The 66,861-nt window shown below is 40.4% G+C and overlaps 2 protein-coding genes across 6 annotated transcripts; both read right to left on the reverse strand.

The window, feature by feature from the left end:
* Positions 1 to 273: 273 nt before the first annotated feature.
* abl2 (c-abl oncogene 2, non-receptor tyrosine kinase) lies at positions 274 to 26,195 on the reverse strand. 3 transcript variants are annotated; one of them, XM_080474300.1, is made up of 11 exons: positions 25,555 to 26,195; positions 11,561 to 11,692; positions 8,396 to 8,691; positions 7,996 to 8,268; positions 7,634 to 7,718; positions 7,274 to 7,451; positions 7,008 to 7,192; positions 6,751 to 6,903; positions 6,515 to 6,604; positions 5,987 to 6,169; positions 274 to 4,030 (listed from the first exon to the last, which is right to left on the reverse strand). In XM_080474300.1, exons 1-11 carry the CDS (start codon positions 25,769 to 25,771, stop codon positions 2,205 to 2,207), a joined length of 3,618 nt encoding a protein of 1,205 aa, XP_080330426.1. In that variant the 5' UTR covers positions 25,772 to 26,195; the 3' UTR covers positions 274 to 2,204. The 3 variants fall into 3 exon arrangements, with proteins under 3 accessions (XP_080330426.1, XP_080330427.1, XP_080330428.1); XM_080474301.1 differs by lacking the exon at positions 25,555 to 26,195 and adding an exon at positions 11,992 to 12,204; XM_080474302.1 differs by lacking the exons at positions 274 to 4,030; positions 25,555 to 26,195 and adding an exon at positions 11,992 to 12,204 and having other exon boundaries at positions 4,772 to 6,169.
* A 1,097-nt stretch (positions 26,196 to 27,292) lies between these two features.
* soat1 (sterol O-acyltransferase 1) lies at positions 27,293 to 36,403 on the reverse strand. Of its 3 annotated transcripts, XM_080472730.1 has the most exons (16): positions 36,300 to 36,403; positions 35,080 to 35,231; positions 34,417 to 34,475; positions 32,881 to 33,029; positions 32,652 to 32,711; positions 32,359 to 32,466; positions 31,960 to 32,245; positions 30,601 to 30,679; positions 30,439 to 30,523; positions 30,278 to 30,323; positions 30,044 to 30,173; positions 29,821 to 29,918; positions 29,629 to 29,727; positions 29,314 to 29,449; positions 28,991 to 29,136; positions 27,293 to 28,898 (listed from the first exon to the last, which is right to left on the reverse strand). In XM_080472730.1, exons 2-16 carry the CDS (start codon positions 35,228 to 35,230, stop codon positions 28,830 to 28,832), a joined length of 1,701 nt encoding a protein of 566 aa, XP_080328856.1. In that variant the 5' UTR covers position 35,231; positions 36,300 to 36,403; the 3' UTR covers positions 27,293 to 28,829. The 3 variants fall into 3 exon arrangements, with proteins under 3 accessions (XP_080328856.1, XP_080328857.1, XP_080328858.1); XM_080472731.1 differs by lacking the exon at positions 34,417 to 34,475 and having other exon boundaries at positions 36,300 to 36,388; XM_080472732.1 differs by lacking the exons at positions 29,821 to 29,918; positions 30,044 to 30,173.
* Positions 36,404 to 66,861: the final 30,458 nt, after the last annotated feature.

The raw sequence follows: 66,861 nt of genomic DNA on the forward strand, positions 1-66,861 counted from the left end.
CATCTATTTGGCAAAAGGTGTATTTACTGTATAACGACAAAACAAAGACACGAAATGCTCCAGAAAACCTTTTTATCCCTATCAGATGTCATTACCAGGCATTTTTTGTGTTATGGACCATTAGTGTATGTAATTTTTGTTGTACTTATATGCAACATGTCGCTGCGCCAATGTGTTTCAGGTCTTATCCAGTGTACATTAAGATGAGAGCCAAAGCAAAAAAAAAAACAACAAAAAAAACTGAGAGAATAAAACAAACTGTGTGCTGTACTCAGTCTTGTTTGTGCTCAAACAACAGAGCAGCAACGTGGACTTATTTATTGTGATCAAAATATAAAGTATGGGCCAGTTATTGCAAAAACACACAAAAAAAAACCCCCACCAACAATAAATAAAAAATATGGCACCATGAAGAGATTAAAGAGCCAGGCAGTTGAACATTCGACCGGGTTCAGAACAGAGGAATAATACATTCATAAAGCAAATATTCAGATCCTGTTGGATGGGCCTTAGTCTTTCAATACATCTCTTCACTCTAAAACATTGCTCTTTAATGCTGTGACCACACATAAATCTTTTGTTTCCTGGATATGAATAAAATCAAATATTTACATAAGTTTTCTCTTAAAATAGGTCTGTGCTTTAAAAAAAAAAAAAAACAACCCCAAGAATAATTTAAAATTCAAGTTCATACATAGACATTCTAAAAGAAATTTCTTTTTTAAACCGAACAATATACAATTCGCTCATGTGCTGAAGACATACTGCAGTATATTTGTTGAGAGATCAGTACTGTTGTGATTAATGTGAAGTAGGTCTCTGCATGTCGCAGTGTTCATACATCGAAGAATTTGAGGCACTGAGGCCATGACAAGGCTACAGGGAAACTAGCACTGTCCATACACAGAAGGACACTTATAGAAATACTGTCCCATTTCACCTGCTCATGCGCTACCCTGTGCGCTCCCTCCCCTTGTTGCTCGCCAATATGCTCCGTCGTACAAAGAAGAAATGTAGTGTGCAAAGACAACTTGACATAAATATTGAAATGCTATCAGGAACTTGGGGCGTTCCTCATTTATGTGGCGCTGTGTTAAGGTGTGAACATCAGTGACGCTGCAGCAAGCGAAGACAAATGCTGTGCATATGATAAAACTCCCCACGTTCAGTCGTTATGTATCAGTACTGTGTGGGGTGGGGGGGGGGGGACACATTTCATGATCACAATTTTCAGATTTTAATAAGCCTGCATTTGGTATTATTGAAACGCAAGGTCGGCGTTTCATTTGCGCTTATGTACACGCTTGGCAAATGCACACAACTTTGAATTAGGCAAGTGTTCCCTTCAATCTGTCTCTATGGTCTCACCTTCTGAGGACTTGTGGGAATGTCACTGTCTCAGCAGTTGTTTAAACATAGAACCCTTTAAAACCATACCAACAAGGACAGTTTCTTTGAGGTTTGTCAAACTCATGACAAAAATAATGAGAAAATTTGCACACCATAATAAAAATATCAAATTGAGATCGCCAAATCTACAATCTGATTGCATCCAGATGCTGACACTATTTGCAAGCCTTTATATCACAATGGCTTTTAAAATGGCTTATGGTCACTCAGGTCCACAAACACAGAACTATTGACCGTGAAAACACAGTGTCCCGCTTATGCTCCACATGTTAGTGAAACAATCTGTTTAAGTGAGAGAATATATATATTTATATTTTTTTTGAATTTTCCATAAGGCTGGGCACAACCTCCCTCATTCCTGCTCAGTATTTGACAGACTGACCAATTAGCAGAGTGAGTATTACCTACTCTCTGGGCTGGCTACACACAGCTGATAGACTCAACATTCCATGAATGAAGAGGCCTTTATGACGGCCAGATGGAGACTTAAGGTGAAACATTTTATGGTGCGACTTAAACCACATTAAGTTTTGTATCACAATCCTCAATATGTACAGTTTAGAGCAAAGTTAGTGTCCACAATGGCATTTTATGAAAGAGTTTTTTTTTTGTTGTTGTAAACATTAAAAAAAAAAAATTACATTTTGTTTTGATTTCTTTGAGGTACTTAAGAGAGTCATCTCATCTCGTCCCCCAAAAAGATGTCGATAAAACCGGAAATATGAAAAACAAACTAACAACAGAATATAAGCAATCTGTTGGGTAGTGAGCGGTGACTGGTGTTGTCACAGTGGCTACCTCTGCACGACATCACTAATCTCTTTAATACAGCTGTGTAGGTTGTCCAGTACAGTGTTGGACCCGACACCACTCAGCCCTCCACCTCCTGAAGATGATGCTCTCAGTTCCTGCAGGCTGAGGTCCAGCTTTCCCACTGCCTCTCGAAAGGCAAATTTGTTCCTCATCTGAGGGATGCAGTCCACATAACCTGAGCAATAGTTTAGCAGCTGGTGGCCGGCGTCCAGCACCTGACTGCTGGAGGAGCTTTCTGAGGTGGCGTGGAGCGCACTGCTCAGGCACTCGGCGCACTCCAGCAAGGTCTCTCGGCTAACTCGCTCCAGAGGCACCCTCTCCACTTGCTGTCTCGTCCGCCGCAGTGCCACTTTGGAGCCAGCAGATGGTGTTGAGTGCGAGGAGGCAGTGGTGGTGGCGGCTCCGTTGGCCATTTTGGTGGGCGTTGTGTTGGTGGTGGCGGAGGAAGTTGAGGAAAAGGAGGAAGAGGATGCAGGAGGCACTTGTGGTGGTGGCACTGATGGTCTGCCCATCGTAGTTCCTCCTGATGTTCGCCCCGACCTGTGACCTTTCAATGTGTCGCCGTTCATTTCTACAGGTGCTCCTCCAACCTGCTCCTCGCCATCGCCGCTGTAGGAGTGCTGCAGACTTCGCAGAGTGGGGGGAGGAGGAGGAGCACACTTGGGTTTAACAAGCCGTGGTCTGTCTCGGTCTGCTTGGTGCTCGGACAGCAGTTTAAAGCGGTTCCCCTGAGAGTCTAGGCCGACTAGGTGCACGTCGGCTGGGCTATGCTTCAGTGTGGGGGATATCAAGACAGGAACTTTGTGGTTGTGAGTTGGCGCACCTGCTGTGGCTGGCGACATGCTCGAACTAGACGTTTTAGAGGGAGATGGCCAACTCTGTTGCCTGTCCAGACCGACACTCTCCTCTCGACCCTCTCGAACCCGGGACAGACCGTCTGATTCCCCCAATTCGCCCCCAACTCCTGGTGCCCTCACTCCAACCGCGGTGCCCCGGGGCAGTATCTTGGCCTTGGGTCTTTCCCTGATCTGTGCAGTTCCCTCATCCATCCTCCTCAGAAGAGTCTCCGAGGGCCGTGCAGCTCCATTCTCTGGCTGGGAAGTTGTGGAGGCAGTCCTCTCTAAAGGGGGCTTTGCACTGCGGTTCCTGGGTAAAGTCAAAGCCATGCGTTCTAAGTCTGGCAGTCCGGCCGACATCGAGGAGGTAGAATTGGACCTTGGGAAGGGTTTAGGTCCTCCAACTATACTTCCCCCCTCATCTGAAGAGGCCGTCTTTCCTGTCCGTAAACCTAAGGTCTTTTTGATAAGTCGAGGTGTAAAAAAGCCTGCCAACCCACTCCAACTGCTGCCACTTGTCACTTGTGAACCAAAGCCTCCACTAGAAGGTTTCTGTACAAATGCAGCACCGCAGCAGCGGGGCTGTGCCTGGGTTGGTTCCCCATGAGAGTGGGAAGGAGATGCAGAAAAGCCCCCTAAACTGTCTGACTGTGGTATCGGAGGGGGAGCACAGAAGTCTGCTGTAGGCTCATATTTCTTGTGGGGCTGTGTCTCCATCTCTCGGAAAGAGCTGCTCCTCTTGGGTGGAGTTGGAAGGTTCTGTTGGAGTTGAGAAGATGGGGACGAGGAAGAAGATTTCTTCTTGATGAAAGAGCTAAAGAAGCCAGTTTTGCGGTCTCGCGTGAATGTGCCCATATCCTGTGCCTCCTCGAGAAGGCTGCTGGGAGATTTGTCTCTTGGCTGCTGTTTTCTGGGGAGAGCTGGTGAACTGCCTGATCGACTCTCCATACCAAGCAAGGTAGAAGCCCAGCCTGGAACGAGAAGAACAGAATGGATTACAACTCTACCACAGTGCTGGGATGGACTTAGCCAGAACACATACATCTTTGCTCAAAAGGATGCTCAACACCTCGGAAAAAACAGACAAGGAAAAATACAATAAGAGTCTGAATAACCTAAAGACACAATTGCGCTGTGATAAAAAATATTTCCTCCCTCTTTTCTCTTCCCCTCTGGGATTCATGAGGAGGGAAAAAGACTTCCATAAAAGAATGGAAAGCTCAAGTCTGTGCCAGCCCTGGGAATGAAAAGGCTTTCCACAAATTAACAAGTTGCTAGTTTAAAAGGAAAAAAAAAGAGTGGAGTAAATGAATTCACTTCAAGGACCTGACAATACATGCACATCAATATGTGATATTTATGTTGAAAAGAAAGAAGCTCCTTAATGATGCCCAAATAATTTCCCCCTCCCATATTTTACAAAAATCTAAATCAGCATGCAATGGTGCACAACTGCTTAACCTCAGTGTATTGCCAAAAGCTGCATGAATAATTAATGTCAATACATAGCAGCTGTCAAAATATCAATACCTATGAGTGTTTGTCAATAGTATTGTGCTTTATGTGGTAATATCTTAATTTAATTAAAGTGTAGAAACGGTACACATCTGTACATTAGATGTGAGGGGAGATTATTCAAACTGCCCACTCAGATGTTCAGGTGTTTTCTTATAATGAATATTTTTTTGTGCTTTAGGACATTTCCTGAAAATGTATTGCATCATGTATATTTTATTGGAATATATTCAACAAACAATGCTTTTCTTTTATTTTGGACCCGGTATGTTCATAGACTTAAGCATAAAGGGGGCGACACAAAAACTCAAGACAAAATACAAACAAAAGACAGACATCTAATTTATACATCAGATAAACATAAAACACAATTAATGAACATAAACTAGACAAAATTAAAACAATGGTATTTTCATGTAATTTTAGAGTAAGCAAACATGTTATCAATTAGTTAATTAAATAAATCTGTCAGTGTTATGAACAGTTGAAAAAACATTTACACATCTTAAACATTTGAGGTGGCTGAAATAATTTTAATATAAGATTCAGTTTTATTTGTTGCACATTTAACTGGTGAAAATGTGTAGTATTGAAACTACAACAAAACAGACAAACAACACGAATAGACAATGTTATGTTTACAACATTTGGGAGGTCGGGATGAATGACAAATATACTCGGTCTGTTACAATATCCAGTCTGAAATCAACTTCATGAATGATTTTGGAAACCGGACAGAAAATGAATGTAGCAGCATTTTCCACCCTGGTCCACCATCCCTCATGCAAGACCTGATGACGACAATACTAATAGCATGCACTCCAGTGTTTCAATAATGCTTTTATTGTTGATTATCTTACTTTTGAGTAGAACACATTTATTTTGTGTTTGAGGTGATATATTCTGCTTCTCAATTGATTTTTGGCAACATGAATATGATTATTTTAATATTTAAATCAAAGCTTGACCCTTAGAAATCAAACACCAGGCTATTTCAGACAGGTCTTTCAGGGGCTGCTGTGATAATGTGGTTTATGACTGGCCGAGTGACACAGTGGCTTGTAAATCATTTTCAGGTTTTTATTTGTATAAAATCTTGAAAACAATGTTTCATCTTCATTCCACTTCTCAATTATTAGCATGTTGTGTTGGTCTACCACAATGAAATCCCAATAAAATAAGTGGACATATGTCGCTATAATGTGAAAAAGACGTACGAATACTTTTGTAAGCCACTGTGTACAGGGGCCCCAAAGATCAGTTGTTGAGAAAAATGACGGCCCTTCTTTTCAGGCGGCGGGCTTGGCGGCGCTGAAGTTGACTCTGCGAATCGGTGTCCTCTGGCAGACCTGCAGAATCATAAAGTTGTGCATCGGACTGGTCAGTAGTGAGGCGGGCATGCCTGAAGGTACCTGAGTGAGTGTGTGTGCTGTGGTCGGTGCGCCCATCTAGTCCACCCTCGATGTTTTCCTTGTTTTCTGTGTGCTTGTGGATTGTGCGAGATTTGGAAGGCAACAGGGGCATATCGTGACTGAAAGAGTGCAGTGGTCCACAGTGACCAGAGGAGGCAGTTTTACATAGCTCCTCTGCTACCTCTGCAAAGAGTTAAAAAAGAAAAGAAAAAAGAAAAAAAAAAGTGAGTTTAGAGGCAACTTTAACTCAACCCAACATTTGTAATGCATTAACCAATTACTCTACATGCATTCTTATGAGAGAGTAAAGCTCTATGTCCCTGTTTGTGAAACTCCTGCATTCATTGTGCTCACTAACCAGTTCTTGCTTTCTTATAGTTTTACGCTTCTGAGCACAGACTCTCAAACTAGCTAAATAGGAAGATTACACAGCAAAACATATGTAAAGTAGTTGTCTGAAAGAGAATTACTCTGGATATTGTGTGAATTACTGCAGTTCAGAGATCCAGAAGTCACAGGTTTAGCTACCTTCAGAAATGCTTGAATCATGGAACATTGTTTCAAAGGCTTGGTGGATCTCTGCAAATGAAGGCCGATCTAATGGGCTCCACTGCCAGCCTGGTAGGAAGAAAACACAGAATTAAAAAACAAAATAACATTTTAGTCAAGGACGAACATTTCTACAATCTTTGTCAGGAGGTCAAGTCCAGTGTTGAGGGCAACTGCCTGTTGAATAATTGACAGCTCTCATAGCTGTTACTTACATGCCCTCATAAGTTCATAAACCTTGGGCGGGCATCCTTCAGGTTGCTCCATGCGATAGCCTTTCTCCAGGAGATCGTAGACCTGAGACAAATCGATGCCTGGGTAAGGTGACATGCCATAGGTGGCAATTTCCCACAGTAACACTCCAAAAGCTGTGCAAAACAGAATTCAAAAAAAGAAATGTTAAAGCATGGGAAACAATGTAGAGAAAAGCTAAATAAGACTGAAACAATATACACAAACATGAAAGACTGACCCCAGACATCAGACTTGATGGAGAAGGTGTTGTACGCAAGGCTCTCCGGGGCAGTCCATTTGATAGGAAACTTGGCCCCAGCATGGGCAGTGTAGGTGTCACCAGTCATCAGCCGGCTCAAACCAAAGTCTGCCACCTTCACAACATGATTTTCTCCGACCAGACAGTTCCTCGCTGCAAGATCCCTGCAGAATGAAACAATGAGAGATACAGTGGTTAAATGGTTCGGCAAAGAAAATGATCCATACACGCACGAACACACATACCTGTGTATGAAATTTTTCTTTTCCAGGTATTCCATAGCGGAGGAGATTTGTGTGGCCATGTAGAGCAGCACCACAGCATTCACCTCCTCCTTGTCACAATCTCTCAAGTAGTCTAGTAAGTTACCATGTGGCATGTACTCCGTCACGATGTAGAAGGGAGGCTCCAATGTACACACACCTGTGGGAGAAGCAGCAGTTGTAACACAGCTGACAATAACCAAAAGGAATGTGATGTAATATATGCTGAAATGAACAAGAATAATCTGGTTACAAACAGGTCATGCAAAACTAGATTCAGTCATAGCGTCAAGTAATGAAGTGCAGGAGTTTAGTTGTGAAGCCCTGTTCATATTTACTGACCAAGTAGCTGAACAAGGTTGGGATGTTTAACCTCCTTCATAACCGCCGCCTCTTTCAGAAACTCTTCCACTTCCATAGTGTCCTCCTGTCAATACAGAAAGTAGAATAAAAAATGGGAAGAAAGAGGACTTTTATCAGTGAAATGCAGGATGTTTCGAGTCGGGTAATTGAGCCTTGTCCTTTTTGTTGTAATTATTTGCAATATCAAACTCAACCTGCAGGTGGTGATGCTCACTCATTTTTTTTTTTTACTACATACAATTATTTATATATTCATAAAAAAAAGGCATGTTTCACAATCTAGCTTTCAACAATAACATCTGGAGAAATCATTTTATCTCTATACGAGAAGCCTTTCTAACCTTGAGTGTTTTGACAGCCACCGTGAGGTTATACTTCTTCCACACTCCCACATACACCTCCCCGTACTGGCCACCTCCCAGCTTGTGCTTCATGGTGATGTCTGTGCGCTCCATCTCCCACTTATCATGGATGGGTGACACACCGTATACTGTGGGCTTGTTACATTTGGGGGCAGGGTAGTGCAGTGTGGTGACTAGACCATCAGCCACTGTGGAGTGGTGGTGGACCAGCTCGGCCAGCGTGGCAAAGCGGCTCTCCGATGTCACATACACCTGAATGGACAGAAAAAGATAAAACGTATAAAACATGAGAGTAGCAGATTGTATAAAGTCCAGTGAACAACTATCCCACATCAACCAGACCTCGCTGCCGGTCCTCCTTACTTATCAGGGCTCTTACCTTCCCATCGGTGGAAGTGTTGATCCGGTAGTGGTACACTCTGCCCTCATAGCGCAGAGATATGGACAGCTGTCCAGGGCTGCTCTCACTTTCCCGAACCAGAAAACTGCCATTGATAAGGGACGAGAGCAGATACTCGGCAGCACTGCGGGAAACTGGTCCATGGTACCAACTATGCTTCTCCAGGCTGTTGACTGGTGTGATGTAGTTGGAGGGCACCCAACCCTGGCCGTTCTTAGAGCGCACTTCACTCCACTCTCCATTCTGGTTGTAGCCCAGCACGCGCAGCTTCTCACCTGCACATAGGAGAGGAGGGTGTAAATTCTGAGGATAACATTAGAACCAATTGGAGAAAGGGGAAAAACAAAAAAAAAAACAGGGCAATTTTTGCTGCCAATGTAAAATGTTAGCCGTTGCCATTGACTACTCTGAACAGGGGGCCAACCTATTGCGTACAGAAACATACAGTCACAGATTTCCAGCTGAAATCTGTGTTCTTAATAATCAAACTTCTAAGGAGTACTTCAGTTAACTTCACAACTAAAATACATTAAAAGAAAGTAAACCTAATTAGGTTAGCCAATCTGCCAACCTTAACCTGCTTCAGAGACACAATACAAACAATGTCATTCTTTTTACATGCGTCACCACATTGCCATAATGCGTTGATATCAGGTCAATCAGTAAAAGGTGTTGGATGTGCCTCGACAAGGTTGGGTAAACAGTGTATCTGTCATAGAGGGCTAGGCATAACTAGGCATGCAGCGACAGGCAGTGTTGTCTTTGCTTCTGACGTCAGTGTGAGAGACACGGCGCAGACAGGCTGATATGTGGGGGACTGGAGGATGACGGGATCCATAAGCACAACAAAATACAGCCAGTTGGATGAAAGTCGAGAGGAAAAGATTAAAAAGAAAAAGAAGACAGATAATGTTGACCAGTTGGGAATGATAGTCTGGCAAAAAGCAGAGGCTGCAAATGGAAGAAGACTGTCAGTCATTATATCTTTCTGTTGGCTTTGATATCCATCTACACTCATGTTTCATCTCAATATCTGAAGTTTTACTCACCAAATAGCTATTACTTTTATCCCGAATTACCCATCAATCACAGCGACTTGTGTCATGACACAGTTTGTTGCCTGTTGTAAAGACATTCAGACGGGCAACATCCAAGCGATGTTGTTGGTTTGAACAGCAGTGTGAAAGGCTGCATTAGTGGGGTGACTGTGGTGAAACTGGATCTAGAAGGTCCAGTTGGCAAAACAGATTACCGTCTTTAAAAGCTTATCAGATGCCAAAACACTGACTGCACACACTTCATAATACTCACAAGATTTTACAACTGTGGATAGTTATCATTGCATTGACTTCATTTATTTAATTCTTCTCTAGATATGGACTCAAGACATTAGCTGACTTCATCGAACAGAAAACATGATCTTGTGCAGTTTCTGCACAAGCAAACGCTGTAGATTTTTTTTGTGCCCGTGCTTTGGAAGATGTCTTTATATTAGTGCGCCTGCAGCAATAACATATTAGGACCACTCACATTACTGAGAGAGCACTCATTTGTCATGCAGGCTGTCACGTGGTGCACATAACATCTTTAACTGTGACCGCGGCTACAAGTATTTGAAATATACTGTTAACATTAAGCAACACTAAGCAGGAGACTAAATACTTAGCTAAAATTGCTTCAGCGAGTCGAGATAGTAAGACAACTGTGGATTACCAATACCCCATACAAACAGCAGCCTCGAGTTTAGCTCTTAAAATTGAACGTGCTGTTTTCCACAGAACTACATTAAACAGAGACCAACATCCAGCCCACCAATCCAACGGTCTCCTCTGTGTCTGCCTTCAGTGCCCCTTAGTTTTGTGGGAGTGGAAACACTGACAGCCTGCTCCCTCACACTGGGAGCCACATGTGCTTGAAGCAGGGTTCTGGTCTGGCCTAGCCTCGTTTGGCCTGGCACGAAGAAGAGACAATGATTAGCCCCAGACATGGGCCTGCTAAGTCCTCCCTCTGTGATCAGCCTCTGCCCGCTGCGCTTATCCACCTGTTATTATTACAGTTGAACTGATTTTACATTAACACAGCATTCGAGGCATGCCTGGGTGTTTCCATGTGACGGAGCACAGAGCAGCACAGATAGGAAAAGTGCTGTGGAGCCTGGGATTGCACATGTGCTTCCATGTGGTCAGCAGGAATCTCAGATTCACTCCATGAGTCAGGGTCTGAACATCATTTCCATCCCTAGCAGCTGCCATGGAAGTCTTAAAACGATGGATAATTAACACAATGCCACATTTAATGCTTTTGATCGGTTGGGGACACATGCCTGGTGGTCTCTGAATTATATTATGAGGATATTTTAGGCTCATTACTCAGTGGAGAATTGGTTCACTGCTGTAATGTCACTGAATGAGGGAGAAGAAATCTGGCATTGAAAAGGGTTTCTGGTATTGGCGATAGGTCCAAGAAACAAAAAGCCTTTAAGACAAAGCTTTATCAGTAATGCAGTTAAAATAATTTTAACAAGAGTACAAGCTGCAGTTTTGATTTTAATTTCAAGTGAATAAAAAAGCTAAACCAGTTGTTTCTCAAGTGGTGTAAAGGACCTAGAAGTATGCTTTCAATGAAATACATGGTAGGAGTACGAAGGTGGAGTTTAGATACCTGCTGATGAAATGAGGTGAGCTATATTGTCACACAACACTGGACTGGAATAACTTTACATTTACTCATAAGATCGCTTTCCAAGAGTTGATAAGCTGCTCATCTCCGGTGCGGCCTTTGGGGTTTTAACAATGACTCCTCCCAACGATGGCTCTGTTGCAACAAATGCTCATGGCGTTGTTCACAAAGGTGTGGTTGAGAAAGATCATTGATGTAGGAAAAAAAAAAAAAAGTGGAGTAACATTGTGTAGCCAGGCAACTACTTGTAATTATGATGATGCATGGAAAAAAAAATGCCCTGAAGGACGTGTCTGTCAGGTTTTGTTCAAGAAAATGATCGGTCTTAAATCAAAGTTTGTGGCCAGAAAGCACCCAACAGTACAAAAAAAATAATAATTGAGAAGATTCCTAATAAAGGTAATTATTTATTTTTTTTTCTTATTCAAAGGACTTTAAAAAAAAAAAAAACAACCCACTATTTACCTTTGGTGATGCTTAGCGTGTTGTCTCCACTGGCAACAAAGTCATAAAGTGCAACGAAGAGGTTCGGGTCGCTCTCAGCCGCCCCCAGTAGGTTCTCCTTTGAGCTCCAGCGCACCGCCTCTGTTAGAGCTTCTGGAAGGAAAAGATAACAGGATGTCAACAGAGGAAACCAAACAGATATCAAACAAGTACAAAGAATACCATTTACAAAGACCAAAGGTGAATAAAAGAGTAAAAGCTCCACTGTTGAAGCTGGCACTCTCAAGACAACTTCAATAAAACCTTGCTGCAAATAGTTTAATTGGATAGAGACTGACAATATCAAGAGGTTCTATTCAATTTCTATCTAAAGAACAAACTGAACACGAGCAGCAGGGCAGCCAAGTTGCAGGTTTGCAAGCTTCAAAAGCTCCATTCAGCAGATTGTCTACCTGTCGGTCCCGACAGAGTCTCTTGCCTGAAACCTGTGTGGAGATGGTGGCCACTCAGAGCCGCCCACTCCTCTTCAAAACTGCTGCTTGCCTGCAGGCACCGCAAAAGCATCACTTTAACCAATTTACTCACTGAAGCGCACCACTACTGCCTACACACACACACACACAAAGGTCTGCTGCGTCTAGGGTAAGCCAGGTATGATCTGAGATGGGAGTGTTTCTGTGTGAGTGTATATACAAAGAGAAACCGAGAGGGAGGAGCAACGAAACTACTGGGATTGGGAAGATGTGGACATGATGTTACACAATGCACACCCACAAAGATATGATGATGAATTATTGCTCTTAGCTACAGTGAACTACACTGAACAGCTGCTGCCAAAGCTGCTGCATGTCTGGACAGCTGCTGAACGAGTGGAGGAGGATCGTGATGAAATATGTCGAGGTCCAAAATGCAGAAATTAAGAGTCTGTTCTGCCCATAAAATGTGTCAAACTCTACCCAATAAAGCTATTAATGATTACAAAAATGACAGATGTTGTTTACAATAGTTGAAAATGTACACAAAGTTAGAAAGAAAAAAACCCAAAGAATTTTTTTTCCCCAACAAGTACGAGTTTTTGTTCGGTCTGTGTAAGATAAGTTGCTTTGCGGGTTAGCGTTAAGAAATGTGAGAGACAGTATTCCTGAGTGGTGTCTCAAGAAAACAAACCTTAACTAAATGAAGGAAAGACTGAGCAGAACCTAAGCTTCACAGAAGGAGAATATGCATTTCTCTATTGGAAGACTTTCTACAGACACTAAGGTTTCTGGTGACTAACTCGCAGAGAGTAAAGGGGTGTAAAGATTAAACACAGCAACTGGTACGTCACTCTACATCGGTCACACTGCCTAAGAAGGCAGTTTGGAAACATAATTCAGGAAAGGATGGTAAAGTTCACAGTAATAATATGCTGGGAAAAAAAAAGAGCTTGGGCTAAAATGAAAAGACGCAAATATTTATCACTTGTTGCTCTACATCTAATTTGAATGACTTATGACAATGCCTTAAAAGAAAATAAAAGAACACTGTTCACAGCGAGTGAAAGTTTCCTTTATGAACAAAGTAGACATTCAATCAATCAAACTTCATTTGTAATACACTTTCATCCAAATTGGCAACAGTGATAACAAGACCGGACATGGAAGGACAATGACAGAAAATACAAAACAATAAGTAAAAAAAAAGAAATCGGATGTTTAAATGGGTGAAGCAGGAGTGATTATTAGAAATTTAGAGAAAGAAGTGGATTGGAAAGTTGTTTAAGACACAAACGTTTTTTTCTTGAAGGTAGTGTTTACAAAATTCTCTTGCTTTTATACCGCATCAATGAATACCGATTCTGAGGTTGGCATTTCCTGTTCTCGAAGGAAGTAGAAATTAATACACAAAAATCTAGTTATTGATCTAATATCCTTCATGCTCACACTGGCATTGATTTGAACCAAATCAAAAGATGTAAACAAAACTCATGATGTAAAGCTGCTATGCAATGCTATAATGCATATTATCATTCCTAAAACTCAACAACAATTTATAAAATCTATAAAGGTTTGAAAACAGTGGCAAGAACTCCTTTGTTGGGCACATTGGAGTGTGGTGCAAGGCTACTGTGCTTTTAAAATCTGTCACGTTCAGCGTTTGGTCCGTGAAGAAAACCTCTGGCTGACGCTGCATTGAGGCTATTATCTAACATCAATTGGATGGCACCAGTTTGTTAGGAAATGAACCGGAAGTCGTTTTGACAAAAGACCCAGATGGCACTCTTGACACATTCCACAGACTGACTGCAGTAATACAGCAATTACACACAATTCATTCTAATTACACCAAGCCTGACATGCCTTTGACGTGGACAATGAGCTAAACAAACTGGTGAATAGCTGTTTTATGGTTATCTAACCCTACATATCGTACTCAATATGACCGAAGGTGGTGCAAGACTTTCAAAATACAAGTTGCAAACAGAGCCATAAAACGCAACAAGCAGTGAAAAAAATTAAAATAACCCCAACCTAAATAATTCAGGAAGTTAACATTTCTATTAGATTTTGTTTCATCACTGAAACACAAATCTTGATGGCAGAAATCATTATGCCACATTGAGTAAGTTTGTGGAAAAAAAAAAAAGCAGGATCCAAGCTTCTGAGACACATGGCTTTTAGACCTCATATTTTCTCTTTCCTTCAGACGAGTTTGTATCAGTCCAAAATTTCAATGAATTTATAACTGTATACGAGTTCACTCATCTGGTAAAACTCACAGAAATGTACAACAATATCAAAATGTCCCCATCATCAACCGTGTGGTTGCCACGAACCATATATCTATGTTGAGACACATTTTACCAAGACGTGACAACTGAATAAAATGAGGGAAATAAACATCTGTCCTCTGTGGCCAACAGTGTTGATCATCTATCATTCGGTCCAAAAGAAATCAGCCACACAAAAGATTTGCCCACCTTTGTTTTGAACCAGCATACATTGCAATGCAGCACTGGCGGTCACTTGGCTTAGCCACAATTCCCAATACATCTTCAGGTCTGGTCCGGTCAGGTTTCAGCCCCAGTATCCACAGAACCACTTAATCCAATTTTATGGCTCCAAGCAATTCTTCAGGGGTGACTATGTTGATTCAGAACTAAAAAATACATTCTTCTTATGACAAAATTGACTAGGAAGCACTGAAAACCCAGGTTTTGCTTCGTTGGCGCACAAAAGTTGTACACAAGGCAATCAGTCCCACATGAGGTCCGCTTCAGACAATTCACCCACGTTGTCCTTGAATTAAGCTGCCTAAACCTCTGACATTACAGGAGTGACTACCAAGCTCCTGCTGCAAAATCCCTGCTGGCTTTGATGTGGCCTGAGATAGTCAAGATTTCCTAGGTCCATCTGGAGAGCACAGACATCCTTGACGGATGTTCTCTGAGGTTTACTGCTCTGTGAGGGATGGCAAAGTAAGCAAGCAGTAAAGACGTGTGGTTGAAGGGGGGCTGTGGTGGTGGTGGTGGTAGGGGGTGGGGGGTACGCATGTGTAGAGTAAGGGGTGTAGAGTGGAGTGTATGGAATGGAGGAAAGTTGAGCTGAATATGGCTTGTGTGTGGAGTGGGAGTGTGTGAAGGCTGGACGAGTGCTGTGGTCAACAGCAGATGGCTGGTCTTGCTCCTCAGGGACATGAGAGGTCCTATTGACCCACACATTTTATTCTATCTTCTGTGTGTGTGTGTGTGTGTGTGTGTGTGTGTGTGTGTGTGTGTGTGTGTGTGTGTGTGTGTGTGTGTGTGTGTGTGTGTGTGTGTGTGTGTGTGTGTGTGTGTGTGTGTGTGTGTGTGTGTGCAACTGCTGCAGCCAGGCTAAGCCAACTGTCCAAGCTGCTCGTCTTACATAGCTACATATCACATCACTGCTCACAGGAATGTTTTTAATGAAATAGTTATATTACGCCATCCATATTTATCAAAGTCTTTTTTTCGAGAAACCTCATTTTCTGTCCATGGAAGAAAAAAAACAAAACACACAAAAGTTAGTGAATTATTCTGACTTAGACATCGTAACCTAAATACAACAAATTGTCATCTTGGTATGATCCAGTTTTATGAGGTTGACCATAGTTCTGTAACGACGCCGTTCTTCAGAGTCAAGCTCGGACCTCACGTGCTGAAATGTTTGATTGAGGGAGCAGTTGGCTTGCGTGGGGTATGTCGTGTGGCCGTCCGGGTGCCTCAGCGCAAGTACACGCTGTGAAGTGGAGCACATGTGCGTTCTGAAGAAACTACTGCTTTGTGTTGTACGGGGCGGAGAGGGTGTTTGCGAGTCCAAGGGGCATGCCAAGCCCCCTAAGACAGCTGCGACAGAGGTGACCCTTGTCCCAAAGCACACATAACATTTTGGCTCACGTATTCACATCACATGCACACACATTAGCGGTGACACCATTACTCTCACTGTCCCAGCAGCTGTTTCAGAGTTTGTGCCCCCAAATGTCAATAAACCTGTCACTTCACGTCACGAGCCAACCACTTTGTGCCAGAAAGTATTAAACAGCACAATAACATCACTTACACACCCTAATCAAGCACAATACCAATGTTATCTTAAGTTCATAGTCGACTAGGTAAGGTTGTATTTTTGGCTGCCGGAGAACAAAACATAGCAGTGAGACAGCCAGAAATAACTCTGCAGCGAGCACAGTGATGGTGGTGTGGAGATAAATGGCCGGCTGCCCGTAGGAAGCCCTCACACAAAACCTCAGACAACTATTATTATTTATCTTTTAATATTCCACATAAATGTTGACTCATCAATACATCTTCAAAGGGTTCATGTTTCCCTCTATACTATCAGATATAAACATTTATGTCTGTATGATTACAAGAGAAGATTTGAGGAAACATGTTCAGACATGGTCAGTCGCTGCCAGAGAATTCAAACCAGTGGAAAGACAGAAATCGAGAATAAGTTCATAACAACATAAAATTCCTGATGGCTTTACAACCTGTACTCGGACTCCTTGTAGCATTAAGCCTTAGTGCCATAATAAAAATGCAACGAATTATCATGATCATTTCACCAAGGTAAACTTCGAAAGTGAAAAAGAGGATCTGTATCTTTAAAACAAACAATGCGTGTTCAGAGTAGACGAAACCGAGATAGTTTACCTAAAAAAAACTGAAAACTAACCTGCAGATGTTTTTACAATTGGTTTATTGATAGGAGTCAGGCAAAATTTAAACTACCCTAAGATTCTTGCTCGTCTTAAACTTTTAGCTTTCCACTGCTTCATATCTTCACAAATTGAATACTTGTATTTTAAACTTAAATATTTCAATCTCACCAATCAAAATTAATATACCAGAAAGAAACAACTGATTGAACAATGTTTAGGTTTATCCATTTGTATCTAAGATAAAACCGTTGAGTAATCTATCTAAAGTTTCAGAAGTAAACAGAGGCCATGAATGGCGAGGACAGAGGAGTTGGTTGTTGTTCATGACAACTAGACAAAGGACAATAGCCTCATTAATGCCATATCACGTGTGTGTGTGTGTGTGTGTGTGTGTGTGTGTGTGTGTGTGTGTGTGTGTGTGTGTGTGTGTGTGTGTGTGTGTGTGTGTGTGTGTGTCTTTTACTCAGTTAATCGCCAAAGGAATCACTGTATCCGCACACTCAGCGTCATATACAGGTGTGGACTTGTCCAGTCTGTAAGGCTCTCTCATGCCTTCAGATCCACATCCCCGGAAGAATTTTGCCAACATTTCTGGGAGAATTGTTCAGCATGTCCACATTATCTAACCCCCTTGAATATCCTCTGTTCATCTACCATGTCAACTGGTTGCACAGGGGAAGGGGGGGGGGGGGGGGCAATTAGAGTGGGGAAGCATCAGCCTGGGCAGCCAATGATCCAGGAATAGAGAAGAATGGAGCTCTAACACACAGCATGCCCTGCCCCTCTCAGGGCTTGTTATAGGTTAATAATGAGCTCTAAGTACTTCCTTTAAGGTGTGCCGGCAACACAACTAAGTGGTACTTTATGTGACAATAGAGAGGGCGAGTGTCAACTGAGAACTTGAAATAGATTTAGGGTTTGCTTCACACAGAAAAAGCAAATGAGCAGACAAGCATCACCAACTTGATTGAAGTCACTTCTTTCACTAGAAATGGAAATTCCCCAAAATATTATGAGAGTTAACTCTTTATCAGACACAGACAATATTGCAACCTGGGGCAAATATTTAAGGCTGACAATTAAGTCCATCGAATTAGGGTGCTAATTTGAACTTTTCAACAATCATTAAAAACAAACAGCAGTTTATGGTTTTTATAAATGAACTTTGACAAATTATTAAATTGTCCGGAGTCACATGTACTCAAATAATTTCGAGTGTGAAAGTTCTCCGATTCTCACTGTATTTCTGTCAAAGTGGATACTGTACTGTTGCCACATTCCATAATATATTGAGCATTACTGCCCTCTAATATATTGTGGTATTTGTCAAGAAACAGTACCCTCATCATGGCTTATGGATGAATTTAAAAATCAGAACTCCTGTTACTGGCTTTGAATTAGATTTTTTTTAAAAAGTGTCATTGTTTTCATATCTTCAGATTACCATTATTAATCAAGTGTAGTGATGCACTGACTTGGAAGAAGAGAGACCAAAAGCTACGGGTCAACACAGTGATTGTGTGACGTGTAATGCAAAGGGGTGGGGACATTGTTATAACTTTCAACAATTCAAAAAATCATGAACAAGCAGCCACTACACACACCTCCCAGCTTTTGTTTGGGGGGAGGTTGTTACGGACTGCCTTTCTACCAGGGTAGAGTCAGACCTCATTGCACAAGAACTAAATGTGAAAAATATCCGGCCAGGGTGCGTACATGATTCCAACCTCCCAAAGGTAAAGAGGTGTGTTCACCCCAGGTTTTCAAATCAGAATCAGAAAGCCTGAATGGACAATCCAGTCATTCCTCACAGTGAGAATTTACAGAGGAACCTTTGACCTCATCTTGGTGTCTGAGCAGCTAATCTGTATGTGGCATGGTTAAGCTGTGCTGGGGTGTGGATTTAAACTGCTTTACACCAACTCACAACCGGCTGTAGCCCAAAAAGAGGATTTCACTTCTATTCAGCGATTAGTCAGACAGCTGAGACACTGATATGCCTCGAGCTACAAAAGCAGCTCACAAGCGTACTTGTATTTAGTACTCATCCGCTACCAAGTGGGCATGGTTTAGGTTTTCTATGCCTTATGGGGACAACACATCGACACTGACTTCTATTTCTTGCAGATTTAAACAGACTACTTACAACATGCCCAATCCCAATCCCAACCCCTACTCTGAATTCAACTGCATCCTGACCACAGCCTGACCTTGATTAATTTCCCCAATAGGGACTTCCATTGTCGTCTCATTGGGTTAGTGTGCTATTTGTTTTAGTATCATCAAGCCTCATGATGAATTGTTCTTTTGTTTACGTTTCTTTTTAAATTTTTTAATACACACGTATATTGTTTGAGAAGCAAAGAATCTGTAAGAGTTACAATAATTCAACGACCCTGGGCTTCCACTCATCAGTATTAACACAAGCTTCACAAAAGATTTTGAAGGATAAGTGTCACTTGGCATCCAGATTAAATGTTTCTGCTTGACGGGTCAGCTGTTGGGAGATTACACTAAAGCAGAAGGATGTGCTGGATAAGCCTCATGAAGAGCAGCACCACATTACAACTTTCCTGACAAGAATGGAAAACGGAGAAGAGTATACACAAGAGTAAATATGTATATTACATATACACCTATGCGAGTGTGTACAGTAAGGGTGCACAAGTGCACACTGTCGGTCAAGTTTCCCGCCTGCAACTTAGATAAGCAGGAGTGATGATGGCAGCAACTGAAGACTCGTCCTGGAAGCAAATCAGTGCTTTAAAGGATTGGCACAGAGACTGTCCACATTTTCTTACCCCAGAAAGCCAAAGCTACACCCCCCAAAGCTACACCACTGTAGCTCAAAAGTGAAAACTGTGACTTCTCTGGGAGCCACTACAACAACTTGGCCAGACTTTCCTTTTAGGTTCAAAACATTTGGTGTTTTTAAGCTGACGGATGCAGTGGATGGTTTCACCATCTGCACAGCCAATCACTTGCTGTTGAGATTAATCTTCTCCCTTTAATGATAAACGCTGCACAAGTAGAAGCCAAGGGGGGAAAAAACAGGGACTGTGGTTTTGGGAACTGCAGATCATTGACTGGTAGCAGATGCAAAGGCTTAAGCCTGCAACATTTAGCTCAAGTACAAGAGGATGAAAACACAACAAACTTAAGAAATATGCTATTGATGCTATAAAAATGTTTCAAACAACCTCATCATTTATTTATTTCTGTTTTCTAAATTATGACTTGCAAATCAACTAACTTTCAGAAAGGCCCTTACTGTGTGGAAACCCACTCACTCAATATTTGACATAAATAACAAGAAGTTCATTTCAGTGTTCTTGAATAGAAGCTCACTGCAGCTCTTGTTGTTCAGCAGAGGTTAGAGTTCAAACAGACTAACCGAAGTTAATAATGAAGGCTCAGTACTTGGGAGTAATATTGCTTCGTAATTTGTCATAGCCCAGCACATGCTCGGGTAGATTAGGGACAGGACACATCTATTATTTAATTCACAACCATTACAGAGTGCCCCATGGTGTTCAGGCATAAATCATGCAAGATTGTAACAAAGTCATTACTCTGTGCTTCCTTTAACAAGTCCATCTTGTCAGTGTTTGCAGTCACTGAGCCCATCAGTCTCACCCAGACAAGGTGTGGTCATGGCTCCTCCTAGTGGTAAATGTTTGCCATTAGTTCTCTTCATCAACAACATCAGAATTCACTCAAAGGTAGTATACGTTAAAGCCAATTAAAATCTTACCCATAGCTATTGAGGTGTTTGAAACTACTTTCCCCTGATGCTGCACTGACTGATTTACCCTGGTTGCTGAAGCTTTAGCACATCATGCCCACAGAAAAGTGGATTTGTCTCTAATCTAATTTCACCCCGATGCAAATCAGCTTAGGTCCTTGACTGCTGTATCAAGGAATCCCTCATTCTCCTCGAGGCAGCTTTAACAGTGTAGTACGTTAGGTACTGCTGGCTTTACATGCATCATCATTATTGTTGCCAGAAAATACGCCAATCCACTCATCTGCCCCAATTTCTATGATCTGTTTAGAGTACGAATAGAACAGCCTCTCATTTTGTATTTATAGTGTAAAGAAAAAAATGAGCCTCACCACGTCCCGCTAGTTGTTTCTTCGCACAGTCGTCCCACCAATAAAGCCCCTCCAGAATTTCTTCCAAGCAAAATACAGGTTTTATATAAGAAGGACACTTTAGATATGACAAATACTTGAAAGCAATGAACTGTGGTACTAGCCTGCAACAACAACATCATTAATGAGGATGATTTCTCAGCAGGTTCACTACTTGTCAACAGCAAAAGCCTCACCCCACTGCAGTGTGTATCAGATGAACCCACTGCAGGGGTGGAAATCTCTGAACTCCTGACAAGGCTAAAGGGGTGGAACCGTCAATATGTTGCAGTCATTCATTTACCAATATTACAACAGAACAAATTCCCAGATAAATAGCCGTCTGGTTTGCTTCCTCTGAATCAGCACAAGTGTTCTCCTTGTCTGTCCTTGTTAAACTGAACATTTTTAAATCTGTCCTGCCTTGTTTCATGAGGGGAAATACTATTTCTCTCTGGAAGACAGGAATTCCCAATTAGGGATGAGGTGAGAGAAAATAATGCCAAGCTTGCCAGGGAATAAAGACTGACACAGCTTGTTTAAAGAGCGGAAATGTGAAGACCGAGCTGCGCTACAACTTACAGATTTAGAAACTCCCAACTACCAAAGAGAAAAACTAAGAAATCCCCCAGACAAATTCTGTCAATAGAAACTTGACAATAATGGCTTCAATCCTCAGTTCACACTCAGATGACTCAGTGGATACAGGCATACCAAAACCTGTTGTGCATGTACACATTCGATACTTGAAAGACAGGCATGAGTCAACAGACAAAACATGCATTCCTTACAGACCGGCACCTTTCAATTACACCCAAAAGGGCATCATTACCTGTAAGAAGTCTGTTATAAAGTGGTTATGAAGCTGGATTAATAAAACACCCTTTGACACGATAAAGTTGATAGCTTTCAGTAAGCTCGGTATCCAACTACTCAAACAACTAAACATTTCTACTAGTAGGACTGTACTATAAGGAGATCAATAACATTTATTATCAAATTTCAAGAAGTATTTCATAGCTACTGATCACAGGGGGTTCTTGTGATAGTAATAGAAAGAAATTCTTATTTTTGAAATTAACACAAGTGCTGAGCTGAAAGATTGCATTTATCACTAGAAACCAAAGGTGATTACTCATGTTTTGTTCACTTACATCACAGACCACATTATACAGAAGTAACATACACGTTTCTCACTTTTCAGTCAAACTCAAGTAGCAAAAGCAACATATCAGCTTCAACCCAAGTGTTTGTGACTAGTTGAAAACTTGAAGTTCAAATTGAGCCGTTGAACATTGAAATTCATGTTTTTTGAAGAACTGTTCCAGAAACTGATGATGGAGGCGAGATCGAGTGAGAAAAGCCAAATGGGTTTGATATGATAAAAAGTAAACAATAACTCATATAACTGCTTATTATAACCAAGACATGCAGAAGACCTTCTCTGACTGCACAACATGCCGAACTATGAAACTGATGAGCTAAACTAAACCGAGTGGCCCTCATGTCAGCCAAGAAGAAGAGCCTGTGGCTATAGCTACCCCAGGCTCAAAGAATTGGACAATAGAAGATTTAAAAAAATGGTCTAATCAGTCTCATTTTCAGCTGTGATATTCAAAATGGCAGGGTCAGGATTTTGTGTAATAATTCTAACTTGTCGCAATGGTTCAGGCTGATCTGGTGTAATGAACGTGTGACGAGTGTACCCATCCTCTGGTGTCTACTTCCAGCAGGACCATGCACCATGTAGTAAAGCTCAGATAATCTCAAACTGGCTTCATGAACATGGCAATGTCCTCACTGTACTCCAATGGCCACCACAGTCAATAGATCTCAGTCCAACAGAGCACCTTTCAGACATGGACGAATGGAACATTCCCATCATGGCTGGATTTCCAACAAATCACGGAGGGATGCCACCATGTCGATATGGATCAAAATCTGTGAGGAATGTTTCCTGCACCTTGCTGAATCTGTAAGAGTCTATTTTATTATACACTATACAGATCTAAAGGCAAATCAGGGTCCAACCAGGTACTGGCAATGTATATGATGAATTGGCCAATAAGTACATATTTAATCGCAAATAAGAGACTTACTCGCAATTTAAACATTTTTTACAGGAGACGTCCAATAATGGGTCATAATGACATTGAGATACTGCTGCATCATTATTGCATTAAAAAAAAAAAAGAAAAAAGGCAGTTTGATTTTCATTGGAAGAATGAACACGCCGCTCCAAGCTTCCCCACTTAAGAGTCTTTGTTCTATTATTGTGTGCTTTGAAGAGCAGCAGCCTCTCTGTGGAGTGACTGTGTGACTGCATCCTGGATACTATAAAAAGGCTACTCCTTCCCCAACATCGGAGAGAACACAGCAGTGCCGACAGCGAGTGGTGTTGCACTTAGTGGGTCTGTCTGCCTGTGTATGTACTTCAAGCAAGGACTGCTACTTTCGAGACGTGAGAGCCAGGAATTGAAAATGCTTTCCATTCCCAAAAGGTTGCACCTTCCGTGTGTCCTTGCTCACTGCAATGGCAGGAGGGAGCTGGTTCTGGGACATCAGTGGAAACTAGGCAAGTTATGTCAGTACTTTTACATCTATGTTCACATGGGAAGTAAGCATTCACTGAAGGACACATATGAGTGAGAAACCAAGCCAACAGCAGTTCGTACTTCAAACATCCCACCAAGTTTTCACTTCAAGCGTACAGTCAAAATATAGACGAACAAATAAATGAATTAAGGTGGAAATTCTGCTAGTCATCATTGCTATATTGCTACTATGCTATTTGAATAAATAATATTACTATGCCACCTATAGCCTGGTCTTTGTCACCACAAGATGGTTATTATTGCCACAACAGGAGTATACCCTTTTCACTTGAAATCCATTGTGTAAACAGGACCCTAGAGACAAGTCAGTCCTTCAGTACAGATAAAAGGACACTTCAAGAGCCAGATGATCTCGGGCTGAGAACAAGTTCATGAGGAGTTGAAATTTACTGCAAATGGGGAAGATCCTGACTATTTAAGGATTTAAAAAGCAAGGACAGGTGAGATCTGGTCCTTAAAGCCTCAACTTTGAATGTCATGTTTACTGATATCAGAGTAAAGGGAATTACAGCAATGAAATATGAAAGTGTGAATGATCTTCTCCCAACAGAGCAGAGCTCTGAAATTATCTGATGATTCATAAAAGCCTCGATCATGAAAAGCAGGAGTGTCAACTTTGGTCACCTCAATGTCGAAAGAAAGACCAACCTCAAAAAGCCCACCAAGGGTGCAGACCTCTGTACAGTTATTCTTTGAGATGGCAACTCATTTTAAGTCTAATTGTATGACACTTAGCTGCATGCCAATATTTTCAGCCATCATTATTAGGAAAACAAAACAATGATATGACGGGATAATAAAATGTCACTTTGTCTATCCGCATGACCCTTGACTAAAGGAATAGGTCAAGCCTGTTGAAAATAGCGTGAATCAGAATATTCTGTTTAAAATGAAGTGCACGTTTTATCCAGGCTAAGTTAAAGTTTTCAATGAGAGGATACGTTATGTGAAGAATTGTATTTTATTTCAACATTTCCCAGCGGTTTGTAATTACTAAACATGGATCAGTAATTTATCAATTTTCTACATACATAATTCAGTGTCACTTTACTGTTGAGTGGGATGAAATATGTACAAAGACACAACTAAAGGAACTGGAATTCATCACCGTACAATTACATGGATTGTGCATCTTTGCCGATAAAGCTATCAGTCACTAAACTATAAAAAGGTAAGGGAAAAGGAGGCACACTTTCTCCATGGCTAAAAGGAGATCTGCATGCAGATATCAGTGGAAATGTAAAGCAATTGCTCGGAGTAAAATAAAACAAAAAAACGGGTGCCCATGGTGCTGAGTCAGGTGACTGACAACTGTCTAGTCTTGTTTTTCTCCACATGATGATTAAGATCGTTTTGATATTCAGATGTGAAAATGTCGAAATGCACACCAAAATAATCTTTATTTATTTATTTTTTTTTTTGTATGAGTGAAGTCATACAATGACAGGTCACTTGAATAATTCACACAGAATCTCCCATAGGATGAATCCGTGCAGTGAGTTTGCTGAGTGTGTTGTAACTGTAGACATGATCAGACAGCGGATGTAAGCGAGCATGTGAAGCCCACTAGGTATTGTAACGTGAGCCTGTGGTGGCTGCTATAGCGAGTTAATGGGCTGGAATTGCTCGTCAACCTCCGCGGGGCAGGAACTAATGGTACCAAGCCAGGTATCACACAGATGTGGCTGAAGAGACGACATTAACGTGCTACGCTTGAGTTTAAAGCCTGCGGCGGAGAGCGAGCGAGAGAGAGAGAGATAGAGAGAGAGAAAAAAGCACTGTGCCTCCTTTAAGTATCACTGGGTCACATGCAGCACACACAGCCGAGAAAAGACACCGCGAATCGCCGTGAAATCATCCCCATTGGCTTATTGATTAATTAAGTCAACTACCGTGTTATTGCACACTAAACAGAGGTTAAAAGAAACAGGGACGAGGCATAAAAATCTCATGTTGGATGGCATGGCTGTTTCCGCTAACGCGTCGTTGTCAAATAGCACGGACTCGGCTAGCAGCCGCTGATCAGCAGCAAACAAATAAAAGTCAAAATCCCACACAGACAGCCGCACTATTTAGAAACACACATGGCTCTTTTGTTACCTGAATGCAGGGTGAATATGTTGATCGCTGGATCGGGCGCATTGACTACAGCTGCCCTGCCCGGCGGTGTTCCGGTGCTACTGCCGGGTTCTCGGGGTCTCCTCCCGGCGCCGCTCCCCCGGTTCCCCTTCCCTTGGTGAGGCTGAGACGCGTGGGGTTGTGGCGGCTGGAGTCCGGTCGATGTACCCTCACCGACGCGGCCTACCTGCTGTCCCATCCCGCTAGTTTGGTGTGAGGACGTTCGGGACGAAGCGAGCAAACCCCCCGGCGCACCTCTGGTTCACATTCCCCCAAAAAGGCTGGAGCGGCCAGGCCCGAGTGCTCCTTCCTCCACCCCCCTCTGCTGCTCTCCGCCGAGCTAACGTTAACTAGCCCGTGTTAGCTCGCCTGCCTAGCCTAGGCTACCGTTAGCAGGCTATCAGTGAAACCCACCCACCCTGGCTTAAACAATAAAATCGCTCCGCCAGTCCGTGACAGCAACCGTTTCTATCCCGATTAGCCGAACAGGATCCGCGCGGCACTCGGTAGTACCAGACGAGCTTAATTCGATCTAACTGGAGCTTATCAGAATCGCTTCGCCGTTGTCCAGCCGCTGCGCGCCCCCTCTGACGCCGCCATCTTTACCGCAGAACAGAGGATGTGTTGCACAAGGCGGGGGGTTCTGCTCGATCCCCCGTCAGGCTGATCCAACACCAGCCGAGTCCCCGCAGCGCCCCCCGCCGCTGCTGCAGAGGACCCCGGCTTCAGGAAGGCTGCCTGACCGCACAGGTCCGGGGCACCGAATCACAAGAGCACCCGCTTATTGTTTTGTGTTGTTTTATTGTGATGAACAGGATGATAAATAAACTCACCAGTAACTAATCACTGTAAAATCACCACTAATTACTATTCACCTTTACATTAAATACTGTGAAAATGTTGTTTACATATGAAGATATGTGAAAGCAAAGACCAAACAATGATATCACCTTTATTGTTAGTGTAGCAAAGTTTATCGATCAAATATGTTCCATAATATCTAAAGTTGCACTCATTCAAAAAAACGGAGATAACATGACCAAATATCGGATGAAGATTTAAACATTAAAAGATGTCGTGGTATGGTTTTCTTTTAGGAATGAAAAAAGTATAATAATAATAATCATATTCATAAGTTTCAACCTTGCACCCTGGAGGGCGCCAGAGAACATGGGAGGGGTTGCGTGAGGGTCATCAGTAGGTAAGAAAATATGAGTTTTAATAGAAGTACATACGTGTAACAGTCACGACAGTCACAGACTATAAAGATGACTGAAAAAAACACTGGATTTTTTAAAGAAAAATCAATAAAGCATGTCGTGAGTTGTGCATGTTCGATGGTATCAATACACAGTTAAAACCGTTTTGTTTGTTATGACATGAACCCAATATACTTCAGTTGCTCCTGTTGTTAAATCATCGTTATACTTCTTGGATCCTGAATGCTGTGAGCTGAAGAGATGTGGAAATATTATGATCTTGTGCTACCCAAAAGGCCTTAGTAGAAGGTGTGTATGTAAGACTAATTTACAATTTAGGAATACATTTATTGACCACATTATTGCAAACGTTCTTTAATCCCTTAAGAGATGTTAACACTAGTAATAAAACGTGTATAATCAGATCAACATGGATTTAGCATTGACTGATTCATTAAATTGTTCCCACACACAAAAAGCAATTCAACGCCAGAGAAAGACAACAATGAATACCAATGAGTAGGCTCAGTTCTGCTCCCAAAAGTTTAATATCCAAACAAATGGCATTTCTACAACTTGGCACTTAATGATTATAAATAATATTTTCAACAGACATAACATAATAATGAAAAGTAAACTGTTGAATACAAGTGAGCTCAGACTTCCAACATATCCATTATAACGCGCATATATTAAGACAATGATTTTCTGGTACCTGCAGATTTGTACTGTGATCTCAGAAATCCTCCTGATGGCAAAGGAAGGATGGAACTGAAAAGCTTTAATACGCTGCCACCTTGTGGCCATCGAGTTGTATAGGCGTGCAAAGTTGGCCCTTGCTGGTTTGTGCTTGTATGGTACGTCTTGTGATACAATAGCACTAACAGTTAATTCAAATAAGCAGACATTGGTAATAATATACATTCCACAACCTGAAATAAACAAGGACCAGAAGCAGTAACACCTAAATTAATACCTTGATCTGAGATGGGAATCACTCAGCATCCACTATCAGAAAATACTAACAAGTAGCCCTTAATGTTAAACAAGTATCATTGCTTTTCTTTTCCTTTACAGCCCGCTGCAAGTATTACAGGAGTAGTTATTCTGCAGTGATGTGACTGACAGCACTGCACACAACTCTCACAACATTTGTAAGCTTAGAAATATATTTACCATATATTTTCTTCATGACCAGACACTTTCTCTACAATGTTAGGTATACATTCAAAACAGTAGCATTAAGTCAGTGATAATGCATCCAGTGCAAATGTGTCTTCCCAATGGGTGGCCACTCCAAAAAGGATCAAAGGAATCAAACATTACATTTGGGAAATATACAATTCAAGTGTATCATGATAGTGTGCTTTGTGTTTGACACTTTGACATCCTACAAAAACAACAACTTACTATGTCACGGTGTCAAACATTGGCATTTTTCTCCCCTTCAAAGAGAATGATTGCATTCCCGGAGTTATACTGCAGAGATCACTGAAGCTGAGATTTGAACAAAACACCAAACAGTTGTCATTTTCAAGTTGAATCCCATTCGCAGAGAAAAGAACTATGACTATACAAGTCTCTGCAGTGAATATACCAAATGTTCTTTGTGGCAGAGGAGGAACTGCAGATGTTAAATATTAACCACTACTGCATAAGTAAACAACATTTGTGATGGTGTCGTGTTTGTATCCAGCTGCCATGTCATTATTGCGACTGTCATATTGGGATAAGGAGTGGTTTCACAGTCGATTAAGGCATAAGGAAAAGGGATACACAGATCACATTAAAAAGTGCAAAGACCTTTATGTGAACCAGTAGTTTTGTTGTTGGGTTGCCTTTAACATAAAATAGATAAGGCATCAGTGACTTTGCTTTTTTTTTTCTTTTTTCTTGGCATTCTGGCTGAGTATCCTTAATACATTCTTCCACAAAACTCATAAATGTAGTGCAATAAATTAAAACAAACAATTGAACAGATGCTATGGCAGAAAATCAAGAGCTGGTCTAGATCATCCTATTGACTGCTGGTCCTTCTCCTGAAAAACTCACTGTAGGTCAGAGTCTCATATTAGGCTCCCTCTGACAGCTCCAGGAGCGAGGCGTCAGCAACTCAAGGAAGGAAGGCTGCAACAAAAACACAGTATGAAGAAGATTATGTAACTTTACTAAATGCTTAGTAATAAAATAAATCAAGTGAGTTCTCGAAGGGGTGTTACCTCCTTCATAGGACAGTATGCCTGGGCATACCACTCTTGGGAGTAAAGACAGATAATGACCCCCTGACCCAAGAACAGGGATGTCCACATAATTATGTTCCATATGGGGCCTTTCCTCTGGTCATGGAGAATGAAGTTGAACATCACTGAGGAAGGACAGGAGATAAGTACAATTACAATACTGTAGAAAAGTATAGCCATCAGCCAACTAGACAAAACAATCTCACTATTTGAGTGAAGCCAAATGCAAATAATCTGCATGTTCACATGTCCCTTTGGCCATATTCAAAGGCGGTAAAATGAGGGGTGGAGTATTTGCTTACTTCCAAAGCACATGAAGAGGCAGAAGAGCACAGGATAGAAGAAGCCAAAGCAAATGGCTAAAATGTACTCGTGAACCACTGCAGACATCGTAAACACAAACAGCATGGCGGTTGCTCGGAAACGTTTATTAGATATCTGGAATAACAAAAGGCAAAATTTAACAATGATTTTTTTCCCCCCATAAAAGTAACACAGCAGAAATGTAAGGCGAAATGTAAAAAAAAAGAAAAAAAAAAAGTAAGAAAATGGTAACAAAACACACAAACAAAAAACCCAGATAAAATACAATAGCTGCAGTATGTTAACACACTCACCAGCAAGAAGTCGCGGTACACATAGTAGTAAAGCCAATCATGGACCACAACATTCCATGTGCGATAGTAGTTAGCGTAGGATGTTGAATTCCACCAATCCTGTGACATGCAACAAAAAAAAACAAACATATTTATATACAACTGAGAACAACAATTATATTTATTTTACAATATCGAGTGTGAAAGCAGCACCTTGTAAAACATCCTGTCAGCAAAGCAAAGCATCTCAGCAAAAGCATTGAGCCAACAGTGAAGGAAGGCAAAAAATCCAAGAAAGAGGATCAACACTCCTACAACATAGAGAAGACAACAGTTTGTCCGAAATCAGTAATGATACACATCGCCCATCTCCCAATAGGAAGAAATAAAACCTCTAGCCAGGGCGAGAGGTTTAGAAAAGCACCCAGAAACTTACCTGGCAGGATGGAGTTGAAGACACAGAGGACCATGGCCCGCAGGTCAAAGAGCTGCAGGCCGACGCTTCGAAACTGAGGTATACACAGCCGCACAAAGACGTAATAGGCATAAAACAGACAGCCAAGTACCTGTGAGGCAGGAAGAGTTGGGATAGTCAGATAGAGGAGTCAATACCTTTTGCTTGCATACTTCCATAAGTCAAGCACATTGACAGTGTGAGAGTCTCTGGTACCTGAAGTAACTTTGTGGCCACGTAACCCCATCTAATCACTGGATTTCTGGATTGAGTGAACAAGTTAACATAAATCAAATTAATATGGGTCAATAAGTGGGAAGATTTTGCGGGCGAAAATATTGAATGTGACATGACAGTTCACAACAGGGTGTGTTTACCTTGGGTATTTGTCTCTGTAAATAAGTGTGGGTGCAAACAAGAAGTAGAGATACTGAGGAACCTGAGGGACCACTGGACCGGGGCCTGTGGATGATAGATGAGACCACTTAACAGAAATACAGAGAGAAAGAGGAGCTGCCTGAAGTAGTAAAGTTGCATACTGGTTTTGGTTTTGGCCCAGGTCAGGACTCTTGGTACATTTTCCCGGACAAAGGAGTGGGCTTTCATCATTAAACGTACCTGAAATTCGAACAACATATAAAGCCGACTGAAGATACGTTGTTTCAGTCCTGGTGAGAACATTTTTAAAGCACACATCAGAGGATACTTAAATATGATACAGAGGTGACAAAACTATAAACCTATCCTTGAGTATTAGTAAAGTAAATTGTGTAAGCTCAAGATGAAATAAGTCTATTAATAGTTCCTGCACTGATCACCTGTGGGTTTTTTTCTCATAGCACTGGTCTTACATCTGAATATATGACCCACAGGCTCACCGTTATGACAGGTGCCTTGTTAGTTAACAGATGTAAACAAAGACCTTTGGTGACGTTTCCTCTCAGCTTTTACACTACAAGACACGAGAACAGTCTGTCTCAGGATCTTAGTATTGTGACATTTAAAACATAAAGTATATTGATTTCCCTATTGATTAAAAAAAACAAACATTTTTTTTATCCATGTATACTTATTTTTCCTGGCAACTTTATATATTTTGATTCACATCAGTTTCTTGACTAGTTTTATCTTGCTGTTAAGCTTTTCATTTTTAAATTTTCTTTGTCTCATTCATTCATTCATTTTACCTTAATGTTTCATGTAATTTGAAGTTCATTTTGATCTTTTTTTTTTTTTTTAACATTAGTTATACAATTTTTTTTTGTTATTTTAATAGTTTACCTTGTTCAGGTATCTTTTTTCTCTCTTAATTATGACAGTTCCCTCAAGTTTGCCTTTGAAATCACACCCACCACTGTTGTCTTGCATTTCCTGTTTTACTGCTTTGTCCTGCCATCCCTGAGACAGTCCTTCCATGAAGTATTCATGAACAGTGCTATATAAAGACAGTTTTATGATGGACTAAAGGTCACGGATGCAGGAAGTGTTTCACATCTGAAATCTCTCTATGCTCAGTGTTATATGCTCAGCGTTGTGGCTACAAGATCTCAATGTTACAGAAAGCTCAACCAATAGGAAGACTTTTCCTTTGTTTATGTTTTCTTCTCCTGTCCGGTCTGTCGAGTTACGTCTTTTACATCGTTTTATGTTTTGCTACACAGAGAGATCGTCTTTCCCATTTGGCATTTGAGGCTATAATCAGTCTTTATTTTGGAAAGTTAATCAATCCTCAACACAAAGTAACAAATCAGGATAACAAGATGGCCCATACAGACCTTCGAAACCTCTAATTGAGTTCAGTGCATTTATAATTAACATGCCGGCTATATTATTGGACTCTCCATCTGTTATTGTGATCATCCTGAACAATTCAAAAATCAACCATATGGTTTCTCTACCTGTTCCAGGATGATGATGAAGCAGGATGCAGGTGGTAAATTGTTGGTCACCACCACATATGTAGGCAGGAATCCCAAACCCAGGGCTTGATAAAGAAGGAATGCAGAGCCAAAGAGCATGCTGTACAACCTGGGATGACTATAGGACGCGGACTGGCTCTGTGACCACAGGTAGAATAAGGTGTAGGGAGTTACAAATGCAGACAGGAACATGCAGATCCATGTGCACACCACCAGAGGAAACTTTCCAAATGCATACACCAGCAGGTCGAAGTCAAGCACCAGCCTAAGTAAAGCAGAGGAGGAAAGAGACAATAAATGATCTTTGTCCGCTTGCTTGACTCCTTGGTATTTGGCAGAAGAGTTAAAAAAAGATGACTTGTAGCAGTCAGTTATTACCTGCTTTCATCTATAAAATCGACCACAAGTGTGCTGAGGATAAATAGAATGAGCAGGGCAATAAACATGTGGTAGATGGTCCTGATGTGGTTCACTTCGAAGAGCTCACTGACAAAAAAACAAAACAAAGGACATAACTGTATGTACAATGGTACCAACATCGTCACACAATCTTCGAATGGAAGTTAAACCGTAATGGTGAATAATTTAAAAAGAAAAATACAAAGCAAATACAGCGCATGCGAGTGATTTGTATAAAATATTGACACGTTAGCTTCAAAGTGTTTACTTACTCGAGGAGGGACCTGCGACTTACAAATTGCTTTCCCTGGCCATGAGGAGGTCGGAAATTCCTGCAGACAAACAAAACATCAGAGATCATTCAACCAGTCCATTATTTATGCAGGGTGAAGACTTTAACTATTATTAAGAGAACATGTTAAAAGTATGTGCTTCCACTCTTAAAAATTTTTTTTTTTCTAACATCTAGCTGGGTACAAAAGAGATACTGAACTGCAGAACCTGAGTTTGTTTTTCTCCTTGTCTGACAATAGTGGTGAGAAGACAGCAGGAACAGGGGCAGGCTCCAGGCTGACCGACTCTTCAATGAGGCTGTCCATTAAGTCAAGGACCTGACTGTCAAGCTGACGTATCAGGTCGCTCTTCAGAGCCTCGGCAGAGGAAAAGAACATGAGAAGGTTGTTAACTCTGTGTTCATTCAAATTATACAAACATCATGTAAATATAGTCTCCGGGTTAACCCAACCGGGCCATTTAGTGGAAGTGACGTATAGAGGTAGTAATACATTCAAAACTCAACTGGTTAGCCCCAAACGCATGATACAGACAAGTGTAAACAGTCGGGGCTCACCATCTGTCAATGGATCATCTGAAATGCATGTTAACACCAGTCGTAAAGCGAACCTCCAAATGGCAAATATCACAATTACCACACTATTAAATGCTCTGTAAAGCCAGAGGTTTTTCATGCCTGCCAAGTCTCTATGAGCTATAAAATGTTGTATGACACCTGGCCCCAGTGTGTTCATTTGAAGTGTCAACGTATCTCAACATTAACAACTGTTTCACTTTTGCTGCTCTGACATGATTTAACAGGCAATGAGCCAAATAAAAAAATTTAATAAAATGCAATGCACAGATATTTATTTCTGTTAAATTTCATTTTATTTTAATACAACTGGCTTTCTCATATTTTTTGGGGCATCAGACCACATGCTGAAGCCTTCCTAAAATGTTCTAGAAGTAAATATTTGTGAGGGTTATTGGGGCAATTTGCTTCTCACAGAAAACTTCTACTAAACCTAAATTGACTCAATAAATAAAGTAATTTCTAAGCTATTGCCGATTCGTCTGTACAGGGGTGTCCAACCTCGGTCCCCGAGGGCCCCTGTCCACCATGTTTTAGCTCTCTCCCAGCTGCAACACACCTGATTGCAATGAGGAGCTCGTTATTGGGCTTTTTCCACAACCTTGGTGATGACATCATCATTAGATTCAGGTATGCTGAAGCAGGGAGAGAGCGAAAACATGCAGGACAGGGGTTGGAGACCCCTGGTTTATCAGAGCAAAAAATTGCACTACTTTTGACAAAAGCGATGGTATTTCTTTGGCTACATTTTTAATTGCTGTCAAAATGACATAATAAACATGTTACCCAGAGGAAATCAACAAATACAGACCATTCCTTGGTTTTGTGTTTTTTTTTGTTCAGATTTCCAAAGACAATGGATTTGTTGATGTAAGCATTCTTGGATTTTGTGAACGTGTCATATCAAAGCTGAGCATTAAGCCTGGTTTTGAGCTTAAAAAAAAAAAAAAAAGCATCGCTATTGCTATCTCAGACAAGAATTGGACATCTGAACACAAACCATTGGTGCAGCCAGGAGAGGAACTGCTGGTACCAAAGGTCCACAAAGTATAAACAAAAGTACTTTTTTACATGATGAAGAATCTGTAATGAAATGAGCTAATAGTCACCCCTATCCCCTGTAACATACCGTTTGAGGCATTTCTCAAGAAAAATACTGACTTACTAACCTCTGCTTTCTTTCTGAGTTGCAGCTTTTTGCTGATCACCTGCTCTACTTCAATTCTCCCTGAAGATGAGAAACAAATGTTATGATATGGTCTGATACAATGCAAATTGTCAACATGCTCCTTTGTAAGTGTATTCTTACAGCTCGGACCAGTGAATACTCCTGAATGATTAAGAGTCGGCCGAGGTGTGATCACTCTGGTTCAGTAGAACTACGATGTGGTATATGTACCATTTGGTAAATATTTCATCAAAAAATTAATAAATTAACCCATTAAACCCAACACTGCAACTAAAGAGGAGGAGAATGTATCATCATTTCTTAACTCTTATGTGTTCAGTATCTATTTTGTTCATTCACAGATGTACACATGTCAGACCAGTGTTTGTCAGTCTTTTCTCAGGACAGAGTTGTTCTGCTTTCTTGGTTAGTATTGCAGAGCATAAGAATCATTTCTATCAGGAAGTCTCTACCCTGGCCATCAACCCTGTGATTTTCCATCCTAAATGTACCACAGGCAAAAAAAGAAAAGAGAAACACAAAAGAGGAGTGACTCATCACATGATATGGCTTTATTTCTCATCAATTACAAGGAAATTTGGTGGAAGTGGAAAAACAGATGAGCTTTTATGAAGGTGCTCCAGATCAGAGGGGTATTTCTTACCATTGCTGGTGGCAAGATTGTCTCCAGTGTCCTGGTGGTGGCTTCCAGGACTCGCTCCTTCATTCATGGAGCAGTCCAAACCATTAAAGGTTGGCATTTTAGGAATGGCTCGGCTGCGGATCCGGAGAACAGCTCCATTCTCACCTTCCATCCTGAAATAGCACGTAAGTTCAATCTTTCTGCAGCCATCAAGTCCGTTTTCACCAATTAAAAAAAAATATATGTCAGAAACATTTATTTTAATTGAAATATCTGGAAAATTGCACCAATGGATCCTCAATGAGATCGCCAATCAGTTTAGACAGCTTCTACTTGAACTGCTTTAGTCAAATGATATGCGTGTCAAACATGAATGCAGCATCACATATATGCTGCAGCGGAACCACACTTTTGCGTAGAAACTGAGGTGAATGTAATGGCTGAATTTAGTTATGACAAGTGAGCAAATATTTACTTAAACAAATGCTAAAACAATAAGTACACATATTCCTGTAACTAATCAACTGTTTTTGCAGTCATTAAAATCGGTGAAATGACTTTTGACAGAAAGCCAGTTCGTTGTGGTCATTCACTGACACACGTCTCTTGAATTTCGAATCGAACCTTTCACCTTTTTCAACTCAAACACGAGGGATCAATGGACCTCAGAATGCCGGAAAAAGTGTGATGAGTTTCTGTCTGAAGCTGAACGTGAAAGCAACACCGATTGACACGGTCAGTGAATACTTCATTCTTCATTTAAACAAACAGCCTGGGGCAAAGGGGACCGAGTTATTCTTCCAAAAGTGAAACAAACACGCGCACAGACAATGGAGAGGATCCTAAGATCACGTTATCCACCGCACGTCTGCATCGCACCACCTCACATGGGAATGAATGGTTGGAGCATTTTGACGGAGGCACGAAACAATTAGATCAGGGAGAGCGAAGAGATTAGTTCCTGTCAGCTGAGTCCCGGGGCCCCGGTGTGACAGACAGCGGCTCTGTCAGCGCCGACACGCCGCCCGCTCGTCTCCCTGTCGGCGTCCAGGACGTCCGTGGTGTGACTCGGACATGAACAACCGTCGCCGGGCTGTTCAGCGCACGGAGGACCGGAGCAGGTCAGATTAGCCAACTTGTTGACGACGGTCGTTAGAGGAGGAAACAGGTTGACTGAGTGAAGCACGGAGAGAAAGAGAGAAAGAAGGGAACAAGACATTCGCCCTCCTCTGGATACTCACTCCCTTCAGTCGCCAGCTGCTCTCCGGTTGAACCTTCTATTCAACGGAGCCTCCGCAATATGAGCAACTGCTCGCCTCCCTTGTTGTGTAAACACTGAAGATGTGGAGGAGGATGGAGGTGGAGGTGATGATGATGATGATGAGGAGCAAGGCTGCGGCCGCTGATTGGCCCAAAGGCTCTCCTCCCCGTGACGTCCCTCTGACACGAAATTTGATTGTCCTTAGTCCACCAAAATAATACATCACAAAACAACACGCTATTAAAGGAAACAAAAACAAAAGACAACTGCAGGTGATTGAACATGTAGTTTATTATTTAGCTTCATAAAGAAGTTTCTCTCCCCCTTAAGCTGCACAGTGGTGTCGTGGATAGCACTTATTCATTAAATTCACAAATAGCCTTTCTGTAACCTGGATGGAGCTCGAAGTTTCATCAAGGTTGTTGACTCTTGATTTGAAAAAAATAGGCAGATTTTTCCAGGGGGCCACGTTTTTGGCATGGACCTTCTTTTGTATTGAGTTTTGTATTAATGTTTCAACCTGCTTGAAAGGGCCTGTGTAGAGAATACATGTTTTTAGTTTTTTTCATTCTATATTTTCTGGAATCTTCACACACTCTGTTAAGGTAATTGGTGCCTCTGTATGAGATGTGACTAGTGTATGTATGATCATTTTAACCAGCTCTGTCTTGTTTTGGCATCCCCCCCCCCCCCCCCCCACCCAACCCACATTACATGCTTCTTGACCTTCATTTGGATAAAATGAATGAATGGGTGGATTTATTCAAGCCTCTAGCTACACATATCAATGCCAAATTCATAATGTTAAAGAAATTTTAGTGAGAAGACATCATGCATGAAACACTCGAAACACGAAATTAACACTGAGTCATAGTCACATCACACTACTCCTGTGTTGCCATGTTCAAAAAAATCGAGCTCAACTGGAGTTTTTGAATCTCTTTGCAAGTTAAGCAAGTTTTCAAACGTCACAATGAGCACACTGAATTTCAACAGGTCTCATGAGTTGGGTGTGACAAATTAATTAAGACTGAAGACACAATAATTCTTTCATAAAAAACATCCAGCTTAGAAAATGTTATAATAGAGGTCATTCTAACAGAAGATACATATAATCACAGTTTTTCATGTGGTCGATGATGCACATGGTTAGAGAACTCAGGATTATAAGTGAGCTTGTGAGTTGGAGAACTGCAGACCTGCAGTTCTCCAACTCCAACGTCTGGAACTAAAGATGTTCCAGACGTGTATTTCATAAAAGGCACATCGTGCTTGCTTCGGACAATCCTGCATGGCGTCAGAGAAAAAACAGCAACACACATGACATGACAAGACATGACACAAATGACAAATGTATTTAAGAGTTTTGCTACAGGCTCTTGTTTAATTTCTTATCACTCTTGGGAAGCATAGCCTTGCTCACATTAAACAGAACTTTTTGTAAAAGTTTAGTTATCGTTCTGGCCCCTGACATGTAGACACACAGACAAAATGTATACAAGTGTTCAGGTACCTGTCTAATGTAGAAATGGTTACTGGCTGAGGCACAAAAAGCATGAGTCAGACATAAAAAACAACTATAATATCATCTGAACATGATTATTCTTTTAACATGATCCGGTTTGAATTATTGCTACTGCTACATCATCACAGATGAAAGAGTGCAAATATTTACATTAAAACCTGAATTCTAATTTGCCAATATTTGAAGATCTCCTAAAGCTATGGCTGGGAGGGGATTCTTTGATCTACCAGTTGCACATGTCTGAACTATAGGGTGCACGGCGGGCGCAGCAAATTTAAAAGAAAACGCTCAATTTTATTTCACAGGCTTAAGATAATTACTTTTATTTTGAGTATTGTTGAATATTTCCATTGGAGACACTGAAAACAGTCACTCCTAACATGAGTCACAAGACAAATTGATTTGATCGTTCGTGATTACAATGGCATCAGCACAAATTATAAAAGGGTGTACATGACAACATTTAAATAAATATACAACAAAGTACAAGACTGAGTCAACTCCACTCATTCTAACAAAAGTATTAATTTCCAGTCATATTTACAAAACCTCCTTACACACAACTGATCAGTCACAAGAAGCAGATGGGTCCTAAAATTACAGAAATTTCAGAGAGATGAGGGAACACAACAAACATGTCTACAGCCACATCTCTGACTGGAAGGAACTCCATGTCACCTCGATGTAACTCTGTGCTTCCCCGAACCTTCACCTGCACACTCACCTGGGAAATGATGACAGAGAGGAATCAGAATCAGAATCAGAATCAGAATCAGAATCAGAAAAAAACTCTGAGGTGCAATTAGGTGGGCGAAGATCGGCACATTAAAAAAGAGCAAAAGAAAGAAAAACACCAAAAGCAGGAGATTATGTACGTTTGCAAACCTGCTTCCAGTAGCAGTATGAGTAGCTGCTGCAGAGGCAGTAAAGGCACGAGTGGCCATATAAGTGTCGGACATGTAAAACAGCGGATTATGTTCAACAATAAATTAAAAAGACAGCAAGTATATTAAAAAGCAGCAATTAATATGGGAGAATCTATAGATGCACAGTGTAAAAGTAAAAGTAAGATTGCGCCTGACAATGACATTGTCGTATTGCACAAGACAACATTGCACAATACTTAAAGTAATGTAAACCCTTTAGAGTTCAGGAGATCATGCTGAGCCTGTCCTTCCTGGGTTCAGAGAATGTGATAGTCATTTAACAATTTTTATGGCTTCATTTGGCAATGTGTGGAAACAATCTCTAATCTTTGAATGTATTTCACACATTAGATTACCTGGTGACATTAGGTGTCATTGCTGGTTCTTAATGTTGATTTACTGTCATTAAAAACCACATGAAATGAGGTTAAGGTTACATTTGCTAGATTAATTATGTTTTTTGTTTTTTTTTTACAAAAAACACATGTAAGTGAAAGAGTATGTTTTGGGTTGAGCCAGCTGTATGTGCGTTACACCCGCAAACCAGTTTGATCTGGTGATGCTGTCAGTGCAGAGGAGACGGCCACAAAACTCCCTTTGTGTATGTTTTGGTGCAGGATTAGCAATCTCACATGCAGAATGTGTCACTGAACATTAGGAATTATTAGCACATATGTTAGCAAATTTCAGCGACTATTTTTGTAAATAATGTGTTTTTTGACAGAAACAGAAACCCTTTGGCCTTACCTCACAAGCATTGTGGGATATTGTGATAAAGTGTGAATCAATTTCTTTGCCCGAGTCTCCCAGCAGGTGGATAATCACACTGGATAAATCCACAGAGGCAGCAGTACTGGACAGGTTTGCCGCACAGTACAGTGTAATATGCTGGAAAGACGCGTGGCTGTGTAACCGCAGAAACCTTAGCTGGACCACATCCAGGTCTGTGTATTTAATCTGGTGGGAACATAAAGTATTTCACATTTCATGAGCAAGCTAGTTGTTTGTACTAAATGTTTCTTTAATCAATTCAAAACTTTTACTATGTAGTTTACCTTTTTCTCATCATGTTGCTGAGGATACCACTGCATCCTTGGTATCTTCCCATTTTGTTGGACTCTCATTTCGATCTGGAAAACATGACTAGGATTTAGGTTAAAGCCTCTCCAGATAACGTACGTCTAAAAAAATAGAATAAAATCATTTTGTCTTATACTAGTTAAAAAAGGGTCCACATTGCCCTGGTGTGTAGCTTTACATATACTGCTTGCTTGAAATCTTCAGAAAAATCAATTATCACAACAAACATAGGTGCCTTTAAGACATTTCAAAACATCTGACCCCATGTGTTATAGGCAACTTTAAAAATATACCGTACTGTCTACTCATGGGGACAGATCTCTGTTGCTGTTCCTGCAGAGGCTGAATGAACATAAAACACCAATCTTGCCAATTTTAAGTCTTGCAGGGGAAAATGGCTGCACCTGTGAAAGTCGAGGGCTGATGCAGGTTGTTCCTCCTGCTGTGAAGTTACAGAATACCTTCACAGCGTCATAGGGACAACCTTGGTTGGGGTCCATATAATAGTAACCTGAAATATAATAGAGGTTTATTTTAAACGCAGCATATGATTGATACCACTGAAATATAGTGTGAGCTGATTTAAAGAGTCACCATCATTGAGATGTGGGTGTATGAGGCTCAGCTCATAGCAGGTGGTGCCAGGGTCATCTTTGGTTCCCAGCGACCAGCTGAAAGATTCTTTATCTTCATCTCTTTCTGACTGTCTACGAAACACTGCTCTGAGCTGCGGTTAAATGATTCATTATTCAATTAATCAAACATGCAATGAGTCAACCAACTGAACATCAAGCACCATTGCAAAACAAAACTGTAGTTTCAGCATGATCCAACAAATGACAGATAAACATGTACTAACTTTTTGTTGTTGTTTCCTTTGCTTTACACTTGGACCACTTGGTTTGTATTTTGGACTTAATTTAGGATTTTGTTTCATTCTTCCACCTGGTTTTGATTGTTGTCCCAGTGGAGGCCCGTGTTTGCCAGGTAAGCCTGGTTTTCCCTGTGAAAATGTGACATGATACTCCATTTTAAGATGTTTGTCAGCATAATACTGGTCGTGAAGTTCACTAATCATATCTTACTGGTGATCCGCGCATGCCTTTGATTCCCTTTGCTCCTCTTTTGCCTTCAAAACCTTTCATTCCCTGAAAACTCCAAAACACATTTAGTGAATAAGTGCAAATGGATGCATGGATTTCAATGTAACAGGTTAGGTTATAGCAAATATTTGAGTTTTCAGATAGCTTTTACTGACATTTATCCATGAAATCATGAAAACAAACATATAAAAATGCCCCGAATCAGCCTCACCTTCTTTCCAACAAGGCCCTGTACCGATGAAAGAGCAGGGAGTAATCCATTAATTCTATCTAAAGACACATCTATCATGTGTTTAATATTCAGTCATGACTTATATTTTTTAGGTAAAAATGTATTGTAAAATGTCAAATATATGTATGTACATAATTATGAATTGCAGACTGTCAAAATAACCTACAGGAATTCCACGAGAGCCTTTGTGACCACGTGGACCACGAGGACCAGTAAACCCCTGTGAAAAGCAGTCATCTAATTAACTTTGCCATCAAAATCATTTGACTTATTCAAAAAGCACAAAACAATGTTAATTTGGATGTTTTTGAACTTATACCTGCTTTCCTTGATGACCTTTGTGGCCCTTTAACCCCTGCAAACCAGGAATTCCCTAAGATAAAAGACGAAAGTAGAGATTGTCATTAAGCATATCGCTGAATTAAACAAATCTTTGTCTAAATATCTTCAACGCACCTTTAGCCCTGGTGAGCCCATTGTTCCCTGTATCCCCAAGTCACCTGGGAGACCCTAGAATCAGAAACAATGAAAATGGCTTATAAGCTGCACCTATATGAGTCTCTAACAAAGCAGCCACAATTTCAGTGTGATTTATCCGAATGTGTTTTAAAACAGGTCAAAGGTTAGACAGTCATGTGTTGGAACACCGTGATGTTTTGCATATCTGACTTTTACTTTTGTGCCAAGATGTCCAGATTCACCCTTCACTCCCCTCAGACCTGGCAAACCCTGTATTAATCACCAGTGGGATGCAATCAGTTACATGAACAGCCACTGATTTTACGGATGACTGTAATGTGCTGATAAAAAAAAACAACTAGTTCACCTTTGGCCCAATCGGCCCAGGAAGCCCAGATATACCCCTGGGTCCAGTTTTTCCCTGCCAAGGGCAGTGAGACATTATATGATGAAAATACTATCAAGTAGTTTGTATTGATGATGCATACACAAAGATATGATTATAGTATTATAAACATTATGACATATGGACCTTTTTCTTTTATTTGAAGACATAGAATGATATTGTACCTTAAACCCTCCTGCTCCAGTTTCTCCTTGAATTCCAGAAGGCCCAGACTTTCCCTACAAATATTTAAGACAACACAATACATTTGTTACACATAATTGAAACATATTTTTGAACTTGACAGAGTCTTTGTGTTTGGGGCAGTGCAGGGTTTATATATTAGACTTACCATCTTTCCACGATGGCCTGGTTTTCCGGGAGCTCCTCTGGAACCGACATCACCCTTTGGGGTAAATGGGAAAAGTATGTCATTTTTGAAACTACTACAGAAAAACACTAAAATCATCAGAGTTTGTTAAACTTCTCCTACCGGATCGCCTTCATTACCCTCAACCCCCAACAAACCATCCAACCCACTCAGGCCCTGGGGGGAAAAAAAAAGGTAAAAGAAAACAATTGGCACCATTCACATATTCAATAACTAACCTTATTGACCTGAAAAATATCTTTTTTAAATCTGTGACGTTAACTTTGTTGACATAACAAACTGTTAGGAAGTAATTTTAGCTTCACTTGAGTTTCTGAAATAAAATTTCCCAGAAGACAAATGGAATTTTTGTGGGATGAATTTGCTTTTTATTTTATCTGTTATTTAGGGATACTTGCGGGTTTTCCTGGTGGTCCAGCAGGTCCTGGTTTCCCTGGCAGGCCTTCGGTCCCCTATAAAACAAAAGCCTTTAGATGAGCTTACCCATCAGATTCAACATATGTGATTGGAAGAAAAAGGAAATTGTGCGCTAAACTGACTTCACCTCGAAGCCCTCAGATTTGTTTTATGAGATCTGGCTTGTAACGTCTATGTCTACACAATTGTAGCAAATCGTTTTTCTTTCTTTCTTTTCTTCTTTCTTTTTTTTTTTTACCATCAGAACATCAAAACTCACAATTTTCCCAGCAGTTCCTTTGGTCCCCGTCTTGCCAGGCTGGCCACTTTTTCCCTTTGAAAAGTAAACAGTGAAGTAAAAGAGATCTCAGTGCTCATTTTATCTAGAAGTAGACAAACCATAATGTAGTTAGTAGTCAAATGTTGAACCAGACTGGTTAAGATTAATACTTCGACTTCAACAACTTTATATCTGGAATTAGCAGCCTTTTATACAATAGACTTGCTTGTGCTTACCATTAGCCCCTGTGTTCCTTTAGTTCCTGGAAGACCAGGTGGGCCGACATGTCCAGGTTGACCTTTAGCACCAGTGGGACCAATGAATCCTCTTTTTCCTACAATGTTCTGGAAATAATGTAACATAATAAACAAAATTAGGTAAATGTTGGTAAACCAGCATCAAGTATTATTAAATTATTCAAGATCTTTTTCATAAAAATTTACTCCAATATTTCCTACAAAGACACAGAAATGCATATGTTTGCAATTTATAAAATGTCATCCTACCGCGATTCCTCGCTTCCCAGCATCTCCTTTCTCCCCCCTTTGACCATTTATGCCCTGAAAAAAAAAAAAAAAAAAAAGTATTACAAAGACACATCACTGTGATTGCGTCTTCCCACAAACCATTCAACATGCTTCACCAAATTAACACTGCCCACAGGGTGAAACAGACATTGAAATCTCACAATGCTTCCTTTAGTGCCTGCAAGACCGGGTTTTCCGTTCTCACCGAGACTGCCCTACAAAATGGATAGAAACAGCGGAAACACAACTGAATAACAGTAAACGCCTATAGATGGACAGTGGATACAAACTCAAAGCATTGAAATGATTAAAACAACTGAGACGTTATACCTTTAATCCAGGGATTCCAGATTTGCCTTCATTTCCTCTCTGACCTGGCAAACCCTGGGAAAAAAGCTAATATGAATTTAATTGGATTATTGTTTGAAGAATGTATGTTTTAAACACAAATTCAATTCCTGCTTTAAATCTCAATTAAGATGATATTTTGTATGGAAAACCTGCCGGGTAGTTGATGCGCATGCATGTGATATTTTCATGTAGTATCACCATGTCTCGCCTCTTTATTGTAAAGTATAATCAAATGAATGCAATTTAGCTAATTTGTTTTAAACCAAATACCACATTATTGGTCACGGCCTGCAAATTACACAAAACGTAACCAAGTTAACATTTTTCTGACTCTTTAAATTGAACACAACAAAAAGCTATAATTATTAAAAATTACCCAAACATTTTTTTAATCCAAAGTGAGTATATGCGGGAAGTATATTAATTGGGGTGAAATGAGACATACTGATGGTGATGGTCCAATTGGTCCAGTGGAACCTATATTACCAGGAGGTCCCTGAAACAGAACAATATAAAGTTTATTTCTACCTGTGTCATAATCAGACATCTGGAGTCTAGAGCCCCTCTAGATGAGGTCACTACATCTTTACTGGCTAATACAGCATTTGTTATTCAGAGTGTACTGACAGTGTGTCCCAAGAGCCCCTTCTGGCCTTTGAATCCAGTTGCCCCGGTATTACCCCCAGGTCCAAACAGTCCAGGTTTGCCTGATAGACCTCTTGCACCTGGTTCACCCTGGTGAATGTACCATCATCACACATTTTAACATTAAATTGTCAGACAAACTAGTTCTTCCTTTCTGCATATAGATGACTCACCTTAAGCCCCGGGACCCCTTGTTTCCCCCTTTCTCCAGAGGCACCCCTGTATCCCTGATAGGGACAGACAAAGCAGAGGAAGTGCAATTGTTCTGTGCATTTCAATGAGTTTCAGAAGTCTTGGGTAAGTTCTGCCTCAACATTTAGGTCACACTATCTTTCATCCACTCCATCTCACACTGTTCATTTTTAATCCTCCCAATGGAAATCTCAGCATCTTGTCTTAAACTCCATTGTCTATTCATATCTATACTAAATTCTATTCTTTACCTCTTCTTTACACTGTCCACCGCTCAGGATAGTTGACTCCAGGTACTTGAATACATTCACCTTTACTTTTATCAGTATAGAAATGATTGTGTAGAGCTCCAGTAAACTACGCTTTAGACAGAGCATATCATCACCTGTTTTCCTGGTGGCCCCTTTGGTCCCTGTGATCCCTGATTTCCTCTTTCACCTTCAATTCCTTTTTGCCCTTTCTGCCCAGGAAGTCCAGTGTTTCCCTTATGACCCTAAAATTCAAATAAAGGCAGACGTTGTCAGTGCGTTAAGAGGAATGCTGAAAGATATGCACCAAAAGTAAACATTGTTATGTAATTGTGAGAATGAATCTGCTCTGGTATTCATGTTAACTCACAGTTTTGCCTTTTTCTCCAGATGGCCCTTCATGTCCGCTCACACCAACTGGACCCTTAAAGAGAAATCACATGCATACTTTTACAATTGCAGAGGCTTGACTACTATTGTAACCAAATGTATGGCAAACTACCGATGTATTTGGTGTCTTTGCAACCAGATGAATGAACATTTAAAAAAAGAAGAAATCCAATCTGTGACCAACACAGTCCAATCAATCTACCTCCTCACCATCGAGACCAGCAACTCCCTCCACCCCCACAACTCCCGGGGATCCCTGGAGATGTGACACATAATAGAAAAAAAGGTCTTATTGAATAATGAATCATTAATTTCTGAAAATGCCTCTCATCCCTATTCATCACATGTACTAATAGTGTATGCAATCATTTCAGGTTGATCAAAAAGACAATATGTCTTAGATACTGTATGTAGAGAATAGCACAATTAAAAAAACATTTTTGAAATGACCTTTTCTCCTTTTAGACCAGTTGATCCAGCTGACCCTCGAGGACCGTCTTTACCCTAGTGTGGACATTAAGGCGGATTAATAAATGTTTCCTGGAAAGATTTGACATTCATGAAACATTAAAAGACTACTTTCCTTTTGCAAAAGGGAAAAATAACAAATAATCAAATCAAATCAAATCAAATCAAATCAGCCTTTATTTGTATAGAACTTTTCATACATTCTGTAGCACAATGAATGAATACTGACTAATGCTCAAGAGTATTATCCATTAAAGATCTCCAATTAGCAAGCTTTTTAATTGGTCTGGTTGGTCAAAAAACGTTGAATTCAAAGTTTATTGCCCCAAATCCAGCTTTTCCTTGATTTTCCAACCATTTGAATATTGGATCATATGAGCTGCATTTAGAATCTGCTGTGTCTCTGTGAGCTGGAGTATCTGCGCCCACACATGCCCATCTTGGGAAGAGGAAGTACTTTCTCTTGTGGTGCCAGAGCAGAGCTACCCAATTGTGCCTACCTCGACTGGGATTGGCTAACCCCCCCGATGACACTATATGGGGTCTGAGTTCTGATTTGCTCATTGGAGCACACACTTTTAAAAAAATGAAACAAGCCAGGGAGAAAGATGACAGACTTTCTTCACTTCTGGGGCGTCATTCCCAGGTATAGGGATGCATATTACTGTTGGAAAACCATTAGAATGTGTAATATGACCCCTTTAATGCTGAGTTTTTATCATATATACAATACCATATAAAATAAAAATACTTAATAAAACCAATGGTTGGAATATTAGTTTCACGGTGTTCTGCTGCTGCAGACGCCATCTACCCCACCGGGTCCCCATGGAATCATGTGTGAGCACTGCAGTGCTCCTACATGTTGGACTTAACAGGTAGTTGTCCCACAGAAGCCTTCAATGTAGTTTGTTTGGGCTGTACCTGACCAGGACAAATTGACTACCCGGCCACATGGCACTCACGAGGAACACTACCCCCAGGCCTGGCTGAAGGGGTAGGTCCTGGTGACGATTAACTGAGTAGGGTATGTAATCTTGTGTGTTCAGTATTGCATGAGAGGACAGCTCATATCCTGCCCATCAGCAATGAATGAGAGTGCAGATCTACAGGTCTACAAAGCAAGATCGACCCAAGTCCAGCCAAGGATCCGTTGGACAGATCATGGCTCTCATTTGGTACAGGAGTGGCTTTGGGTTCCCCAGAAGAGTAAGAGAAAGAAGTAGTGGATGGGGATGACTGAGTGTCTTTGCGATTTAAACTACCCCTCTGAGGCCATGTGGACAAAGCAGGAAGGATGGATGGATGATGGATGGATGGATGGCTATATTCATTAAAGCTATTTCTCTAGAGCACCAGACCAAACACAGTAAATAAATGGCTATACGCTCATGCATTGAGATTTAAAACCACGCAATTAAAATTTTTGGTTGAATTTCAGATTCTCAGTATTTTCAAAATTAAAGACTTTGTTTTCAACAGAGGATTCGTAGAAAATAAAAAGCATGTATGGCAGTTGGTAGTTAGAGGCTCTAACTTCATGATTCACTGCATGATAAATATTAAATAACAAAAAAGCAAAAGCAAGAAAATTAACTTACAGGGAAACCTGTAACTCCAACAAGCCCACGTTGCCCTTGGGGTCCTTTGTCACCTGGAAGGCCGCGGGGGCCAATCCCACCCCATGGTCCGTTGTTACCCTGGATACCCTGTAGTAAAATGTTTTCACACACACACACACACACACACACACACACACACACACACACACACACACACACACACACACACACACACACACACACACACACACACACACAGACACACACACACAAAAACAGAATACCATATTTTAATAATGTCTTGACTCACTCACGTACACAATGTTTGAAAAAGTTTTCTTTCAGGATAAAGTCTTATACTTACCCAAATATTATTGTTTCAATTACTGTTATTGTAAATAGTGAATGGTCAATTCGCTGGAGGAAACAATTGAGATGCTTTCGATTAGCTTTATTTCACACTGTTTTTGCTCTTCTAGTACCAGCCTGTATGTGAATAGAAACGGTTTTTCTTCAAATCTTTCAGGGTGTGTTACCCAATGAAAATGAGAAATACTAATACTGCACAGCAGCATGTAGTATCTTAAAGCCCATAAAAAAGCCTGGACTGCACCACAGCAGGTGATTAGCACTCTCATCTCACAGTGTGAATAATTCCTGGTACGAGTTCAGCTTGGGACCTTTCTGCATGGATGTTCCTCCAGCGTTCCTCTTATGCTTTTGTGCCTGTCAGGTGATGGTATAGAAGATGGACACTTTTTCAAGAGCAGTGTGTGTTTTGAAAAAACTACAAGAAGAAAGGGGGTGGGTTTGTTATATTTTTTTTCAGTGTAAAAACAGATCATTTGTATTTATTTAAACTATATTCTACCACAACTTCTGCAAATAACTATGAACTTTAATGGTTTAATCAGGTTTCTCCAAGTCAAAGTGATCAATAACCCAAATCACTGATGTTGCAGCAGGCTAAATAGTTGGTGAAACTGTTAAAACAAGCTGCTCTCCAGCCTTTTTGAGCAAAGTATTACACAGCTCACGAGTGTACACTTCCTTTTATTAAATACCAACTGAGAAAAGATCCAGCTCTGTGACTTTACTCAGGAGTAAAGATGATAATGAATATAAATGGATGAGAATGTACTGTAAACTGATCAGCAAGGGTAACCTGATTTTTAGGAGGAATGAATGACGGAAATCATCTTACAAGAGGTCCTCTGTGTCCCTGAGGTCCAGGCCTGCCTCTTCCACCCTAAAGGATGGCCACATATGACATCAGTAAAGAGTTCAGTTAAAAAAACACACAAAAGAAACTATTGAGTGGAAAGTATTTACTCACAGCAGGACCTTGTTTTCCCTTTGGTCCTTCCTCCCCTCGCTTACCCTTCATGGCATGGTCAAAATAAGTCACAAGTGAGCAAACGGAGTGAACTGTTTCATTAATTGATTGTGTATTTACTGAATATCCAGATGACTAAAAACACTCATACCGTCAATCCTTCACTTCCTATCAGTCCATTGGCCCCCTTTTTACCTTGAACGCCCTAAAGAAAACCAGAATATCTGTGATTTCAACATTAAGGGTACAAACACAATAAAGGCATTAAACCGTGCTCTATGCTGTTGTATTTATTGCACTTATAATAATAAATGTGTGGGGTTTTTTTTCTAGATGTATCAATAGAGGTCTCACAGTGATGATATGCAACTTACTCTCTTTCCATGTTTCCCTGGTGTTCCCTTCATTCCTCGGCTGCCAGGCTCACCCTGGAAGTCGTCAAAAAATGCATAATGAATTCTGACCTTCCTCAATTTAGTGGCCCAGGTGCTGGTCTACTGTTTCTTTCTCTTTCCTTTCAATTACATTGAGTAATATCATCAAGTGCCCATTGAAGATTAACACCACACTTTCTCATGAAATACTCACACTCCTTCCTACAAGTCCTTGGAGCCCAGAAGGTCCTGTCTTCCCAGGTAATCCCTAAGAAAATAAAAAAGGTTGATCTTTTTGTGACATTTCATTGCAAGAAAATATACTCGCAAAATATTTGATGTATTTGGGTAAACTCACATTTTGGCCTGGAGGCCCACTGTCTCCAATCATTCCACTTGTACCAGTTGGCCCCTGAGTGGAAGATTATATCACATAAAGGATAACCTACTCTTATCCTGGTTACTATATCAAAAAGTTATTCCGGATTACCACCGCTAAATATGTGAATTTATATCCAATGGTTATGATGCTCAGATTGTGCAGTGTCTATATAAGGAAAAAAAAATACAAATAAATCATAATTCACACCCTTTACCCATGGAGGACTTTTTCATACAGAAGTCCAAGCTGCAAGTATTTATAAGTCGAGCTACTTCTAAATGTTTGAATAAACTCATGAATATAACATACAGGACTTTGTATATGGTTGGTCTTACCAAAGCCCCAACATTGCCATCCTGTCCCTGGTTGCCCAGATGACCTTGAAATCCCTATGAGACAATTAGATCTATAATGTTTCACATTTCAACATTCTCTTTTGTGGTTAAAAAAAATATCCTTGGAGGTAAAGGACAAATGTGATTACCTTCAGGCCTTTAGGTCCAGTCAACCCTGGGATTCCAGCTCTGCCCTACATAAAAAAAAACAATAGATTTATAAACAAAGACTCTCAAAGTTTAAACAAAAACAAAAAAACCAACAATCCAACAACTGAGAAACTTTGCTGCCACACATATCCTCCTCCTCTTGTGGAGGAAGTCATTTGATTATGCTCAAATTTAAATTATATATTAATTCAGTTCAAAGTGTCCCCAACGTTCTGCGAGCCCACAGTACAAACATTTACAGTAAATGTTCTCTGAGGAGCACCCTTATCCTGTGGTTTCTAATCTGGTTTCACTACTACTTTGGGGTCACCAGACAGTGTGTGTCTGAGTATGTTTGGCTTCAGTGTCATGAGACTGACTAGGTGGTCCACTGTCTTTCTATAGAGGATGTCTGGAAAGGTGTGAGACCTCTGTCTTAAAAAAATCAATTAGTGGATTATCTTTCCAGGTTTAATTCTTCGGTTACATAAATACAAAATTAGAAGTGTAGCCAAATTGGAACCTTAATACCAGGATCTCCTTCAAGACCTCTCTCTCCAGATTTGCCCATCTCTCCCTGCGAGTAAAAACAACATCAGTATTAAAGCACATAGATCATCAAATAAAAAAGACTTCCTTCAATCATACTCACAAAAGGGCCAGGCAGTCCAGAAAACCCAGTTCGTCCTTCTCGACCCTTTAACAGGAACAGAAAAACATAGAGCGTGAGACTGTTCACTGTACGATTCCATTGTTTGAAACTCTTTTTCACTGAACAGGCTCAATAAACACAATAGACACAATAACACATAATATCAACACGTGTTTCTCACGTCCACTGATATTAGTGCGGGGCACATTTTTATTTGGGGTCTGATATACATATTCCTTATCTATTTGATTCTTTGAAGCTGAATTAAAAATACAAGAGGTCATGGATTCCGTATCTCTCCTATTAACATGGTGAAAACTTGTAACAAATTACCAGTCAAATGTATGTTTTATACACCTTATTCCAAATCACTGATTAAGTATTTATGTTTTGTTCACCTTATCGCCTCGAGGCCCAGCAGGTCCTTGGATACCAGCTGGTCCTCGATCTCCCTAAAATAAGGCATACATAGAAAGAAATTTTCATTTTTCACAAAATGCTTTGTTCAATGGGGACAACTTTGAATGACACAATTTTGCCAGCCCACCTTGAGCCCGTCTCTCCCCTGCCTGCCCTGCTCTCCCATGATGCCATCGGCTCCCTACACCAATGAAAAACCAAATTAAACCAAACTTGATGACTACAGTCAGTGCTGTATTATTGAAGAGTGTGTTAATGAATAAATGTTATTTTACTCACGGATGGTCCATAAAGCCCCAGTGGCCCTGCTGGTCCCCCGTGTCCCTCAAGACCTGTGGGGCCTTGACGCCCCTTGAGTCCCCATTTACCTGGAGGCCCTGGAGGTCCCTGTACACAAACTAAATTCAATCCACTGCTGCACAGATCTCAACATCAACCAGATGAATAAATAGAGTTAAACTCACCATGTCTCCCTTCAACCCAGAATCGCCCTTCCCACCTTGGCCGGCTTTTGCTCCCTATGGTGATGCACCCGTACACACATAAGCAACAGAAAATAGAAAACAGCTGCACATCAAGCAGAGCAATGGAAAACCGTAAAGGCTTTTAGAGTACAACAGAATGATATTAATGGCAGGTTCACATGAATCATTTCTTATCATATTTTTTTGTTTTTTAATTATGTTTTTTATTTAGCATGAGTCAATAATGAAATTGCTTTAAGTAATCTTACGGGATCACCTGAGGGTCCAGGCTTTCCTGGATTCCCAGTGGCTCCCTAAAATGAAGGAAAAAAAAGGCAAATTCACTTCAGCACAAGCAAACATCAAACTGCACATTAGAGTCTATATTACGGTTTAACAATAAAAATACTAACAACAACAACAACAACAACAACAATAATAATAATAATAATAATAATAATAATAATAATAATAATAATAATAATAATAAAACATTTGCCAGCGCCTTTCAAACACCCAAAGTCACTTTACAATTCACGTTAAAAATGCAGTTAAAAATAAGGAAATAATGGAGGTAATGGAGGGCCATGGATGTAAGGAGTAAGATCTTGAACTGGATGCATTGTTGGATAAGAAGGCAGTGGAGTTTATGAAGAACTGTAGTTCTGTGATGAATGGAAGGAGTTTGGGTGATGATGCGTGCAGCAGCATTTTGGACCAGCTGGAGTTCATGAAGAGATTTGGGAGGGAGACCAGACAGAAGGGAGTTGCATTAGTCCAGGTGGGAGGTGACCAGTGGTGGACCAGTGTGGCGGTGCTGCTGGGTGAGAGGGAGGCCGGAAGGCGGTTGATGTTAGGTGGAAGTAGGCTGACTGACTGATGTTACTGATGTGAGCTTGAAATGATAGTGTGATGCTGAGGATGACACCCAGACCTTTAACCTGAGGCAAAGGATAATCAGAGGAGCTGTTGATAGTAATGGAAAAACTATGGGCTTTGGTGAGGGTGGACATGGAGCCAATTAGGAGAACCTCTGTTACGGGAGAGCCAGGATTTAATGTCCTGTTGACAGTTTTGGAGGGAGGTGGATGGGAGGAAGGAGGAGGATTTGATGAAAAAGTAGAGCTGGGTGGCGTCCACATAACAGTGAAATTGAATATTATATCTCCAGAAGATATGGCCTAGGACAAAGCCCTGGGGGACATCAGAGGAGAGGGTAGATTTCTTTTTTGTTTTAAGGAAAACCTATAAATGGAAAAGTTAGGTCACCTTTCTTAAAATTTACAATTGTTATATAATTTTATGGCTGGAGATGTACTATCCAGAAAAGGGGTAGGGTGAGCGTATTTCATCCATTAACTATGTGATAAGAGGAATATTATTGTTCACCTGTGTAGCAGAGTATAAAACCTTAAATGTAAGTACGTCTGAACAAACATTTAATCATAGAAGGTTTATAAAATGCACCCAGTAAAAAATGAAAATGAAAGTCTTGTCTCTGTAGAGACTTTTGTCTTTTTAGCTTACATTCAGTCCAGGAGGCCCAGGTTCCCCAATATCGCCTTCATCCCCTGTGTCACCCTGAAGTACAAAAAGGGAAGTGATCAAAAACTGAGTACATTCAGATTTTCTGTCCAAATTAATTTCCAAATAAGGTGAACTCACGGGGTCACCTTTTGGGCCTGGAGGCCCAGGTGGTCCTGGGTTTCCCTATAAAACAGAATCAAAAGTAGTAGTGGAGTTGATTTGCCAGTTCTATGCATCTAATTATTCTCAAAAGTAACTTGTATTTTACGTTTGTTTCTGTTCCTTGAATTGTCTTAATAATGTCAAGATAGACTGAAAGCTAAATGCTGATATAGAAAAGTCAACTTGGGCTATCAGTTAAAGTACAGCACCTTTCAGAACCGACACCGGTGACTGCAGTTTTCCTCAGTTTCCACAGAACATGTGGTCAGAGTAATTGTAATCATAAAATAGTACATCAACATCATCAAGAAGAATAACACATAAAAGAATGTAGACGACTTAAAGTCTAATATACACAGTTGATAAGAGTATTTGTGGCAATCTAATTTTCCCCAGTATTCCTTATAATATTATAATGTTATAATGTATTAAAAGCAGCTTCAGGGTGGGTGGATCCCTCTGTAGCCAGCATTTGATTATTATTATTTTTACTTGCAACCATAATTATCCTCAAGATGTATTGCTCTTGAGGATAAATAAAAAGGCTGATGGAAATGATGCAATTGATTGTACCTGACTGTATTGTAGAAGCGATTCTGTCCTACATAAAATAAAAATGTCTCCAAAAAGACTTTTAAATGATTTTAATTCATATTTTATTTGCAACTCAGTTATCATTTGACATATGTATGCAAACTGCATATAGAGATTAACATCATCTGCACATTATTTACATGCTATATCATGAGATTTAAAAAAAATTCAATCATACTATAGCTTCCATTTTTTCCTGCATTGTTGATAATATTTGTGACATACAAAAAAGACTACAGTGGTGCAAGTATTACTACTACTACAACTACTTCAGAACAGCTACAATATAGTACCAACAACAACAACCGCAACAACATTTTTTTAATCAGGTTTATAGCTTACACATGACAACGTCTCCGGCAATAACTGTGCACATGAATCTGTCATCTAAGGCATCCACACAGATTTTGTTTCTGACTCAGACGCCAAACAGAATATGCAAATCTTTGAAGCGAAGTTCTCCAATAGTTTTTTTTAATACCTGAGGGCCTCGAACACCAAAAGGACCAACTGTTCCATTTGGACCAGGTTCTCCCTGAAAGAGGAAAATTAAAAAAAAACATTTGTTGCAGTTGAGTATGACCTCAATATTCAGTCTTCATTAAAAGAGAAAAAAAATGCCTTGTCACCTGTGGTCCAGCTTCCCCTCTGTTGCCCAGCCGACCTTGATGACCCTAACCGTATAAACATTTCATACATAATCATCATTATTTTGTACTTTGATAGCATTTATGATGAACTTTTTACTTACTGGAGGTCCCTTAACTCCTAGGGAACCTTTTACTCCTTTAGGGCCCATTTTACCCTTTGGAAAAAGACAGAACATCATATATTTCCTATTGCTGAATAATCACTTAAACTAAAATTAATATCATTTCGTGTTTTGTGGCAGTATAATAGTGTTGCGGAACTTACAGGAGGGCCTGGTGTACCACTAAAACCTGGAGCTCCTATCTCTCCCTGAAATTATTGGGGGAAAAAATGAATCAAGATGTAAATGATTTACATGTACAATATTGTTTCAACTCCTGGATGTATTTGTGAGCTTGTGTGACACTAACCAGAGGTCCTGCTGGTCCTGGGAAACCTCGGGGGCCCCTGGCTCCAGGTACTCCCTAAAAGCAGGTCAGATATTCTGATGTTGGTCTGACTGGTACACATATCATTAGTAATTTCACTCCTTCAACAAATACTAGTACACCAAACATCGTTTTCAGCTCTCTAAATATGATGATTTACACATTTGTTCTGTAAATGCTTTTGAAATGAGCTTTTATGACAGGTAGAGTCTTTTGCACTCACTCTGTACCCATGGACCCCGACAGGGGCTGTGACTCCTTTATTCCCCTGTGTACAGCAAAACAGATAAGTTACAAATATTGTGAAGCAGGAGATCCTTAAAAACATTGTGTGGTGGGTGCTTGGTATTGACCTTGTCTCCTTTGCGTCCTCTGTTTCCCTGTGGACCCGTCTCACCCTGATAACCCTAAAAGCAGAATAAGTTATTTAACCACACAATACAATCACTTGGATTTTTGGTACCATTTAGTGAAAAATGTATCTTCCTCTTCTCTTCAAAACCAGAGGAGTTTGTGTTAACTGCTCAGAATAGAAAAGGCTGAGAGACAGATACTGAACACATGTAAAGTGCACTGAGGCTATCTTAATACTAACTACAATAGCATTAGAAGTCCAGGGCGCTCTTACCCACTCACCCAGCTCCCCTTTGCTCCCTTTCTCTCCTCTGTACCCACTGGGACCCTACAAGGAAGAGGAAGAATAAAATAAAAAATACATTAAATCAACCTTCAAATGGACTGATCGTGTTCAAGTGGAAAGATAATCAAGAACAATATGGCATCAAAACAATGTCAAAACAATGTCATCAAAACCAGTGTTTCTTTCACCTGTCAAACACTGAAAGTACCTGTTCTCCTTTTAGGCCTGGTGGGCCTGGGTCACCCTCTCGTCCTGGAATCCCATCTCGACCTGGTCGGCCCTGGGGGCCTGGCAAACCTGGAGGTCCTGGACGCCCCTGCAGTAAGACATAACACAAAATGCAACTAGTTTATTCTCAGCAAAGTAGCTTCACAGCAGAAGAAACGATAATCGTTTTGTACAAAGATATGGCCCATAATTTACATAATTAGTGCTCCGTTTTAGCCACTAAAACAATGTCAACAAACACTGTTTTACAATATGAGAGAGAAAACACAGTCATATGTATTTACTCACTCATTGATCTTATTCCTTGTCCAGTATCAGTATCAGTATCAGTATCAGTATCAGTATCAGTATCAGTATCACTATCACTAGCACTAGCACTAGCACTAGCACTATCACTATCACTTCTGCTCTTAGTTCTACAACATAATTCTGATCACAGGTATATTTTTGAAATCAACATTGAGATTTCTGGATAAATGGGACTGTCAATAATTATGAGCACAACTAGATGTATCACAATTGTTACTGAAGTGACGACAGTCAAAGCCTCACTGTGGATGCAGATAATCCAGACAAAGCAGGGGTACCTACAGTTTTTCCTTTAACTCCTTTTGGTCCTTGTTTTCCAGTAATTCCAGGGGGACCCTAAAAAAAACATCTCTGGAATATTTCTGTGTTTGAAGCTCTTGGTATGTTCGAAATGTTAAACATAAAATTTAAACACCATATATAAATTATCTCTAGATTCTACTTACATTTGGTCCAACAGCACCAGGAAGTCCGGGAGGGCCAAGAGGCCCCTTCCTTTTCTGAAGATGAAATAAAACAAAACACCAAACCTCACACTGTGCCATGACTTGGCATTGTCATGAATATAATATACGAGAACAATAAAATTAATGCATTTAGCTGTCAAAAAGTAAAAAGATTGTTGCAGTGAACTTTGAAAATTAGCAGAAGAAAGTAGTTTTAATGTTCTGTGATTAAAAAAAAAAGCAATATAGAATTGAAAAGGTTTTCAGTGACAACACATGGTTTAGAGACAGTGAGACTGTCTAAAAGACAGGAGGCTGAGCTGGAGGTGGCAGACATGAAGATGCTGAGATTTCCATTATGAATGAACAGGATGGATAGAATTAAAAATGAACAGATCAGAGGGATGGCCCAGGTTAAGCAGTTTACCAAAAAAGCTAGAGGTCAGGTTGAGATTATTTGGACATGTGCTGAGCAGAGCTCGTTAATATATTGGACAAAGGATGTTGGAAATGGAACTGCCATGCAGGAGGCGAAGAGGAAGACCTTAGAGAAGTATAATGGGTGAAGAAGGACAGGCAGATGGGTGTAGTAACAGAGGAGGGAGTAGATAGGAGGAGGAGGGCAGGTCATCTGCTGTGGCGACCTCTGAAAAAGCATCGGAAACATCAAGAAAACTCTAAAGTATATACGTACCGGCCATGAAGAAACCAACTCTTTGTAGATTTTGTTTTTCTACAAGCAAAGAAATTATAAAAACAATTATTTTTTATAGAAAATTACATTTCAATTTTTTTTTACATAGATTTAAATAACTCTTACAAATTGCTTAAACAAAAACTGGAGAGTATGAAATACACCTTAACTCAGTTTTTAAACAGTAAAAGTAAAGCCACTGATGCCACACTGATGCTGAAATGCATGTAAACAAACACTAATTGAAGACACGCTGATGACTGACACATGCAAACTGGAGCAATATGTTGTCTCTGTTGTGGCCAATGGAAATAGATCACACACACACACACACACACACACATATAACACATTACTAAGAGGAAAAAGAAAAATCTGACAGTTGAGATGTCACAATTGACAGGAGCTTCATCGGTTGGTCATGTGAATTCTCCTGAAGACGTTATGAGTCATATCAGCGCCTCTACCAATCTGACGTAAAAACACTCAAAATAGATATATTTTCAGTTGCTTTCAGGACAAACAGCCCAACAGTCTCTGAGCCACAGAAGCAGAGCTTACCTTGAAAGTTTCCCATTCTTCTTCTGAGGTTTTGAAAACAACAATGGCCGGCATGCCAGGTGGACCAAGAGGGCCTCTGTATCCTGTCAGCCCAGTCCTGCCCATGACACCCTGATAGCCCTGACAATGGAAAAAGGTAGGATGTTACACGGTGAAATTCCTTAGCACCCTCAGATTCCACTGAAGAAATAAATCATTTCGGTCAACATAGATAAAACACTAATAAATAAATTTGGAATAAATTGCAAAAAGTGCAACAATAATGTTTACAGATTGAATTTGTGATGTCTTCTGTAAATCACTTTACCTGGTAGTGTGCTACTGTGTCTCAGTTTTAAAATGTTAACATCAAGAAATGGGAGATTTGAAATTGGTATTTTAAGTAAGGCACCAACATACAAATAACAATGGGGTTGTATAAAGGAAAACTGAACTGAGTTATGCTGCCAACACAAGAAAGGCTACATAACAAGGGTTTTATCCAATGGCGTGCCAATGAATGTTAATTCCTAACACAAACATAATTACAAGTTGCAAGCGTCATAGGTTTAGGTCTCATGTATCAACATGGCCCACACTTACATACCACACAAAGCAAAAAATCCACCTGTTTACATGTGAATATTAAAACATATACCTTGTCTCCTTTAGGCCCAGGTGGTCCTGTTAATCCCGGAGAACCAGGCAATCCCTGTGGAAAGAGTGAGGTGGATTAATGACATATTATGGATAATATCAGCATGCTGAAAATATTTTTCCGTATGCAAGTAAGTCTTAATGTTACATTGCAAAACATTTGGTGACACTATAGAGATAATGTAGAAGTGTCAGAGTGACCTATCCAAGCAAACAAAAGTCGACTATGGTCAATGGTGTTGATATATTTATGTAAGCTGTAAAGCTTTTCTTTTTTTTTTTTAAGTTTTATGGTAATTTTGGAGAGTTGTTACATTGCATAAGGAACATACCTGCATGTTATGTACGTTACATAGATATTCTAGATTACAAAGCATTATACAGTCGATGATGCTGCAAGCAGAATCTCAGTCAGTCTAAGGTGACACAAACGCAAATAAACCACAAGGGGGGGACAATGCCTTTCATTTGAATAACTACACTGCTATACAAATACGAATGTATGCACGCAGCCCTCCACCCATCCACACACTTGCTCACATGGATATACAAACCCCCACATGCATGCACATATACACAAATAAGCATGCACACATTCACACTGGCAATGCTTTCTAGGGGCCTGAATTTACTCAGATACAGGTTTCTATTGCACTTGTGCCTACAGTATGTAATATATTAGTAACACTTTGTCCTCTATTTCACTTGGAGGCAACTTCAGTTTAAAGTATAGTAACTGATAGGAGCAAAAATACCAGCATATGCCTTACCCTTTGACCTCTGACCCCAGGTGGAAGTCCAGCCTCTTGATGGACTTTGTATGTCGGAGGCTGTTTGGCTCTTTTAAAAGGCTGCTGTGGAGCTTCAGTAGCCGACTGGATGATGTTGACGTTGGGGATTAAGTCAGGTGAGTGCTGATTGTATTCATTGACAGTGTCCTCCTCGTACTGTTGCTTTTCAGTAACTGAACGAGTGTGTCCTTGATTCACCTGCACCTCTACATCCGTCTCAGTGTCCACTGTCTCCGTCTCGACATCAGAAAACACTGTTATTTCATCTTTCGGGGAAACACTCTTCAACTGAACTTCTTCATTTATTCTCCTAGATGAAACGTTGTCCGTCTTCTTCTCTGTGTCCAAGGGACTAGATGCTTCTAGAGTTTGTGGTGTTGGAGTTAAAACAGTGAAATTAAGTGTTTGATCCCCTGTTGCTGATTCTTCTGCTGATACATCCTCTTCGGTTGCACCAAATACTTTGAAGGGGGGAACTACTGAAGCTGGATGTTCAACCACTGGTACAGATGTGACCTGTGTATTTTTCTGAGAATCCTGCTCTTCAGACGAAGGGTGCTCGTTGGAAGCAAGAAATACTGATTCTGTTGTGATATTGGAGGAAAGAGAAAATGTTGTGGCAAACTGTGTCTCATTTAAAAAACCTGTTTCTGAGACATTAAGAGCTGCAGGGTTCTCGGGTTGAATGATGGATCTTAAAACGTCCATTTCAGACCAGTTCAAGGCAGTTGTTATATTCCTTGCAGGGCTCTTGCTGTCGGTCCTGGAGGGCTGATGATTTTCTCCTGACTGCAGTTCATGTTGCTGTACTTTGACTGAAGGACTCTTAGTTGGGATGCGGTCTGGTTCCTTCACTCGCTCCAAACTGTCAGCATTAGAATTAGAAATCTGCTCATTTATTGGCAAAGAGAGGGGATGCGATTCAGGATCTGTATCTTGATTTAAAATCTTTCTCACAATCTTTGGTGTCTTTCCTCTTTTTTTTGTTGATTGTGTAATGTTTGTATCCATGCCACTGTGGACCTTCAAACCAAGGGAGCTGTCTCTACTGTGTGAAGCATGATTTGCTTTCAAATGGGGAAGGCTGCTCACTGGATCCAGTCCTGAAGGCGACCCCCCCACTTGCAGTGTTGACTCTTCAGGAGAGTTTTCTTGTTTGAGTGAAGCACTGATGTCAGGCTGACTCGTCTCATCCAAGGATCCAACCTGTCGGCAAAGTTAATCACAAAGATCTTTTTGTGCTGAAAAATAATTATTGTAACGACTTCCATTCTCTACCGCTCATCACTGAATACTTGCAGGTTCTCTCTTAAGTAAAGGCAATGAGGCCTTTATCACACATAAACTTAAATTATTAAATAATTATTTTTAAATTCTTCATAATTCATCTAAAAAATATTAACTTTATACCTCAACAAATTTTATGTTGCATGATTGGATTTTTTTTTTCCAATTCAACTAAATCATGACAATTGAAATATTTGAGAATTCTTGAAAACTTTGTTTTTACATCTTGTGTAGAAATAACAGAAAAAATAAAAACGTAACCTTTCTATGATATTCTGATATTTTAGTTTGGAACACAATATCTCTGAAGATGCAGTTGAAACATATGCTCAGAAATGAGGAAAATGTCAATAATAAATTATTCAAGTGGCATCTAATCCAACTATAACATGCAAATTAGGTAAAAAAAAAAAGTTAAACCTTATTCAGCAGGTGTGGGTTCCAGAGAGACACATCCCACATACTCAAGTGCATGTTAGTTAATAATGTGGCATTATTTTAATGGTAAATAATCCAACAAAGATATGACCAATCAAACACAAATTTCCTGTTTGTGTGCAGTTGACACACTTCCAGATGTATGTAAACTATGTGATCAGGCTGTTAGTGCTTGTGAAAAAAAAATCTGTTCATGAACCCGTTACGAGACGAAGCAACTGACTACATAGCTGTATAGTTGAGACATACCACCAACATGCAGACAGCAAGTTTTAAAAGGGAGGCTCAGGCTCAGGTTAATGTTAATGTTAATGTTAATGTTAATGTTAATGTTAATGTTAATGTTAATGTTAATGTTAAGGTTAATGTTAATGTTAAGGTTAAGGTTAAGGGTAAGGTTAATGCTGATGTTACTTGTACATCGTTCAAGTTGCTGATTAATGAAATGCTCTCCCTCCTGTAAGCAGGAATTTAATTACATTTTATTTGTATAGCACCATATACAACACGGTCATTTTAAGGGAACATTTACAGATAAAATCCTAACAATTCCACATGGGCAAGCAAAGGAGACGGTGGGAAGGAAAAACTCCCTTTTTTCACACACTGTCACACACCACACAACCTCAGATGTTCCAGTTCATTCTCCTCACTCCAACCTCCCAGAAGTTGCTGTTGCTGTTATGTTGAGATAAGTGATGTTGGCCGAGCCAGGGTGAGGCTTGTCCTCCCTATTACGTTCTTAGTAACATGGTCAGTGTTAAGACTGTTCCTGAGCAGCTCTATAACTCTTCTCATGTATAAGAGACGAACTGCAGCATTTATAAACAGCAAAATTGACCTTATTGCTATTTTTAAATTAATAACTATGTTCGTCATTTATGAATAGCAATCAGGTACAAATTGCCACAAATTGGTTGTGTAACAGTAATCCATGATTTAATAATAATGTTTTTCAAACAATGGTGGCACCCTGTGACTAACAGACTTGATATCAACACAGATGCTTCAATCAACGGAGGTACTGTAAGTAATATTTAAGACCACAGAGGCACACTAACATTAAAATCCCAAAGGAGTACACAAACACGAACTCACAGGAAGTAGTTGGACTGAAATCCCAGCACACCCTCAGATGATCAACACAGGTGTTTTCATTTACTCTGTCTAATTAGACAGATTTTAATTATACTGTGTGGGTGTTTGCACATCAAGCATAATGGGCATCTCCCTAAGCTATCTTTTAGCTTTGTTGTAAGAAGTTGGCGAGCGAAGACAACCAAGCTCAGTTTCAGCAAAACAAAGTTTCACTGCAGCTTGGCTGTAACTAACATCAGAATGATGTCTAAATCCACTGCGTACACAAAACTGTTTGGATTTCAAGTTAGATTAGTGATGGATTCTGAGCAAATGAAAAATATTTGTGTATAATTTGCATTAATAAATTGTCACATTTTACAATCCACAGAGGAAAAAAAATCTTGAAAAGACTAGAAGATGCTTTTAACCCATCCTGAAAAAAACACTTGAGCTTAAATCAAACCATGGATTTCCTTGTAAAGCAGTGTGGCTGAATGATGTCATATAAATATATTAGAGTTGACTTATATAAAAAAGCAGCGTTTTAGAGGAGTGTTTGGACTCTGTCATACCTGTGTGTCTATTGGTGATGAGCACGTGCTGTTGTAATCTCCACAGTGGTGTTCGGCAGCTGAAGGATTGCCCAAGACGAAAATCATCTGCTGGATGGTGCCCTACACACACACACACACACACACACACACACACACACACACACACACACACACACACACACACACACACACACACACACACACACACACACACACACACGCGCAATACTATATTTTAACAATGCCTTGACTCCCGCACATAAATCTTTGAAACTGAATCCTGTGAATCAACCTCTACCTACCTTTACCTGAATCAATAACTGATTTATAGTTTAGTTTCTGGGGACAAATATTTGCAGTGCAAACACATTTAAGTCCCCACAAAAAAGCCTCATGCCAGTTCACTAACCTGCAGACAAACAAGGGAAATGGTAGTAAACTGTGTCATTGTTTTGAGTATTATTTTGTCTTGCATACTCCTGTTTCTGTCTTTGACATTACCACTACAAACTGACAGAGTCATGCATGTTTAAAGTAATACATGTAACTTCATATATTGCCTTGAATCTTTTCAAAGTCATTGTGAGTTTTTGAAATTATCCTACGGTGTTTCATGGATAAGGTTAATCACCATTAACTAGCATACAATACATAACTCGAGCTGAACTCATCCACATGCTACGGCTGTCTTCTCTCCCAATCTGTAATGTGGATGTTATAAAGAGATAGAGGGTAAATTACGAACAACTTAAATAAACTGTCAATAGTTGCACTAAGATGTTTTGCTCACTTGAATCAGCAAGGTTTGTTCAGAGCTTTCTGAAGGCATAATTCCAAACACATTAAAAACCTAAACAGAAACAGTCCCTCAATCTGCATCCAACTATACATTGACAAAAACCAGGGGGTAAAAAAATCAATGTTAGTCCCTTTGCAAAATATCAGACAAATAGATCTGTACGTAAATAGAAGCCATAACACAGATAACTAGACTTACATAGCTCAGCAGCAACATCAGCACAACCAAGCTCTGCATGGCTCCCTGTAACAGAAACCTCTGGACTCCCCTGTGGCCACTCTTGGGGTCTGTGTCTGTGCTTCAGCCTCCCTGACACTCTGCAGAGGCAAATACACGCCCCTCTCTCCAGGCCTTGAGTCATCGCTGACCTGACTGACCACACGTTCACAGTTCAGAGCAATATGAAAATCAACAGACCAGACCAACAGACACCAGAAGCCTCAGCGGAGATACCTCTCATTACGACACTCACAGGGTCCTAAAACACCCAGATATATAAAAGCATATCCACCATAAGGTGATGTAGTGCCAGACAGGTCAGCAGTCAGCACTCCTATCCTGAGCGAGTTGGTGGAATCAGAGTAAGACTGACTAACACTGCCAGGAGTGTCATCTTCACAGTCTGTTGCTTTGAATAAGGGTAATTCCTGTGCTTTCCAAATGGCCCATAGTGTTGGAAGCTCAAGCAAGGTGAGACAATATGGACGATACATCTGTCACTGATGTGGACTAGTGATGGGGAATGAAAAAAAATCATAACTTCGATGGAGGCCCTTTAGCTTTCCTTTCGTTGCACTCTGGCTGATTCGTCACAGCTTCATCAGAACAACCCTCCTCCATCTTTTTGGTCCAGGGTCAGATGGGGGAGGACTGTGGCTCAGGTGAGGAATGTGACATGAGGATCAGAAGAACGAGGGACTGGAGGCTGAAGAGGGTTGTATTGGGTGAGGTGGGAGCTTACGGTAAAGGGTGTATGGTGAGGACGTGAAGCTCCTCCCAGGAGCATCAAACTTAAAGTGGTGACATGAGGTCCTAAACTGTGGCGCCAGGGGGTGCTCTCTTGTAGACAACAGTCCAGGTAGAGGTCCAGGCTGGACCGAGATATGGACAGAGAAAGGCTGTGCCAAAGTCCGTCCCACAGAGGAGCAGCAGGAAACCTGTCAGATAGATCTGGGAGAATTTATTTTCACATACAGCAAAAAACAATACATGATATGATTCATCAGAATGTACAATGGCTTTGATATGTCTTTGTTTTATCTTAATGTTTGAATCTTGTCGTTTATTTATTTATTTATTTATTTATTTATTTATTTATTTATTTATTTATTCATTCATTCATTCATTCATTCATTCATTCATTCATTCATTCATTCATTCATTCTTTAAGGACCTGTATGTACAATTTAAGTATTGTCACTTTTTGAGGTTTGGTAGAAGTGAGTCACTTCATCCAGCTATCTAGAATTTCTGTCTGAGTTCTGGCAGTTTTTGGTAATTTGGTTAGTGATTTGCATGAACTCCAGTCTCTAGTGTTCAGTGTTCTTTTCACAGTGACGTCGCTCAACTTCTGCTTTCTCATAAAGGATATCGCCACATCCAGTTGGACCTAATTAAAGTGAAAATGCAGGAATGGCAGACATAGTTTACAAAACTAAGGGCCTGTCCACACGAGAAAGCCATTTCATGCAAACAAAACGATTTTTTTCCAATCAAATATATGGTGCGGCGAGCCCGAAAACTTTTATTTATCAAAATAGTTTCCAGCGTGGGGAAATTTTAAAATGATGGCTCGGCTTTGAGGGGTGGATGGGCAAGAGGCACATTTGCAGAAAGTTTTAAATTAAAAGAACAGTACTTATTTGAGGCAGATCTTATGTTTGTTGCATTCAGTTACAATCCATGTATCCATTATTTCCATCATCTCTATGTTGAAAAAACAGATGTGTACATTTTTGAGGTTCCTCACTCATAGTGTTGTTCCCACGCGCTGAAGACAGTGAAGAATCTCGGCCCCACCTTCAACTGGAACAACTCCTCCCCCTCTTCCCCCAGAACTACCAATAGTGTTCTGTCCTCTGACCAGCGCTGACCCAGACGCAGACGCATCAGCACACTCAGCTCATCTGGAAACCTGTCACATAGACGTTAGCACAAATGCAAATAAATCTACACACACACACACACACACACACACACACACACACACACACACACACACACACACACACACACACACACACACACACACACACACACACACACACACATCCACATGCACGCACAAGCACACACACGCTCACACTCAGATTAAAGCTCACAGGGACACATGTATGAATGCATTCACTGGATATGGACATTTGTGGGATGAATCTACAGGTCTGTGAATATTTGAAGTCCTCGGGTACGTTGTCACAGAGACATTAAAGACTGTCCTCACACAGAGCCGCTTCACAAGTGAACGTTAGCTGTGTCACAAAGCTGACAGATTCACACTGCATAAGCACTTTGTGTGTAAATATACAAGGTCAAGTTTAACACCAAAGTCTTGAGCTAAATCCTTTCAATCCACACATCATGGAAAGAAAATCCCTATGGAAAAACAAACTTGTTCCATTACGTTTTAACCTATTGAACTCTTCAAATCTTAAAACATGTGGCTGTATAACATAGATTAATCTGTCTTCTGTATGAGTATAGTCCATTTACTTTGTGAATCTATGTTTTTATCTTCATACGAATGTGTCAATGCAGTGGTACTATTAATATTTTTAAACATTCACTACTCAGGCTGACAATGAATCACCCAATACGATGATGTAAATTAAAGGTCTTCATAAAGATTAAGCAGACAAGTATGGATAAATGTAGAGTGGCCATGGATGACTCAGCTTTTCTTTGTTCGTGGCTCACTGGTGGAAAAACCTTGGTAAAACTGAAGCCCCTACATTGAAGATGGGAGTTCCTGGTTTAGGATGGCCGACCCCTGTCCTCCATGGTTCCCATGTGCGAACATTCACCTTGAAACACATTTTCTAGATAAAGTGCATTATTTGTACTTACAATAAGCCGAATACTGCAGCTGCTGGCAGGGTCAGAGTTGCATATTGTCCTATGTGGTATGCTGGGCAGCCCCTATCGTCCTCCGTTGCTGAAACATTGTAATAATTGGCTGCGTGCATGTCAAAAAGTTTTAAAAGGTCCATTTCTGTAAACAAGAGATATGTATCCATTAGATTATTCATGCAGCATATGCACATGAATATAAATAAGAACATAAAGTCAAACCTGATAGTGCTAGAGTATATGGTTCATAATGTCACAAGTTAACACATTTGATATAAATGTAGCTATTCATAAGCATAAATTGATTATGACTTGAACTGTTTTTTTTTCTTCCATTTCAAGTCTTTTTATTTATTTATTTATTTATTTTTGTCTCTC

Source organism: Lipophrys pholis, assembly GCF_963383615.2.
Source record: "Lipophrys pholis genome assembly, chromosome: 10".
Taxonomy (NCBI): domain Eukaryota; kingdom Metazoa; phylum Chordata; class Actinopteri; order Blenniiformes; family Blenniidae; genus Lipophrys; species Lipophrys pholis.

Bases quoted from the DNA above. Each gene is read 5' to 3' on its own strand.
- soat1 (XM_080472730.1), bottom strand. From the start codon at position 35,230: ATGGAAGGTGAGAATGGAGCTGTTCTCCGGATCCGCAGCCGAGCCATT. The intron at 30,680-31,959 runs GTAGAGAAACCA...TTCGAATTTCAG, and splicing joins TCATCATCATCCTGGAACAG to GTACGTTTAATGATGAAAGC. The intron at 29,919-30,043 runs GTAAGTTTCTGG...TCTATGTTGTAG, and splicing joins CTTCAACTCCATCCTGCCAG to GAGTGTTGATCCTCTTTCTT.
- abl2 (XM_080474300.1), bottom strand. From the start codon at position 25,771: ATGGGACAGCAGGTAGGCCGCGTCGGTGAGGGTACATCGACCGGACTC. The intron at 11,693-25,554 runs GTAACAAAAGAG...TTTTCCTTCCAG, and splicing joins CATATTCACCCTGCATTCAG to AAGCTCTAACAGAGGCGGTG. The intron at 7,452-7,633 runs GTCAGTAAATAT...CTTCTCCCACAG, and splicing joins CAACCTTGTTCAGCTACTTG to GTGTGTGTACATTGGAGCCT.